Consider the following 72,089-nt stretch of genomic DNA (forward strand, 5'->3'; position numbering starts at 1 on the left):
TTGATTTACACTATTTTCTTAGACTCTTGTACCCTTATATTTCATATTGATAATGTTGGAGGAGGAGAGAGAAGGGAAAGGATCAAGGTATAAGAAATTTCATACACAAATTAAATAACATTAATGTTATTATTTTATATTATTATATAATATGAATATATTTTAAACTAACGACACATTAAAAATAATATGAATATTTTCTCTCATCTGACGTAAATATATTTTTAATTGACAACACATTAAAAATAATGTGAACATTCTCTCTCTCATTTGATGTGAACGTTTACAACACATTTTCGAAAAATTCTCTCTCATCTAACGTAGTGATATGAACCTTCTTATTTTTAATTGATAACATATTAAAAATAATGTGAACATTCTTTCTCATCTGATGTGAACATTCACAACACATTTTCGAAAAGTTTTCTCATCTAATGTAGTGATGTGAATGTTTACAACATGTTATATTTTTAATTGATAACACATTTTTATTCACAACATGCAGTGATGTGAACGTTCACATTCGTATATTTTAGTATGAATATTCATATCATATATTTGACAACACAATGAGAAAAATTCATTTCAAATTAATGTAAATATAATAATGTGAATATTCATTTCTATTACATGATGTAAATATCCACATCATGTAATTGACAACACAATGACAAAATTTTATTTTAAATGAATATGAATATAATGACAATCAACATCCTAATGTATGAAAACTATCAAAATATAATGACAATCAACATTAAGGCATCGTTTGGGAACATGCTAATTTAGTAACTTTTTGGTTATTTGGCTAAAATATGAGCTAAAAAAAACTAGTATGTTTGGGATGACTTTTTGACTTTTTACGAAATGATGTGCAAAAAGTAGAGAGAAGAGAATCTTTGACTTTTTTATATGGGTTGTTGATTTTTTGGCATTTTTAGTAACTTTTTGACTTTTTTGATAAACCGATCCTTTCCAAATAGCATTAATAGCGGGCATGAGAGATTGGGGGTGTTTTGATTTTCTTACCTCAAATAAAATTTAATAGAATAATAAAAAAATATAAATTAAATCGAATAAAACTCTTAAAAAGAGAACTTATAAAAAAAAAAAAAAAGAAAAAAAAAAAAAAACAAAGCTCCCTAATTTATACTTCTGAAATTAATTTGCTTAGCATTCCAATACTTTCCAAATATAACTAGTCAAGTCAAAGTCAAATACAACAAAACAAAATACTTACCATATTATCTATTTTATTAAAGTTTCATTATATGATGTGACTGTTTTAACTTCGAAATCTTACATATTATATATAATATTGCGCAAAAAAAAAATAATAATAATAATAATTTATACAATGAACCATTATTGTTATTTTTTAATTGTTGGTGAATGTTTTTATTATAATATTTATCCCCACTTTATTTAATTTTTTAATTTGGGATTGTAAAAGTGGTAGGAAAATATAGATGGTCGAACCAAAAAATAAAATAAAATAAAATAACATAAAAAAATCAATAAAGAGCTGTGGAGGTAGGCAGTGGCAAGTAGAGGTGAGCATGGTCCGCATTAATTTGGATTGAGATAAGATTAGGATTAATTTGTTATTTATTATTTCTGAAAAATTAGAATCAATCCAATCCGTTTAAATCGTGAAACCAATCTGAACGAATCCATTTAAACACGGATTGAATCGGTTTAGGATTACGGATTCGCATAATTAAATAACAAAAAAAAAAATTTAATTTCATAAAAATATAAACATAGCATCATATTAGTTCCATAATATTAACATGTCTTTTCGTAATAGCGACATATTGTTTTAGAATTTAAACAAACATAAGAAAACTGATTCCACCATAAGTATTACCAACAAACAAAAGCAATAAAAGAACATATTAAGAGGGTTTAGGTTTTATATGGAATACGAGAAGATACTATGCGAGAAGGTATATAATATAAATATAGGCCATTTGTATATGGTCCAAATGGTTCCAATCCGAAACCGTGGGGTTCAATCTGGAACTGATCTGTGGATTATGAAATTTTAATTTTTTAATCTAGAACTGAATCACAGATTCAAAAAATCAATTCAAACCTATCGGATTTGATTGGACTGAATTAGATTATGAATTTTACGGATTCCTTATTCAGCCCTAGTGGCAGGATGAGAAAGGAGTTATGGCGATAATATGGAGAACATGTTCAAATATACATGATTAAATTTTGTACTTAATTATAATTTTGCTTAAAGATATAATTGTGATAAAAATTCATAATTTGGTTGGTGTAACAAGGGAGCTTCTATTAAGTTGAACCTCCCTAATAAAATTATATTAGGAGTAATGTTAGAGATTTTAAATATTTTATCAAATATTTTATATGGGTGTGGAACTCACACTATGTGGGTCCGGCGTAGGTTCCATACCCACGTGAGATATATGATAAAACATTTGAGATCCCTAACATTTTTCTTCTATTATTCCATTGAGTAATGTTAGAGATTTTAAAAGTTTTATCAATTTTTTTATCAAATGTTTTATATGAGTATGGGACCCACACCATGTGGGTCCTACACCCATGGACCCACATTGGGTCCCACCTGGTATGGGTTCCACACTCATATAAAAAATTTTGATAAAACTTTTGAGATCTCTTGCATTTTTCTATTCCATTCATTACACTGATTTGGAAAGTTGGGTTGGGATAGGATGAAACTAAAATAGCCACAAAAAGATAAAGTGAGTGTTTAAAAAATTACTATTTTAGTAGGTTATTTTAGTTTTTTACTATTTTAGTAAATTAAAATTTTTTGGTGTGTTTGGTTTATGTTTGTAGAGTAGTTTTTGAGATAAAAAATACGAAAACTTGTTTGGTTTGCCTTTTTTCAGAAATGATTTTGAAAAATTATTTTGAGGAGAGAGTTTTAAAAAAAGTGATTGATTTGATGTGTATGAGAGAGAGAGTGATTTTGGAAAGTAGGTAACCAAACAAAATTTTGAGATTTTTTTTGGAAAAATTTGTTTGGTTTAATTACTCTTGAAAATTTGTTTGTAGAGAATTTTTTCCAAAAAATTTTCTGAAAAACAAACCGAACAAGCCCTTTGTGTCTAGGAGGATAGTTGGATTTTTTATTTTTTTTTGTAATTAAATGTGATATTTGTGAGAGAAAAAGTGAAATGATTGTGGATTTGATATGACATTTTGTCTTACTGACTATTTTAGCTTATTTTGTCATTTTGTGAATTTTAGCTCTAAAAGCTAAAAAAAGACTTTGCCAAAATTTTTAGTCCAGGCTAAAAAATATTATATACAAATCATAATCATTTTATTTTTTCTCACATAAAAGTCAAAAGAGAAAAAAAAAAACTATCCCAGACGACGCTTTTTAGCTCCAAGTTGAAATAGCCAAAAAGTCAACCCACATCCCAAACGAAACCATTATTTCATATGGTTGAAATAGGTTAAAAGTTGATATTTTAATTTTTTTGACTCTTTTAAAAAAAATATACACATAAAAATAGAGAAATAATATGATCTAAAAAAACTAAAAAGCCAACAAACTGATTTTTAATCCACTTACCAAAAGAGACCCAAATATCTAAGGGGTTTTAGTGGCGTTGGACTTCCCAAGAGTGAATTAATTATTGATCTTATTTGCTAAAGTTTACACTTCAAAATTTTAATATAACCATTACATTTTTTTTTCTTTTTTTTTACACTTTCAAAATTTAAAGGGGAATGCACCAATAAATCCCAAATTTGTATCTTGTGACCCATTTGGTCCTATTAATTTTCTTATGAACCGTTAGGTCCTAACCCAATGTTAATGACCAAATTAGTCGCGTTACCTCGCGTGTGGGAAGTTATGGTCAGGGCAAATGTGGGTTTTCACAATGTGTAATTTACGCTTATACCCAAAGCATTAAGGTGATGTGTTTGTGTTATCCGGTGTAAGTGTTTTGAGTGGAAGAATCGTAGATGGAAAGGATTGTAGTTTTCGATGTTAATGGCGTAATGTTGGTGGGGGTGTGAGTCATTTGTCGCAATCGACGGCGAAAAGTTGTGGATTGGTATCCTAAATTACAAACCCATTAGTGTTGTAAACCCTAGAAAATACGAACACCTAATAAGCCATTGTCGTTCTCCCTTGCTGTTCGTGATCACCATCCGAACATTGCTCACTGGTCACTGACTCATACTGTGTTAGTTGAACATGGCGTCGGGTACGTTGTTGATTTGAATGTGATAGGCGTCGATTTCGTATTTGTTGAATTGGTTAATGTGTGTGAGTATGTTGGAGTGTGCAATATGTTATGAACGTTAGGATTTAGGATAATTTGTGCGCCGTTATTGTAAAATTTGAGTTTTATTGTTGGTTGTCGTCGCTGGGAGGGGGGATTATTGACGGAATTAGTTTGTTAATGTTGTTGGATAAGTTGTGGAATTGCATTTATTTGTGGAATTGCATTCATTTTGTTTTGGTGTAGTTCAGGGTGATGTGTGTGGTGTGATGTCGTAATTGCATCGGGAGAGAGGGGGTGGAAGGAATTTGTTGGGCTGGTTTTGTTCATACATATGAAGTTGTTTGTTTTTTCAAATGTAATGTTACTGGTTTTGGTGAATTTAAGGTTCGTTGTGGGTTTTACTGTATGTGTTTGTAATGTAATGGTGTTGTCCTTCGTTCAATGTGTTTGGTATGCTTTTGAGTGTTGTTATGATATGTCCAGATTGTGTAATTAGAGGTTTGTGATGTTTTTTAAATTTTACGTTACGCAATGGTAGTCATTCTATAATGTCGGAGTGTATACTGTGTTGTAACACGTTGGTTTAAGATTCAAGTATGAATGATCTTTTGTGCATAGTTGAAAGTAAAAATGGTAATGTGATGTGAACGTAATGTTGTGGGGTTTCCAGTAATGTAGGGTTTACAGTAATGGAAGGTGTTGGGAACGTATTGTTGTAATGTGATGTGAAATGTAATTTGTCGTCGGTGAATTGAGTGGCAAATATGGTTTTGTAATGTTTGGCGTGGAAAAACTAATGGGGTGTTTTTGGTTTGTGTATGGGAATGATTATATTTATGATGTGTTGCATATGGTGTTGGTGTGTCGTGCGATGGTAGTGAGATGCGATATTCTTTTTTTTCACATGTAATTATTGGACTAGTGGTAGAATGGACTGTAGATGTTGTTTATTTCAAAATAATGTGTTAAGGTTATGCATGCTATTTTGTGTACGTTGGTGTTGGTTAGGATTACAATCTGAAATGTATATGTGACACATAATGCAGGTAGCTGTGTAGGGAGGAATGGGAAATGGAGTGCTAGTGCATCGTGGTCGCAACAAGCCGGTCAAACATCAACCAAAAAGGCCCCGAAGAGGTAATCGAGACTGCCATACAAGAAACAGAGGGTGAGTGTTAGTGTTGGCAAGAAGGCTGTTGTTGACACATCTAAGCCAATGTATCGATCAAACATATCAGGCGTGATTAACACCGCGCTAGAGTTGGAATTTGGGGACGGTCACATTCGGGAAATTTAGAAAACACCATTTCGCGGTAATGGTAGACGCTATCCGAGCTCACGATGTAAATCTGAAGTCGTTCAAAAAATGCGATGCCACGGTGTGCCGAATTATATAGACTTACAACCCAAAAGATGAAAAGTTTCACATTGGTAGAGCAAAGCTACCCTTAAGGAACAACGACATTCGTTTGATTTTTGGCGTACAAAATGGAAAAGACAAGTTGGACTTGTCACAAGGTCAAAAAGGTCCTTCAGATTTCATGCAAAGGAGGTGCCCGAACGTTGGACGCATGTCATCCAAAGTTATTAAGGATCTGCTAATGGAAGCAATCCGTGGCCGCACTGTGCATGACGAAGAAGACGTGGCGAAGTTGCTGTGTCTTTACATCTGTGCGAAATTATTTTTTGCAACAACCGGTAAACATATAGGCTGGTCGTTTGTGCGTGTGATTGACAAACTGGAGACGTTACAGCAGTACGACTGGGCTACAACTATCCGTAACACACTAATCAATTCTCTAAATGAGATGCACGGCAAGCCAGAGAGGGCAACAGGGTATGTAGTGGTGCTGTTGGTACGTACGAAATGAAATCTTCCAAACATCATTCACTGTTCCCAGATGTGAAATTGATAACGTTTTGTCTGATAGAATTAATTGTTTTGTGTGAAATTGTGTTTGCAGTTTCTCATATGTGAACATTCGACCATAGTGACTCTGGAACGGCCTGAGTTGACGCCAAGATTTTGCCGATGGAACCTTGGAACCATCGCAGCGAAACTGAAAGGGATAGACTTGTGGGCTGAAGGTTGTATTGAGGTATGACATGAAAACAGATTGAAGTGCGCTGTTTGCGTTACTATGAATGTATTATAATGTGTATAATGTTTGGTTTTTTTTTTCAAGTGCACTGCAATAAACTTGTTAGGACAATCAGAGAGTGTCATATTGTCCAACATGAGCCGGTATTGATTAATCATACTGAAGGCGGTCAAAATGTGATGGATGTGGATCCAGTGACGGATGGGGGAAATGTGAATCCTAGCTTCAATTGTTGGCAGACTGTTTTCGGCAGAGGGTGGTCATGTGAGGACGGAAGGGGTAGATGTAAATGAGAAACACAACAATGGAACGCCGACTAGTAAGGAAAAGGTGGAGGGGGAAAAAATGGGATATGGAGAAGTCTGGCCAGTATTGTTTCTGGATCTTCTAGAACTGTCAAGTGTCACGACCCAACCCCAGGGACTTATGGTTGGAATCGCAACTTGCTAACTTATTCTTATTCGAAGCAAATTAAGCTGCGCAAGCGAAAATAAAAATAAGTAAACAGAAATTTTACTTCATTTTACTATTTAAGAAAGAGGAAATACATTTCTAGGGCTTTCATTATTTTATTATTCAGTGACCAGCCCCGACTAGAAACAAAAGGGAGCAAAAATATAAAAAAGAAAGAAAGATAAAATAGTGATTCAACAGCAATCCATGTGTAGGTTCCATTTTGTGGGGTTATGGGTTTCCTTTACATCTCGTCACCTGAAAGGGTAACAGCTATAAGCACACACCAGAGTGAGAAATATTATGCCAAGAGTGTAGGGAATACAAAACAACCATGGATAATTAGTTAGGCTAAAATATTTGCATAATTTAATTTAAAATGACAATTTATTTAAAGTGGCAGAATACAAAAATCATGTAAATAAATAATCATGACCACGGTATAAACAGAACAGAGCAGAGGTCACAGAAGCGACAGTCAGAAAAGAGGTCAATGGATCCATGACAAACAGAGGACCACAAAGTGGTCAAACAGAGGCCAATGGTTATTTAAGCCACCCAAGGCGTGGGACTCCCGTGGTGATACTTACAAAATATAATTATTTATAAGGTTATAATCAAATATACTAAAATTTAAACAAACATATCTATGGGTTTCCTTTTAAGTAAATAGGGTTTAGAAAGTAACCCACGTAACTAAAATATTTATAAACATAACTTTTATTTATATAACTTAATAAATATAACTTGTATAAAATAAGCTATGGTAACTCAAAATATTCGTAAAACATATAATGGTAAATCAAGGTATAATATAACTCACCTTAATTATAACCCTTAGCCTTACTTTACTATCACAACTTTCCTACTATAACTTCCTTACCCTCAACTTGCGTACCTCTCTCTCGGTTTTTTTTTCTTTCTTTATTTCTCCCTTTGCTTACAACACTTCCTCCCCTATTTATACACGCTTCAAGTGATGACTCAACTTTATCCTAAGGCCCAAGGTGATGACTCAGTCCCTCTACCCATGCCTAGGTGTCCAGATGGCCCCTCCATTTCTCATTTCGGCAAATTTGTAATTTAAGATAATTGATGGTCCTTGATTTGTTTTTATTTGATAAATTTGAGCAACTAATATACCTCAAATAGAACTGGTACTTAATTTACCTTAATAAATTTCCTCATCATATATTTGATAACTAAAATGACAAATTAATTTACATAACACATATAACTTATTCATTTTATTATTGCCATTATTATTATTCTTATTCCATATATTATTTTTCATTATTGTTATTATTATTTATTTATTTATTTACTATCTTTAACTTTAATTTGACCCAACTAGTATTAAAATTTCATATTTCTGTTAATTTGACCCTAAATAAAAATTCCTAATTAATCCCATATAACCCAATGCTAAATTTGATTCTGTATTTATTATTAATTATTTAATAATATATTATCACATACACCCACAATTATATAACTATAAATATTTATGTGGTATTTAATTAAACGTTCAGGGTGTCACATTTCTCCCCTTCTAAATAGGAGTTTGTCCCCAAACTTGACGTACCTTAATTTTCGAAGAGGTGTGGGTATTTGGCTCTCATTTGTCCTTTGGTTTCCCACGTAGCTTCTTCGATGCAATGATTTCGCCATAAGACCTTTACCAGTGGTATGGTCTTGTTTCGGAGAACTTGATTACGACGATCGAGAATATACACTGGTTGTTCTTCATAAGAGAGATCTTCTCGAACTTCCAAGTTCTCATAGTCGATGACATGCTCTGGATCTCAGAGCTACCGTCGGAGCATTAAAACGTGAAACACGTTGTGGATATTAGATAGCTCAGGAGGTAGTGCAAGGCGATAGGCTACAGGACCAATTCTTTCCAGTATCTCGAATGGCCTGATGTAACGTGGGTTTAGCTTTCCGCGCTTTCCGAATTGGATCACTCCTCTTGTTGGTGAGATTTTGAGAAACACATGATCTCCTACTTGAAATTCCAAGTCTCGTCTCCGAGTATCTGCATAACTTTTCTGGCGGCTCTGAGCAGTGCAAATCCGCTGTTGAATGAGTTAGATTTTCTCACTGGTGACTTGCACGATTTTGGGGCCTTACAATTTCTTGTCCCCGACCTCCGTTCAGCACAGAGGTGATCGACATTTCCTTCCATACAGAGCTTCATACGGCGCCATTCCAATGCTTGCCTGATAGCTGTTGTTATAGGCAAATTCCACCAAAGGTAGGTGTTCATCCCAATTACCTTTGAGGTCCAACACGCATACACGTAACATGTCTTCCAACGTCTAGATTGTTCTTTCGGATTGCCCATCAGTTTGTGGATGATAGGCCGTGCTGAACTTCAGTGTAGTTCCCAAAGCTTCTTGCAATTTATTCCAGAAGTGAGACACGAAATGAGGGTCTTGGTCAGACACGATCAATACTAGGATACCATGCAACCGAATAATCTCCTTGATATATAAAGTGGCAAACTTACTCAGAGGGTACATGATTTTGATTGGTAGAAAATGTGCTGACTTTGTCAATCAGTCTACTATAACCCATATTGCATCATTCTTTGAAAAAGACTGTGGTAGCCCGACCACGAAGTCCATAGTAATGTGTTCCCATTTCTATTCAAGAATAGGGAATGGTTGCAGCAGCCTTGCAGGTCTCTAATGTTCTGCTTTAACATGCTGACAATGCAGACATTTGGAAACATGGCTTACTATATCTCTTTTCATTCCGGTCCACCAGTAGTGTTCCTTCAGATCACGATACATCTTTGTGTTGCCAGGGTGGACTGCAAATCTTGAGTTATGAGCTTCCTCTAGTATCTTCTTTTTGAGTTCCGGAATGTCAAGTATGCAAATTCGATTCTGAAATTTCAGTATCCCATTGCTTATAATGAAATCAGGATCAGGCGTGTCCCCTTGTTCCTCGTACATTTTCTTCAAGAGTTTATCTTTCCATTGGCGTGCTTTGATTTCTTCAATCAATATAGGCTCTACGGTTACATTGGTGAGCAACCCATTGATCTTGCGGAAAATGAGAGTACATGCCAAACTTTTCGTCGTCTTTCGGCTTAGTGCGTCTGCCACCACGTTAGCTTTGTCCGGATGGTGATGAATCTCTATATGGTAGTCTTTTATAAATTCCAACCACCGTCGTTGCCTCATATTCAGTTCCTTCTGAGTGAATAGATATTTTAGACTCTTGTGGTCAATATAAATCTCGCAGGTTGTACCGTAGAGATAATGACGCTAGATTTTGAGAGCAAAGATCACCGCAGCCAATTCCAAATCGTGAGTCGGGTAGTTCTTCTAATGAGTCTTTAATTGTCGTGACGCATAAGCAATGACTTTTCCGTCTTGCATGAGAACGCAACCCAACCCATTGTATGAGGCATCACTATAGATTACGAACCCATCTACTCCGGTAGGGAGTGCTAGTATAGGGGCTGACACAAGTCGACCTTTTAATTCTTGAAAGCAACGCTCCTGTTTATCAGTCCATTCAAAGGGTGTGTTCTTCTGAGTTAGCTGGGTCAAGGGCGATGCTATCTTTGAGAAATCTTGCACGAAGCGTCGATAATAACTAGTTAGACCCAAGAAACTTCGGATTTCTGACACATTAGTGGGTCGTGGCCAGTCCACGATTGCTGCAACTTTTTGGGGGTCAACCGAGATGCCATATTTATTAATGACGTGACCGAGAAGGTGTACACTAGTGATCCAGAATTCGCATTTCTTCAACTTGGCATAAAGTTTATGATCACGTAGCGTTTGTAGAACCATTCGCAAGTGTTGCTCATGGGCCTCTGGTGACTTGGAGTATATGAGGATGTCATCAATGAAGACAATGACGAACTCATCAAGATAGGGTTTGAACACTCTGTTCATGAGGTCCATGAAGGTTGCTGGGGCATTTGTGACGCCAAAAGACATGACGAGAAATTCGTAGTGTCCGTAACGGGTTCTGAAGGCAGTCTTTTCAATGCTTTCCGTTTTAACTTTTAGTTGATGGTAGCCAGAACGTTAGTCGATTTTGGGAAATACTTGTGCGCCTTGAAGTTGATCGAACAAGTCATCGATTCGCGGCAGAGGATATTGATTTTTGATGGTAACCTTATTCAGCTCCCGGTAATCGATACATAATCTCATTGGGCTATCTTTTTTCTTCACGAACAATACTAGAGCTCCCCAGGGTGAGGTACTAGGTCGAATAAAACCTTTGTTCAAGAGTTCCTAGAGTTGAGTCTTCAGCTCTTTCAATTCTGTCATTGATATGCGATAAGGAGCTTTTGATATAGGCTGCGTGCCAGGTTGGGTTTCAATGGTGAATTCGATCTCCCGATCAACTGGAATATCGGGTAGATCTTCGAGAAAGACATCTGGGAATTCTTGAACTACAGGAATTACATTAACGATAGAGGCCTCTTTTCGTGCATCAATCACATAACAAATATAGCTACCATAACCCTTTCTTAAAAGTCGTTGGGACGCCATGGAGGATATAATACAGGAAGGGTTAGAAACTTCAGCCCCATCAAAGATAAGTTCGGGTTGGTTTGGTAACTTGAGAGAGACCTTTTTGGCCTTACAATTGATAGAGGCGTGGTTGGCAGCCAGCCAATCCATACCTCAGATTACATCAAAGTTTCCAATGTGGAGGGGAATCAAGTCTACATATAAGGTTTTGCCTTTTAGGAATACAACATAACATCTGTACACATCAGTACTACAGGCAGACTTACCAGAAGGAAAAGACACAGACAATGTGTATCCTAATGGTTCAGGTGTTGATGTCAACTTGGCAACAAAGTGTGGTGCAACAAAAGAATGAGTTGACCCAGAGTCAATAAAGACATGAGCTAAAAGGCCACAAACAGAAAGTGTACCTGTCACAACATTTTCGGTAACTTCCGATTTTCCAAGTACCAAGGCGAAAGCCCGACCTTGGTGGTTTTGATCCTTCTTTTCTCCTCCAGGTCCCGTGGGTCTCTTGATTGGGCCAGAGGGGCTAGCTGTAGGATTAACCATCTTTGGACAATCCCTTAGCAAGTGGCCAAATTGTTCGCATCTAAAACATGCTCCCGTGTCTCGATGGCATTGTCCCCAATGAGCCCTCCTACAAGTGGGGCAATTTGGAATAGTGCCACATCGGGGGTTGGTAGGACCTTAATGGCTTGAGCTGGTTGTGCTCATATTCACCTTTTTATGAGGTGCAACACCGGGTCTTCTGTTATCCCTTTCCCAGAATCACTTCTTGTAGCTTGGTTCTCCAGAACGCGAGGCTTTAATTCCCTTTTCTGTTATGTACGCCCGGTCCACCACTTCTGCATAGGTTGGCAATTTCAAGACCTCAAGTCTGTCTTTAATTCCAGCATCCAATCCTGCTTCAAATTTTCTTACTTTTTGAGTTTCATTGGGGATGACGTATGTTACAAACCGAGCAAGTTGTGTGAACTTGCTCTTATATTTGGCCACCGTCATGGTTCCTTGCTTAAGATGTATGAATTCAGATGGCTTCTGTTCCCGCAATGAATCTGGAAAGTATTTTTCGTAGAATACTTCTAAGAATCTTACCCAAGTCGTAATTTCTTATTTGGCCAGAGTAAGAAGCCACCATTCTTGTGCATTGTCTTTGAAAGTGAAAGTGACGAAAGTTACCTTTTGTCTCTCGGTGCTAGGTAGGGCACGAAAAATCTTTTCCATGTCTTTAACCCCAAGCGTCTGCTACCATTGGATCTGGGCCGCCGGTAAATATGGTGGGTTTCAGATCTTGGAACTGTTTTATGGTAACTGGCCCTTCTCGCCGTTCTGGCGTCCCATTGTTCATATTAGTTTGCAAGGCTTGCAGAAAGCTAGTAATCGCTCTTTCCATTGATTCAGTGCCACTAACTGATGACTCACTTCCATTACCATTATTAGCCATTCTACAAAGTAATAAACGAGGCATTGTATTCTCAACGCAGCATATATATATATATATATATGTAGCGCAATCTATATTTATATGAAATGCCAACATTACATATTTTTATTTTTTTACAATTCATATTACATTAGTCAGAATATGTTAGTGTCCCATTTCTGCGGTAAACAAAAACAAAAGTCAACAAAAAAGGATTAGAACACATCAGGATCAGCATACAAAAGATTTTCTACTACCCAGATCTAGAGTGGTGGGTTAGATGGGCTGAAAAACCAGGGGAAATAGTGCTGCATAAAAAGCTCAAACTCCCACCCCAACTGGACTACACCAAAACACATCCATGCTACCTGGACCGTGAAACTGGGGATAGACCGTATATGACCCATAAATGCGCGGCCGACAATCCAGCCAGGTGTCTCAACATATGACAGGTCATTATCAAAGTCAACATTTTGAATATTAATGATCTCCAGTGGGTTAGGGACTGTGGTGAAAATATAATCCTCGGGGTACACATTCCCCCTCCTGGCTGCAAACTCTGGAAGTAGAGGGCCTATAATATAATGCGAGCGGTCGTGACCCGGGGCGACGCCAAGGACGCGAGATGGTCCAAGAAAACGTCTGCGTGTATGGACAAGGTTGTGCCTCCATAATAAGTGTGGGACGTCGGTAGGGTCAACCTGGATATAAATTGGCCGACCCATCAACCGGCCAAGGCCTGGGTTCAATCCCTTGACTATTTCCTCGGAATCTCCCCAACCCTCAGGTGAGGCGGGGCCGGGGGCAGGATGTTCGGCTAAGATTTCATCTAAATTGATGGCCTAGAGGTCATTCCAAAAGAGCATCATCAAGGTAAATATTTGACATCCCTACAACACCAGAATAAACGTGAGATTTTACACAGGAAAACTATCGTCACAGATAAATATTTATTATTATTATTTTATTTTATTTTATTTTTATTTTACTATATTTTTCTTAGCTATATGGTTTTATTTATAGATTTATTTATAACCTCTTTTTTTTTTTTTTTTTTTTTGAACTGTTGCTTTGATACCCACCTTTGTCACGACCCAACTCAGGGGCTTAGGGTTGGAATCGCAACTTGCTAACTTATTCTTATTCGAAGCAAATTAAGCTGCGCAAGCGAAAATAAAAATAAGTAAACAGAAATTTTACTTCATTTTACTATTTAAGAAAGAGGAAATACATTTCTAGGGCTTTCATTATTTTATTATTCAGTGACCAGCCCCGACTAGAAACAAAAGGGAGCAAAAATATAAAAAAGAAAGAAAGATAAAATAGTGATTCAACATCAGTCCATGTGCAGGTTCCATTTTGCAGGGTTATGGGTTTCCCTTACATCTCGTCACCTGAAAGGGTAACAGCTATAAGCACACACCAGAGTGAGAAATATTATGCCAAGAGTGTAGGGAATACAAAACAACCATGGATAATTAGTTAGGCTAAAATATTTGCATAATTTAATTTAAAATGACAATTTATTTAAAGTGGCAGAATACAAAAATCATGTAAATAAATAATCATGACCACGGTATAAATAGAATAGAGCAGAGGTCACAGAAGCGATAATCAGAACAGAGGTCAATGGATCCATGACAAACAGAGGACCACAAAGTGGTCAAACAGAGGCCAGTGGCTATTTAAGTCACCCAAGGCATGGGACTCCCGTGGTGATACTTACAAAATATAATTATTTATAAAGTTATAGTCAAATATATATTAAAATTTAAACAAACATATCTATGGGTTTCCTTTTAAGTAAATAGGGTTTAGAAAGTAACCCACGTAACTGAAATATTTATAAACATAACTTTTATTTATATAACTTAATAAATATAACTTGTATAAAATAAGCTATGGTAACTCAAAATATTCGTAAAACATATAATGGTAAATCAAGGTATAATATAACTCACCTTAATTATAACCCTTAGCCTTACTTTACTATCACAACTTTCCTACTATAACTTCCTTACCCTCAACTTGCGTACCTCTCTCTCAGTTTTTTTTTTCTTTCTTTATTTCTCCCTTTGCTTACAGCACTTCCTCCCCTATTTATACACGCTTCAAGTGATGACTCAACTTTATCCTAAGGCCCAAGGTGATGACTCACTCCCTCTACCCACGCCTAGGTGTCCAGATGGCCCCTCCATTTCTCATTTCGGCAGATTTGTAATCTAAATAATTAATGATCATTGATTTGTTTTTATTTGATAAATCTGGGCAAGATTTGTAATCTAAGATAATTGATGGTCCTTGATTTGTTTTTATTTGATAAATTTGAGCAACTAATATACCTCAAATAGAACTGGTACTTAATTTACCTTAATAAATTTCCTCGTCATATATTTGATAACTAATGACAAATTAATTTACATAACACATATAACTTATTCATTTTATTATTGCCATTATTATTATTCTTATTCCATATATTATTTTTCGTTATTGTTATTATTATTTATTTATTTATTTACTATCTTTAACTTTAATTTGACCCAACTAGTATTAAAATTTCATATTTCTGTTAATTTGGCCCTAAATAAAAATCCCTAATTAATCCCATATAACCCAATGCTAAATTAGATTCTGTATTTATTATTAATTATTTAATAATATATTATCACATACACCCACAATTATATAACTATAAATATTTATGTGGTATTTAATTAAACGTTCAGGGTGTCACATCAAGCACACCAGATGGTGACGTCGTTCGGCCTGAACCAACGGGAATGGAAGATGAATTGGAAAATGTTAAAATGAAAGTAACTTTGTTGGAGAGGGACATTGAAAGTAAGTGCGCACGAGTATGTGAATTAGAATAGCGTGTGGAATCAATGGAGAAGATACTAGGGGCGCAGGCTACTAATATGCTGATAGGGTTTGACAGTGTTCTCACTATGAAGGATGCTGAGATTGCACGCCTAACGAAGATGGTTGAACAAGCAAACACGCGAATAACCGATTTGGAAGATAGTCTTGATGTTCGTGAGGTGCACAACATTACGCAGTCCGTTACGAACAGTGACTCGAATCATCGGGCAGCTTGTAATAGTCGGTCGGGCGACAGTAATGGAGCAGCCACGAAGACAAGTAGTGATGTTGCGCAACAATCATCTTCTCATGCAGGGCAGACCGAAGGCTTAGCTAGTCCCATGCACCAAGTTGTACAAATATATAACTTGGTGAAGATGTGAGTATTACTTGTGCCGATGGGTATGTTTGTTCGTCTGTTGCAGGCATTGATTGTAAGAGGAATTCACATAACGTCCAGACACTTCCACATGCGTGTGATGGTTTGGGTGTTGATGTTGAAGGCACAGAAGCTATCTGTCATGACAAGTCCAGTGAACCAAGTTCTGGACCGAAGACTATGTCAATGGTCAAACATGTGAAAGAAAAGCCAAGACGAGAGTAAATGCTGTGTGATTACGAGTACCCCAACATATTTGAGAGGGTCAAACTGAGTGACAAAGTGAGGATTTGTAAATCAACGAAGCCAGGGGAGATATACATTGTCGAGGATATTGATGTGGGATGTAAAACATGGAATGGTTTTGGAATGACTCGGAGACACATTGTGTGGGGCATGTTGAAAGATGAAGATCGAAGGTACTGGAGCAAATGTACAGCTTAGAAGGAGATGGGTAAGTTCTTCGTTAATTAAGTTGTCATATATTATCATTGCAACATTCAGTACGTTATTAATATGTTCTGGTTTGTGGCGTGCAGGTTAATAGTATGGGATGGCGGTGAGAATGGGATACAAGTTCACTTCACTGACATCAAATGTAACAACCCTCACTTTACTCTAGTCATGCTTGCATATATTACATGATCTTGTCTTGATATGTTGCATTTGCAAAACCTTGATTTGTCTTGCATAAGTGTTACTTGCATGCTTTGTTCCTTGTTTGGTGTGTGTGTTTAGCCTAGGTTAATCCAAGCCGAGGTCACCTTAGGCTTAGAACCATCTTGGAACCACTTTGGTTGACCTCCACCTTCACCAAGGCATGTTGGCTGAGATGTCATCATCTAGGCCAAGGTGTTCATCACCATAGTCGAGATGTGTATTATCTAGGCCGAGATGTTACCTTTGCGCCTAAGTGATCTTGTTCCTGGATTGGTGCGACCTAGACCGAGGTGTGGCACATCTAGGCCGAGGTATGGCACAGCTAGGCTAAGTGTTGTCCTTCGTAGCCGAGATCATTGTTCTCTTACTTGCCGATGCCTTGTTCTTAGCCGAGATCATTACCTGCCGGAGTGCCTATGCCATCTTGCTTGTTGAACACACTTTGTCATAGTCTTGTCTTTTCACTCAGTCACCTTTTTTAGAAGAACCAACCAACCATTGCCACGTGTCCGATCTGAGTGTTAAATCAACCAGCAGAGAGAGAAATGTATCATTTTGTATCATATCTTGTTCTTGAGGAGAGAGAAGTTCTTAGAGGAGGAATAGAATTCCAAGCTTGATCCTTAGAGTTCAAACCGTTGGGTTCGTGTTTTGAGGTTAGAATCTTAATCTACCCTTGTTGTTCTTATTGATCATCTAGCTGCATTGTATGATCGAACCTGATTTACAAGCCATGCATCGATTTAAAGTTGGGTTTAGAAAGAGAAAGTGGTATTTATGTGTTCTTGAAGAAAAAGCATTGTTTGATCCGAAAGTTTGCATTAAGATTCATGTTTTTGTGTTTGTTTTCATAAAATCTTCGAGTATGGGTGCCCAGGTCCATGTTTTTGAATTCGTAGCATGAAATCTCAGATTTTGTAATAACAAGTTATGCTCCTTGCATGCCCATTATGTTTTCCAAGATGAGGAACAGTGTTTTGTTTTGGTTCGACTTAGTTTTGAAGGAATGCCGAGATCATTTGTATTCATGTAAAGCTTGTTTGATAGTGCATTCAATGGGATTTGTTATGTGCTTGTAGGCCTTGGATCCTTGCTTGTAACCCCAACGTTTGAAGAACTATGTGAGTGGTATTTTTAATAAAGCTATGTTATAGCGATTTTGATAAAGCTTTGCTTTGTCTTGTTTTGGAAAAGTATTTGTTAAGCATGAATGACTATCCCTATTTTGTGTGTCAAGTATTAGCCTTGGTTTTGATAAAACCTTGAAAGTCCGTACGTGCTAGGGGACCATAAGCATTTGTAGCACAACCTTGAAAGTCCGTATGTGCTAGGGGACCATAAGCATTTGTAGCACAACCTTTGAAAGTCCATACGTGCTAGGGGACTATAAGCATTTGTAGCACAACCTTGAAAGTCCGTACGTGCTAGGGGACTATAAGCATTTGTAGCACAATCTTTGTTAATGTCATCCCTTGAAACTTGAAAGCCTTGAAAGACTTTGATTGATGAAGCTTGAAAGATTTGTTAGATGAATTGGATTCATCTCATGTTCTGTTATAAGCTATGAATATGTATTGTTTTGTTAAAGATCTCGGATATCAGGCATGCAAACCCTTTATTACTTGTACCATTCACTGAATATCCAAGCTCACCCTCTCTATATATATGTAGGTGATGAGCAGGACGACAGCGACGCCTAGATGTGCTTTGCAACTTGTTTTGGATTCGCATTTTGTAGCATCTTGAAGATCATGCTTCTTAGCTTGCATTTCATTGTATTTTGTATATGATGGCTCGAGAAGCCTTTTGGTCAAGATGTATTTTTGTACTTCATTTTATTGTACCCAAGTTATAAGATCTTGTTAAGATGTATGTCATTCCATTTGACTTATGCACAGCTCTTACGGACTAATTAGAATTGTATATATTGCTTCCGTACTTGTGAGCCCTATATATTTATACTCTGATTGTGTGTGAATTTTGGGAGTTGGCCTTCGGTAATCTCGGATTACTGGCCATCACGGCACCATTCTATTAGGGGCGGAATGGGGTCGTGACAAATTGGTATCAGAGCCCAAGTTTCCTATAGTACGTTACTCACACACTTCGAGTCCTAAAGCGCATAGGATTTCCCTTAGAATTGATGCTAGGATTGCATCATAATGCTTGCTACTTGGCAATGTGTGCATCATCTCGGCGTGAGTATTTGTTATTTGCATGCATGTTATTTGATCGTTCTGTTTTAAAGTCACATATTGCATACTCTTAGCATCATGAGAAGGGGTAGACCACCAGTTGGCCGAGATCATCCCGAAGACAGATTGGACAGATTAGAGAGATTGGTCGAAGGTTTGGTCCGTGAGTTGAGACAACCTAGGCCACAAGACACTAGTACTACTTCTACCCAGGCCGAGCAGACAAACGGCCGACATGCAGTTCCACCTCTACCTCCACCTCCTCCAGCGCCGCAAGTGCCTCCACAGCAAGCTTTATATGGGGACGGCACCATAGCCCTGATGCGAGAGTTTAAGAAAATGAAACAGCTGAGATTCTCTGGGGGTATAGAGCCGATGAAAGCCGAAGCGTGGGTCTTGGAAATGGAGAAACTGTTTGAGATTTTTCCCAGCACCGACGCCCAGAAGGTGTCATTGGCCGCGTTCACATTAGACGACGATGCACGAAGGTGGTGGATGATGACCCGAGAAAGCAACCCAGGTCTGACTTGGGCCAGATTTTTAGAGTTGTTTTACAACAAACACTTTCCCCTTAGCGTTCGAGACCGCAAGACTACAGAGTTCCAGACTCTAACTCAAGGCAGCAGGACAGTGGCAAAATATGACCGTGTTTTTACCGAGTTGGCGAGATATGCGCCTCACATGGTCGATGATGAATATAGAAAAGCCAGGAAGTTTAAAAGTGGGCTTCATGGGCCGATACAAGATCGAGTTAACATGCTCAACATGCTGACTTACGCCGGAGTATTGGACAAGGCCATCCTTGCAGAAGCTAACTTGAACCGATATCAGAATTCAGGAGAGAGCCAGAGGAAGAGATGGAACTATGATAATCGCCGAGTTCCGTTTAACACCAAGAAGAAAGCGAATGTGGGCAGCTCCGGCAACTTGAACCAGGAAGGTAATGCTAAGCCGACGTATGCAAGTTGTGGGAAACCGCATTCCGGAGTTTGCCATTGGGCATCAGGAGCCTGTTTTGAATGTGGCGAAATGGGTCATCGCGTGAAAGACTGTCCGAAGGCAATGACTGATGATGGTAAGGAGAATGGGAGTGTCTCAGGCTCTACACCAAGAAATAACATCAGGAGGGCCCAGGCGAGACAGGGCAGAGTTTTTGCATTTGTACCAGGAGACACTCAGAATGTTGAGGCAGTCATGTCAGGTATACTCCCAATCTGCTCTCAAGATGCATACATATTGATTGATTCAGGTTCTACACATTCATTTGTATCTGCCAAGTTTGTGGAGAAGTTAAATAGAGAACAAGAACCCCTTGATTATGTGTTATATGTGTCTACTCCATCTGGGAGAACTATTATTGTTGCATCCATTTATAGGGCGTGTGTCGTTGTGATTGAGGGTGTAGAATTATTAGTTGATTTAATACCGTTAAGCATGACTCACTTTGATGTCATATTGGGAATGGACTGGTTAGTAACGAATCATGCATCTATTAATTGTGTTTCGAAGAATGTCACACTGAAACCCCCAAACCAAGCCGAGGTTATTTTCTAGGGTAAAGGAGTAGTACCCCCACCTTACTTAATCTCATCCATGAAAGCTTATAAGTTGATCCAGAAGGGGTGTCAAGGTTATCTGTGTAGTATACTAAGTGATTTGAATGGAAATGTTGAGTTAGCCGACATCCCCGTGGTTAGAGAATTCCCCGATGTCTTTCCAAATGAATTGCCTGGCCAGTTAGTGGATAGGGAAATAGAATTTACGGTTGATGTTATGTCGGGAACCCAACCTATCTCCAAAACACCCTATAGAATGGCCCCAGCCAAACTCAAGGAACTGAAACTACAATTACACGAATTGTTGGACAAGGGATTTATTAGGCCGAGCATTTCACCTTGGGAAGCACCAGTTCTATTTGTCAAGAAAAAGGATGGTACACTTCATCTTTGTATCGACTACCAAGAACTAAATAAGGTGACCATTAAGAATAAATATCCATTGCCGAGGATTGATGATTTACTTGATCAACTACAAGGGGCACGGGTCTTTTCTAAGATTGATCTGAGGTCGGGCTACCATCAGCTGAAAGTTAAGGCCGAGGATGTCGAGAAGACTGCTTTTCAGACAAGGTATGGCCACTACGAATTTTTGGTAATGCCTTTCGGAGTGACCAACGCTCCTGCAGCATTCATGGATTTGATGAATAGAGTTTTTAAGCCATACCTAGACGAGTTCGTGGTTGTTTTCATCGACGACATACTGATCTATTCCAAGCGTGGTGAAGAGCATGAGAAGCATTTGAGACTAGCCTTACAAATCCTAAGAGACAAGAAATTATATGCCAAGCTTAGCAAGTGTGAATTTTGGCTTTCCAGTATTTCATTTTTGGGCCATGTGATTAATGAAGAAGGAATCTCTATTGATCCAAGTAAGATTGAAGTCGTCGTGAATTGGCCGACGCCGACTAATGTGTCCGAGGTTCGTAGTTTTCTGGGTTTGGCCGGCTATTACAGGAAGTTTGTGAAGGATTTCTCAAGGATTGCAGCACCACTGACACAACTAACTCAGAAAGGAGTGGCGTATGAATGGACCGAGGGTAGGGAATCAGCTTTTCGGGAGTTAAAGACGAGGTTGGTTACAGCACCGATACTTATACTACCGTCAGGCAAAGAAGAATTTCAGATTTATAGTGATGCTTCACATAGGGGATTGGGTTACGTGTTAATGCAAGGAGGTAAGGTTATAGCGTATGCATCCCGTCAGTTAAAACCTCACGAAAAGAATTATCCTACCCATGATTTTGTAACAACCCCCATACTGCTTATCCGAAAATAAATAAATAAATAAATAAATAAATAATAAAAAAAATTACTGAATTACCTACTGATTATTGCTAAACTGGACTGCTTATGACAGATAATTGAACTAACTGAAGTACTGAATGGACTGATTGAAAACTGGAACTGAATTGACTGAGCATATCTGTTGTATTGCATTTTTATCTGTTCGATTGTTTGATTATCTGTTGGTATTTTTATGTTTAAACTGCAAAATGAAGGCCTTATCGGCGGCCGAATCGAAAATAGATTGATGTTTTGGGATCATTGGAAATTATGTGATTTAATGGTATATTTATCAGAAATGTGATTAGGTATGACTGAATTAGATTAAATATTGTTATATTGCAAACTTTGACTTATTTACCAAACTTGCCACTAAGTGGGCCACTACCTCACACATGTTGAGCCTTGTACACACTTAAATCAAAAACATTTTCTCAGCCTTCCTCCTTGCCATAGCCGACCAAGAGAGAAGAGAGGGAGAGAGTGAGAGAAATTGGATTCATCTTGAAGAATTGCTTGGTGATTGAAGTGTAGATTGCTATTTGAGCTCCCAAACCTTGAATACAAGACCTAGGTAAGGATTTCATCTTCTCATTCTTGTGTTTGAGCTAATTCGTGCATGGTTCATGCTTCATTGTAGAACTAAGTCATGTTTTGGTTCATTGTTGTTGAATTGAAGCTCAATCCTTGCATGCATGGTTGTATTGTAGATGTTGAGTTGTTTTCATAGCAAAATGTTACATGCATGTCCACAATTATGTTTAAGTCCATGATTTCATCATGTTTTGGAAACAATTGGCTCCTTAGAGCATCAAATTGAAGCTTTGAATTGATTTGAATTCATGCATGGTTGCATATTCTCCATGTTCATGAAAAATGGTTTGAAATTGAGTTTGAATTAAACACCCTTGGGCTTTGATTTCTCAAATTGAGTTTTGAATCATGTTATTCCATGGGTTTACAAGTGTTTTTCCAGAAATTAGCCCAAGAGGATTGAAAATTATGCTTTTGAGCTTGGTTTTTGGCTAGGAGGTGCAATCTGGGTTTTCCAGATTCTGCACTCCCGCTCGAGCGGGTTAAGTGACGCTCGAGCGTGGAATCCGAGCATCCAGTATTTTCTCTGCACTATTTTACAATCCGCTCGAGCGAAGGATTGGGCGCTCGAGCGGAGTCATGTGTCTCAAGCTCGAGCGGGCGTCGAGCGTCCGTCGAGCGGAGATTTCACCCATCCAGTACTTTTACAGTACGCTCGAGCGGGATATCTGACGCTCGAGCGTGTACCTTATTGCATGTCCGCTCGAGCGGGTAAAACCGCGCTCGAGCGGGTAAAACCGCGCTCGAGCGGGACTCTGTTTTTCTGAAACTTCTGAAACTGCTTTTAAACGTGCATCTTTGCATCCTCATCCCATTCTAGGCATTCTTAGGCCTAGTTTAAGGCGTCTTGTTGAGGATATAGATGTAGAGCACACCGAGGCAAATTAGGGATTAAGTTATTATCTTTCCCAGCTGCGTAGCTTAGTGTGTTCATCTGTTAACTGTGTAGGGTTGGCGACTGGGGAGACACGCTCTAGCACACTGCAGCCCAGAACTCTGTGAGTAACGATTGTGTAAAGATATGTTCACGAATGATTATCTTCTGAACAACTGAACTGTACTGTTTTCTGAACTGATTACTGTTAATTGAATGAATGTATGTCCTATATTCTGAACTGTATTGTGGCATCCTTAGCACCTACTGTTTACTGTTACTGTGACAGAAATCTCTGTCGGTTCCCTTGTTGGAACTACTACTGTTACTGACTGATGGCCATCATTACTGTTCGGTCTTTTAAGACCTACTGTTTACTATACTGTTATGCTAATGGGTGTACCACATATGATTGTACTGACTGAACGACTGAAATACTGATTTAATGAACTGTTTTCATTACTGTAAGGACATTCATTCTTAACCTCTTTACGCATTATGTTATTCACTGGGCTTTAGCTCACTGTTTATATATATATATATATGTAGGTGCTCAGCCACCAGATCGAAGCTAGGAGCGTGGGTTAGACTCCAGTTTTGTCAAGCCAGCCTTTGCGCGTCACTGCGAGGTTCCGAGTTGCCATGCTATGGCTTTGGGGTGTTTTGTTTTTCCCCTGTCTGTCTCCATACTGATTGGATTACTATATAGACTGTCAGCTACTAACTGTACTGTTATCAAGGGATTAGGTCCCTGTACTGTGTGACTGTAAATTTTGTATAGACTGTACTGTTTGTATGTATGAATGCATGAAAAATCTTTTTGGCATACAGACTGTCACAGCTCAATGGACATTATTTATTTACTGTATTGGCTTCCGCCGGGCCCTAAACTCTGTTTTACTGTACTACTGTTAAGTAGGCCTTCGGTAATCTCGGATTACTGGCCGGTTACGGTGCTAAACCCATAGGGCCGGGTTTGGGTCGTGACAGATTTAGAGCTAGCAGCCGTGGTGTTTGCTTTGAAGATTTGGCGTCATTACTTGTATGGGGCTTCTTGCCAAGTTTTCACAGATTATCAGAGTTTAAAGTACTTATTCACTCAGAAGGAGTTAAATTTGAGATAGAGAAGATGGCTTGAGTTATTGAATGACTACGACATGCAAATTCAATATCACCCAGGTAAAGCAAACTCAGTAGCTGATACATTGAGCAGAAGATCAGTTGGAAGTTTGGCATGTTTAACCATGATTTCAGTGGAACCGACCGTTATAGAGGAAGTGAAGGCCAGACAAATGGAAGACGGATTCTTCAAAAAAGTTGCCGATGAGATTATCACTAAGCCGAGGTCAGGGTACACTATTAAAAATCAGGTACTTAAGTTTGAAGGAAGATTGTGCGTGGCTGACATTCCAGAGTTGAAAAGAAAGATTCTGCAGGAATCTCATGGTTCCAGATTTGCTGTTCATCCAGGAAACACTAAGATGTATCAAGATGTGAAACAAACTTTTTGGTGGCCGAATATGAAAAGAGAAATAGCCGAGTTCGTATCCCAGTGTTTGTGTTGTCAACAAGTGAAAGCAGAACACTAGAGGCCAGCAGGACTACTTCAACCTTTGCCGATTCCTGAGTGGAAATGGGAACACATCTCCATTGACTTTGTAGTTGGTTTGCCGAGGACACAAAAAGGCATGGATTCAATTTGGGTTATCGTTGACAGATTAACTAAGTCATCACACTTCTTGCCTGTTCAGACTACATTCAATACTGATCGACTTGCTGTACTATATATAAATAAGATTGTGAGACTTCATGGAGTGCCGATGTCCATTGTGTCAGACCGAGATCCGAAGTTTGTTTCTAGATTTTGGCAGAGTTTACAAAGAGCTTTGGGAACCGAGTTGAAGTTTAGCACAGCTTTCTATCCCCAGACCGATGGACAAACAGAAAGAACGATTCAGACACTCGAAAATATGCTCAGACTATGTGTGTTAGATTTCAAGAGAAGTTGGGAAGTACATCTACCGTTAGTAGAATTCGCTTACAATAACAGTTATCAAGCTAGCATTGGCATGGCGCCGTACAAAGCTTTGTATGGAAGGAAGTGCAGATCGCCGATATGTTGGACTGAAGTAGGAGATAAAGCTTTGATTGGTCCCGAGCTAGTTCAAGTTACAACTGAGAAGATTAAGCTCATTCGACAAAGGATCAAAACTGCTCAAAGTTGACAGAAGAGCTATGCCGACCAGAGAAGAAGAGAGTTGGAATTTGAAGTTGGGGATCATGTATTCCTGAAGGTTTCGCCAATGAAAGGAATTTCCAGATTTGGGAAGAAAGGTAAGTTAGCACCTCGTTACATCGGGCCATTTGAAATACTTGAGAAAGTTAACCCAGCTGCCTATAGACTGGCTTTACCACCAGAACTAAGTCAAGTTCACAATGTGTTCCATATTTCGATGTTGAGGAAGTATATTCGGGATCCACTGCATGTAATTGAGTATTCCGAGATTGTGGTTAATGAAGATTTAGGCTACGAGGAGAAGCCGATGAGAATTATTGACAGAGAAGTGAGACAGTTGAGAAGCAAGTCGATACCGATGGTAAAGGTTGAATGGAAGGAGCATTATGGCAAGGAGGCTACATGGAAAAAGGAAGAAGAAGTGAAAATCCGTCATCCGGAGTTATTTACAGAGCAAGGTAACTTAAGTTTGGGGACCGAACTTCTTTAAGGAGGTTAGGATGTAACAACCCTCACTTTACTCTAGTCATGCTTGCATATATTACATGATCTTGTCTTGATATGTTGCATTTGCAAAACCTTGATTGTCTTGCATAAGTGTTACTTGCATGCTTTGTTCCTTGTTTGGTGTGCGTGTTTAGCCTAGGTTAATCCAAGCCGAGGTCACCTTAGGCTTAGAACCATCTTGGAACCACTTTGGTTGACCTCCACCTTCACCAAGGCATGTTGGCCGAGATGTCATCATCTAGGCCGAGGTGTTCATCACCAAGGCCGAGATGTGTATTATCTAGGCCGAGATGTTACCTTTGCGCCTAAGTAATCTTGTTCCTGGATTGGTACGACCTAGACCGAGGTGTGGCACAGCTAGGCCAAGTGTTGTCCTTCCTAGCCGAGATCATTGTTCCCTTACTTGCCGATGCCTTGTTCTTAGCCGAGATCATTTCCTGCCGAAGTGCCTATGCCATCTTACTTGTTGAACACACTTTGTCATAGTCTTGTCTTTTCACTCAGCCACTTTTTTTAGAAGAACCAACCAACCATTGCCACGTGTCCGAGCTGAGTGTTAAATCAACCGGCAGAGAGAGGAATGCATCATTTTGTATCATATCTTGTTATTGAGGAGAGAGAAGTTTTTAGAGGAGGAATAGAATTCCAATCTTGATCCTTAGAGTTCAAACCGTTGGGTTCGTGTTTTGAGACTAGAATCTTAATCTACCCTTGTTGTTCTTATTGATCATCTAGCTACATTGCATGATCGAACCTGATTTACAAGCCATGCATCGATTTAGAGTTGGGTTTAGAAAGAAAAAGTGGTATTCATGTGTTCTTGAAGAAAAAGCATTGTTTGATCCGAAAGTTTGCATTAAGATTCATGTTTTTGTATTTATTTTCATAAAATCTTCGAGTATGGGTGCCCAGGTCCATGTTTTTGAATTCGTAGCATGAAATCTCAGATTTTGTAATAACAAGTTATGCTCTTTGCATTCATGTTCTTCATGTTCTTCAAAGAAAGGGAAACCCAAATTTTCCCGACTTCGTTTCCTTGAATGTGGCCATCGGGACCACACCTCGGCAAGGAGGTGTGGGACCTCGGCCAGGACCTAGTTGGTGCCCATTATGTTTTCCCGAGATGAGGAACAATGTTTTGTTTTGGTTCGACTTAGTTTTGAAGGAATGCCGAGATCATTTACATTCATGTAAAGCTTGTTTGATAGTGCATTCAATGGGATTTGTTATGTGCTTGTAGGCCTTGGATCCTTGCTTCTAACCCCGACGTTTGAAGAACTATGTGAGTGGTATTTTTAATAAAGCTATGTTATAGCGATTTTGATAAAGCTTTGCTTTGCCTTGTTTTGGAAAAGTATTTGTTAAGCATGAATGACTATCCCTATTTTGTGTGTCAAGTATTAGCCTTGGTTTTGATAAAACCTTGAAAGTCTGTACGTGCTAGAGGACCATAAGCATTTGTAGCACAACCTTTGAAACTCCGTACGTGCTAGGGGACCATAAGCATTTGTAGCACGACCTTGAAAGTCCGTACGTGCTAGGGGACTATAAGCATTTGTAGCACAACCTTGAAAGTCCGTACGTGCTAGGGGACTATAAGCATTTGTAGCACAACCTTTGTTAATGTCATCCCCTGAAACTTGAAAGCCTTGAAAGACTTTGATTGATGAAGCTTGAAAGATTTGTTAGATGAATTGGATTCATCCCATGTTCTGTTATAAGCTATGAACATGTATTGCTTTGTTAAAGATCTCGGATATCAGGCATGCAAACCCTTTATTACTTGTACCATTCACTGAGTATCCAAGCTCACCCTCTCTATATATATATAGGTGATAAGCAGGACGGCGGTGACGCCTAGATGTGCTTTGCAACTTGTTTTGGATTCGCATTTTGTAGCATCTTGAAGATCATGCTTCTTAGCTTGCATTTCATTGTATTTTGTATATGATGGCTCGAGAAGCCTTTTGGTCAAGATGTATTTTTGTACTTCATTTTATTGTATCCAAGTTGTAAGATCTTGTTAAGATGTATGTCATTCCATTTGACTTATGCACAGCTCTTACGAACTAATTAGAATTGTATATATTGCTTCTGCACTTGTGAGCCCCATATATTTATACTCTGATTGTGTGTGAATTTTGGGAGTTGGCCTTCGGTAATCTCGGATTACTGGCCATCACGACACCATTCAACTAAGGGCGAAATGGGGTCGTGACATCAAAGATTTGGTACAGGAGAACTCGATTTATGGCAATGTATGCACATCTCTCTTCTTCTTAAATGAATTCCTTACTGATTTGGTACCATTGGAAACAGGGTTGGCTTGATAGGTTGGATTTTTTTTTTAAATATATTGTCACCATGTCAGCGAATACACTGTGTGGCACGGTTGTGTTATTTTTTTTGTAAATGGAGACTACCAAATTGTAATGTTCACTACGTGGTGTAGGTAATAGATGCGTACAGAGCTATGTTGACAGACATGTATAGGACGGTGTCAGGTAGAAGAGAATATAAAGGAACGGCGTATGTGTATAGTAGCATGTGCGCGGTAAGTAACCCCACTACCTCCCGTTGTGCTGTGAACACATAACCCGTACATGTATTCCTGCTAACAATTTCAAATTGTGGCGGTACGTGGACATTGAATGTATGTGTAGGACATGATGCGTAACACAAACGCTTTGTCACGAACAAAGTACTTAAACGTACACAAAGGCAGTGCGAGGTTCCAGATACACTGTATACCCAATATACTATGCCAACCACTGGACTGTCATGGTACACGATTCAGACAGCGGGGGTTGGAAACATTACAACTCGTTAAGACCAAGACGTGGTGTGCTCGATGAGCATTACAATGAGGCTTTGAAAGTGGTAGGTGGTATATTTATTCGTTAAGAAATTGTAGTGTTAACATGGTACTATATCAGTTTTGAGTTTGAGTATGCATGAGTGATGAATGGTTAAGTTGATATGTTCGTGTTGGCAGGCACGTAATTGTATTAACATTAAATTTGTGAACAGAAACAGTGGGTGGCTGAACATCATAATAATTTTATGAAGCTAAGAATTGGAAATCATGATGTTGAGGTAGAGGATTTTAATGGCAAACGTACATCCGTTGTGGATTGTCCGCAATAAGCCCCAAAGTCGTAAGTATTGTTTTTATTATCTTGTTTGCTCGAACCCAATCAATGTGTTGTGGAAATGAATTAACATATTACGTGACTGCAGGTCGGACTGTGGAATCTTCGTGTCCTTCATTATTAAACAACACATCCGTGGGGCAGACATCAACAACACAATGGACGGCCTCACTCCTACTACTATGCGCGCTGCTATGGTGGAAATGTTTTTAAGTTCCCCAGAAAAAGGACTACGTGCAATGGCAGCACAAAATATGATCAGCACCCCCTTTTTCAGTAAGAACCACACCCCCTAGAGTAGTAGTTATGTTTTAGCTAGGCAGTCGGGAAAAAATGTTTACCTGTGTGTGAATAGTGCATGTTTTTTGGCATATTTTTTTGTTCTAGCAAAATCTGGTACATTATTAGTATTGTGAATGGTGGATTAACAGGTTTTCCGGTGGTAGTATGGCCGGTTTTTTTTTTGGTTTTGATAGCAGAATGAAACCAGTTTGCACGTAATTTAAACAATAGCTCTTTTTGAATAAAATAGATTGGCAAAGTTGAACTACACATATATCTGGTCGATCTACATTGTTAATCATACGTGTGTTACATTGTTATGCTACATTGATAGGCCACATTGTCCACGCTACATGTCTGTTACATTGTCAACCTACAAGAAGGCTAGATAGACCTGCAAAATACCTCCGTATTATTTATTGGGGTCCTGTAAATTTTGCTAAACTTTGCCTATCATATGTTGACTTGTGTAGTTGTTCATTATGATTTGAATGTATGTATAATATAGGATAGTTGGAGTAGTGGTGTCATGGTGCATGTTCTTTAAGTTGTGACCACATTACACTGATTAGTAATGTAAAGAAACAAAAATCTGTTACCACACACAAACTACTGGTTGAGGACCAAAAAATGCAAAACATGCTTGTGGGATTGAAACACCACCATCAACATTGTATTTTAGAAAAAACATCAAAACTGAAGACATTAAAAATAGTTAGGGCCTAACATGAATTATGAAACCAGTTTGGAAGAAAATATGATAGTACTATCATGTATTTAAAAACTGACTATGGTAAAAAAAAAAAAAAAACCACATGGTATCCCATCTATATTGGCTCTTTGTAAGTCTTCCTATTGTGGTTGCCAAATTTCCCACAATGCCCATACTGAATACGTTGAACTACCTCGCCCTTAGATGGAATCCTCTTCCGTTTGGGCCTACCCGGTGGACGCATGACTGTTGGCGGTGTTATCATATATTCAGCTGCGTTGACATTTGGCTTCTCCATGGTAGGGATAGGATATATTGTTCCACTGTATGAAGAATGAAATGTGTCGATGTGAAATGCTTGGTCTATGGAATTGTAAATATTCCTCCCGCTATTACGGAATGTAACAACGGCATGAGAACATGGGAACCCATTTATCTGCCACTGAAAACAGGAACACGTATGCCTACCCACATCGACCAACACCGACGGGTTGGAGTGAACCTCGTACACCTCGTCATTAGCCTGACTAACACACCATAGCCTGCTATCGTTAAATGCCGTTGCCAACTTTTTCTCCATTTTAGGGCATAATATACCAGCCCATGTGTTGCACTTAACTCTGCGTTCTGCCATCTGCTCCATGATTTGACCCCTTACCATATCAACTAGACGAGTAATGGGAAGACGGCGCACATCACTAACCCAATTATTGAAAGATTTAGCAACGTTTGAGCACATCTCACGATACTGTTGCCCCTTGAAAAATAACACACTTGAAGGGGTACGGAAAATATGTACAATAATGTTAACAAAAATGAATAATTTGTACAACAAATGAAAGTGATAGTAATGTACAGATTGCGAATTACTTGAAATATGCGTTAGACCAATGTTTGGGGTCCAAGTCCTTCATAAAACCTTCAATCACAGCCGGGCTACACTTCTTGAGTACTTCCATCTTCTCATTGAAACAATTAACAGTGGGCGCGTACGCACATTCACGCAACTTGCGCATCAACCCAAACTTCTGCGATGCATTAACATATTTCATGCGATCACGTAAATTCATTTGGAGATGCACCAAACAATATGCATGATGTGCCGATGGAAATACGTTTGGCAAACACTGCAACAGTCCAATGTGACGGTCAGATATGAACGTTAATGTTCGGCCACCGCTGACAACTTGTTTCAAATTCCTTAGAAACCATTCCCAATTGGCTGCATTCTCGGAATCAACAGCAGCAAATGCCATAGGAAATAATCCTACATACAAATCATGAAACAGGTGAAAAATCAACCCCAACAATTTGGATGCCAATGAGAAATTACGTACGAATAAAAGGTACAGCAATGTGTTATATCATACGTCAAGAAAAAGTTGTGCAATGTCGAATGTGGTATATGAAATTTTTTTTTAAAAAAATAATTGATCATGACAAGATGTTTTACAAGTCCACCATGCTATCAATCCCATGACAACATGTTCGAACAAAACATTGAGTGGGCAAATGAAATTATAGTAAATACCATTTGAAACACGTAAACCATACGGAAAATTATATTTGAAGCAACATTACCTTGATTGTCGTCTTTCGCGGTAGCGGCAAGCAAATTACCTTTGAATCTCCCCTTCAAAAACGTTCCATCCAAAAACAACAAAGGCCGACAATGATTGAACCCATCTATGCATGCACGGAACGATATAAAATACTGAACAAACTTCCTCATTTGCTGCTCAAATTCAAGGTTAATGTAACTGTTTGGATTTTTTTCCATTACGGAAACACTATACCACCTAAGTTGGTCAAACGACATAGCGTGATCCCCATACACTTCACCCCTCGCTTTCTCAACACCCAACCATGCCACACGGTAACTAATCTCCAATCCATATTCGTTTCTCAGATCGAACACCACATCCGTAGGACGGGTCAATGGCTGATCGCGCACCCGATCCGCAACAATAGTAGACACCAAATCAGAACCCGTACGCAGGTTCCTATAAGTTCGCACAGCAGCACCACACGAGTGCACACTATCGAACCTCTTAATGCATAACACCCCCGTTGATGGTAACATCCTCGTGTGAACTGACCACATACACCCTGTCTGCCCTGCAAACTTGCACACTGCAGTAATTCGAACCGAATCATTTTTAACATACTTGAATTGGAATCCACGTTCCACAGCGTACTTGCATAGAACTTCTCGGAATTCATTTGCTCCCCCATCAAAACATTGTCCCACATGGGTAATCCTATATGCCTATTGAGCCGACAGAAATGTCTTTGACCTGTTAGGACAGTATGTCGGTAACAAATCTGATTAATCCTCAACACCAGAAATCCGAATATCGTCCTGATAATTCCCACCATCATCCGTGCAATCCAGCAAACCACAACTACCACCCACCCCACCACTTGGAGCCTGAACGATGACCTCAATGTGCTTAAGCCCGAACGATTTACCTAGACACAACATGTTGTTAATGTCATCATCACTAACCACCTTAAACCTCTTATACCCCGGAATATCGAACAACAAACAGACCACCCCCGGCACCAATCCATCAAATTTCCCACAAATGTCATCAACAATCTGTGCAAACGTGACACCACGATGCAACCGAAACAGAACACTGGTCTGTCTATGGGTACACATTAGCAGAATTCCATCCTCCATACCTGAGACAGCAACATTTCAGACCCAGATAACATCGCAAAAAAAAGAAAAAAAAGGAACATAACACTGGTCTGTCCGTGGGTACATACGACCAGCATCCCATCCTCTATACATAAGACGACACCATTTTCGACCCAGTTAAGATCGGGGAAAGACAAAAAAACAATCTGAGGAATGGGGAACCAAAACGTTACAAACAAAGAAATGTAAAAAAATGAAACAACACCTTCCATTACAGAACACATCCCATCCTCTATACGTAAGACGACACCATTTTCTGACCCAGTTAACATTAGGGAAAAAAAAATAAAAACAATTTGAGGAATAGGGAACCAAAACGTTACAAACAAAGAAATGTAAAAAACGCAACAACACTTTCCATTAGAGAACACCCATTAGAGAACACCCACCTGTAAAAAAAAGAAATGCAGAAACAAACAAAGAAATGTAAAAAAAAACAATGAAACCATTACAGAACACCCACTTGTTGGGCCAGCAGAATTAACAACAGAACGAACCCACCAAAAAAATGTTGTTGCGATAACAAAATTCACACCATCAAAACCCCTCAGCAAAACGTCATCAGAACTGGAACAATGTTTTCCGACGGAGAAAACGGCACACAACACCACCAAACACAGCCCACAATATTCCTCCAAACACAATAAGATGAATGTTAATCAATCAGAATCCCACCCCACACGTTGACATTGCCTTATCCACCCAAAAACTGAATTAACCATTTAGGTAACAAATCACATCAAGGGTATTCATGTAAACAGAAAATAGATAAAATCATCATTAAAAAACCTACCAAAAAAATAGTTTCAGGACTAAATGGTTTAACTTTCTACCATATAGGATTTACTGGTAATTTTTCCAAATTTTAAAGCAAAATTACAAGTTGGTCAATTGGTCATGTAGATAAAGGATTTTTTCCAATGTAGTAGCCTAAAATTATTTTTAGCTATATCATAGAAAACTTATGGTAGCGTTGGATTTAGTTTTAGAATTATGATTTAAAAATGAAATTATATTTTAAGTTTGTGAGTTGTTGAATCATAATTTGAGAAGAGAAAATTTATTTGGTTATGAGTTTTGAAAAGAATTTTGAATTGAGTTTTAAATTTTTGAAATAAGAAAAGTTGTTTGGTTATGAGTTTTAAAAAGAGTTTTTAAGACTTAATTCAAAAAATTATAACTTATAACGAAACACATAACTCAAAACTCTATTGAAAATTCTATTCAAAACTCATAACTAAACTCTTTAAAATTCAATTCAAAAAATAATTTTTTTATTTAAAAAATTCTAAAAATTCTAAAAATATTTTTTTATTTAAAATGTTAAAAAACATATATTATTTTTTGTTAAAAAAAATATCAACCAGTGCTTTAAAATTACTTTTGATTGTATATTTGATTGGAATTTTTTTTTAATTGTGTTGTTTAAAAATATTTTTTATTTTTTTTAAAATTACTGTGACAAATTAATTTTTATTTAATTTTTTTTGTTAATTTTAAATAAATGGCCAAATAATTTGTCATTTTGGTCTAAAAAAATAATTTATATATTTTAAGCATATCAAAAACATATATATATATATATATATATTTCAAATAACATGTGGCAATTGCAGGCACTAAAAAAAAAAATCATTGTTTTGGTCATCCGTGTGGATGTTCGGACACCCGGATGACCGGGTAGATCCAAAAATTCAAAAACTGTCCGGAAGGATGTCTAGGCAGACGACTAGATAGACCCAATTTCAAAATTCAAAAACTTACTCTACTAAACATGTTCTGAATAGAATTTTCAAACGTAGGTGTGAAATCAATTTTTAAAAAGTATATCCAAACACAGCACTGAAATAGGAGGGTGGAATTATGATTCCACTCCTAAACCAAACAAAGCCTATGTTTGTCATGTGAGGGGGAAAAAAAAGGTTTGGCTTATTTTCATTTGGACCAAGGTTTCATTTTTGTCAAGTTAGCTTGAGTTGGCTATTCTCCACTAATTTGAAAAATTCATATTATAAGTTTGTTGTATGTAAATAATTAAAGAAAAATCATATTGATTCAATAATTATAGATATGTGATTTCATCGTACTCATGTTTTTTTTTAAAAAAATGATCACTTTCAAAATCACAGTTGAGCAATTGGGTTGAGTAAGAGACATGTGTTTGGTAGTTAGAGATGGTAAAGAAAAAACGACTAATAATAAAGGACACTACTAGAAAAGGGCCTTTTTGCGACTAATTTTTTGACTGTCACAAAAAATAATATTTACAATAACAGCCTTGAAATTTTTTTCTTTTATTTATTTTGCTCTTTTCTTATACTTATGCCCTAACCCTTTTCACACTCTCTACAATTCACAAACAAAGAAATATCTGATTTCGCTCACTCGGTCGTTTGAAGAAGAGACCATGTGTAATAACCCCGACCTCCGATTAATGCTAATCCATGATTAGTTATGCCTAACAGTAATTTAGAAGGAATTCGGAATTAATTTGCATATGTATTGCATTATCTTTGCGTTTCTATATGTTTGTTATAGAATGACCTGTTCATGTTTTGTCTTTGAACTGCGAATTGAAAGCCTTATCGGCCCCCGATTTCAAAATTGATTAGTGCTATGTGATAATTAGAATTTATGTGACTTTATGGTAAATTTAATTTAAATTTGATTTGGTATGATTAAATAAAGTTAAATTACATTAAATGAGTTTATTACATTTTTGCCCCTTAGTGGGCCACTTTGTTCAATCTTGATTAGAAGCTTTTGTTTCATATCTCAGCATTTCTTTCTTAGACCAAACCGAGTGAGTGAGAGAGGGAGAGTAGGAGAATCGATTTCATCAAGTTTTGGCTAGGAAATTTGAAGAATTGAAGAAAGGATTGCATAATTAGGCCCCTACACCTTAACATTCAAGACCTAAGGTAGAGATCCATCCCCTTGAACTTGAATTTGAATTGTTCCTTTCTTGGTTCATGGTTAATTAGTGTCTAAAGCTAAGAATTGGTGAATTAAAGCTTAATGCATACATGCATGTGTAATTCATGGCATTTGGGGTTGTCTCCCTAAAGAATCCTTGCATGCATGTCATAATCCAAGTTTTGGTTTAGAAATTCTTCATGTTCCATGTCATATTATCATAGTTGATCTTGTTTTTGAGTTGAACATTGCATTTGATCATGTTTTAGAGGACTTGAGTTCAAGGATTTACATGCAAGTCATGTGCATGAAATTAATTTCAAGTTTCTAGTTGAGTTTTGTACAATTGGTTTACTCTTGGGCCATGATTTCTTGAATTGAAGCTTTAAACATGTTGTTTTATGGGTTACTAAGTGTTTTCCAAAGATTTGGCCCAGAAAAATGAGTTTTAGATCGTTGAAGGTCGAGTTTCATGCTTGGAGGTCAATATGGATTTTCCAGAATTTTGACCCTCGCTCGGGCGAGGACTTTCACACTCGAGCGTGAAACCTGAGTACATGCACTTCCGCTTGAGCGGCGAGAGTCATGCTCGAGCGTGAAATGCGTATACCCAGAAGTTTGTGTGTCTTGCAGTCCGCTCGAGCGGGGGAAGTCACGCTCGAGCGAGGGTCTGTGTCACACGCTCGAGCGGGGGTCGAGCGCCCGTCGAGCGTGAATTGCATGCATCCAGCACTTTTTCATAAGTTTGCAGTCCGTTCGAGTGGGGAAGTCCACGCTCGAGCGGGGCTTCTTTTTCTGCATGTCCGCTCGAGCGGGGAAAGCCAAGCTCGAGCTTGGACCTTATCTTCAGCAAAATTTGAGAAATGTTTTCCAAGGCATCTTTGCATTCTCATTCCATCCTAGGCATTCCTAGGCCATGTTTAAGACTCTATAATGAGGATTTAAGGTTAGAAACACACTAAGAATCAACAACGTAAGTTTTGTGCAATTAGAATGTGTGTTTCAAGTGTGTGTCCGTTATGTGTTATGTGTTATGTAGGTCACGTGCCGCGTGTCGTGTGACCAATCTGCTCCGTCTGTCTGTTTCAAGGCCAACTGTGAGTAATAATTTAGTAAAGTTATGTTCAAACTGTATCTACTTTTTGTGGGATAAAACAAGATCTGTTTTCCGAAATAATATGTTCTGTACAATGAATGATTGTTCAATTTCTAATATGTATTCGTGACATCCTTAGCATCATGTGATATCTGTTAGCTGTTATCCGGTATCGGAGGTTCCTTTACAGAACTTATTTCTGTCTGCACTCTGTTACCCGTACCGGAGGCCCTGTCATGGGGGCTCAGCTTCTGTTCTGTTCTGTTACCCGGATCCAGAGGTTCCTTTACGGAACTGGTTATTCATAACCTCACGTGTATACGTTCTGTTTTGTTCTGTTCTGATTATGCTAATGGATGTATCACGTAAACTTAAACATGACTTATGATTTTTGTCTGTATATGATCTGGACAAACTATGATTTTGATATGAACTGAATTATGATTTTTGAATCTGTGCGAACTCATTCATTGAAACCCTTTACTCTCTTATTATTCACTGGGCTTTCGCTCACAGTTTATATTATGTATGTAGGTGAGCCAGCGTGTGACCAGGGCCAGAGTTGACGGTCTTCTGTTCTGTTTTGTCAGCCAACTGTTGTGCCTCCCGAGGAGGTTCCGGTCGAAGTCTAATGTTATGGCTGTTTTTTGTATTCATGCTAGTCTCTGTATGTGTTTTGTAAGGACAGGTCTTGGGATGTAATACTTTGTAAATATTGGTGTCCTTGACTGGCATGCTTATGAATATATGTAAGTTTTGAAATGTTCTGTCCCATGTACGTTATCACAGCTCATTGGACCTTGTGTATTTTGTATTATTGCTTCCACAGCCCCTTATTATTTGCTAATCTATTCAGAGGCCTTTGGTAATCCACGGATTACTGGCCGGTTACGGTGCCAAACCTATAGGGGCGGGTTTGGGTCGTGACACTATGGTCGTGATGAAGAATCTGATTTTGCTCAATCGTGAAATCTAATTTCGCTCACTCAAATGTCTGAAGAAATTGGTTGTGATCGATTCTCAACAACTATGAGATTGCTTGTGATCGATTTCGCTCTATAGATCACCAACGGTATAAACTCTCTCTCTCTCTCTCTCTCTCTCTCTCTCTCTCTCTCTTTCTCTCGTCTCAATGAGTCTCTTTGAATCATTCATTCAATCTAACTCTTTTTTTCGTCGCTGTAATTCGATCATTCATTCTCACTGTAATTCATTCAATCATTTATTCTCACTGTAATTTGATCACTTTTTCGTCAATCTAACTCTCTTTCTCTCTAGTCACAACCATAAATCACCTTTCGACGAAGCTTTGGTTTGAATCAATCCTTCATCATTTATTACAAGTACAAGCTGAGCCATTCAATTCTTAATTGTTGTCGCTTGACCTTCCAATTCTCACCTCTCTCTCTCTCTCTCTCTCTCACTCTCTCTCTCTCTCTTCATATATATATATATAGCATTGCTTTGAACTTGCTTGATTTCTGTTCTGAATTCGAATTATTATTATTACTTTCTGTCATGTTAGATTGTGGTGTGTTTTGAGTAAAATATCAAAGATTAAAAATATCAAAGATGTGAACTAAGTAATGTTATGAACTAAATAATGATGTGTATGAGACAATTTATGATGTGTAAATAAAATTTTCCACAAAGTAGTGCATTTTAGTGCACAGATAGTGAAAAACTTTAAGAGATGTGATGCTGATTTCTGAATCCTGAATCAGAGTTTACATTGGCTCACATATGAGCCCCCAAGGCTACTATATATATATATATATAATGGCAGTGATGGGACTGCTATTGGGAAATTTTAGCACAGATGGTTTGTGTCACGACCTAAACCCGCCCCTAAAAGTTTAAGTCATGATCGACCTGTACTTAAGCCTCATAAACAAAATTTCACAATATTAAAATCATATCAGGGCTTAAAGCGGAAGCAAAATAAAAATAATAATATTCATTGAGCTTGTGCATACATGATGACTAAAATAATTAAAACATTTAACTACACTTTCCATATTTACATATACAATAACAAAGCTTATACAGATCTCACACACTATATGAAAGACTCAATGAAATACAGAATTCTACAATACAAAGTTAAAGCCTCGACACAGAGGCATAACCTAGGTGGCTTGACAGAGAGGTGGACTTTGGTACAACTCTAATGCTGATCCTTCGATGACTCACCTGCATATATATATATAAAGGAGAAGGGTGAGCTAAAGCCTAGTGAGTGATAATAAAGTAAAGAGGTTAATGAATAATGTCCTTAATATTAGGAAAACATATTTTAGAATTCTAAAACATATCTTAAATCATTTTAAAACAAACATTTATCGTATCAAAATCCATGCTTTGCAAATGGAATACATACTTGAAACCATTACAAAACATATTATGTGGTGCTTGGTACACCCATTTATACAAAGGGTTAGAATCACATTTTAAAATAGGACATCTATTCATTCATATAAAATAACACCTCGTAAATATGAGTCATATAGCGATGTAAAAATATTCGTATTCATATCATATTTTCTGAACGACCTTAGGTCTAAATATATCATGTCGTAACTGTATCTTATCATGGAGTAGATAGAACATCGACATGTTTCCACCTCTCCTTGGGCCCAATTCATGTATGTATGGACTCAAGAGGTGACTCGTATGGATTTTAGAGGTGACTCCCATTGTAGTACTTAGTTTCGTACAACACTTTGTTCCATACCAACAATCAATAGGTCTTAAAGACCGAACAATTTGTATTATCTCGTAGCATAAACGGAATGGCTTTGGGCCCACCATATCATATTACAAACAATTCACATTTCATATCCATATTCCATATCACAGTTTTTGTACCTTATTCATTTTCACAAAACATAATTCCAAACAACACAACATTTATGTATCGAAATAAACATAAATGAACATATCTTTACAATATTATTACTCACATTGATGGGTTTCTTGTAGCAGTTGGGCAATGTCCTTGACTTGACTTACAAACACAATTACATAGCACAACATATCGAACATAGCATTAGTCTCTTGATCAAAGTTACTTTTTTTTTTAATCTTTTCTTAATCAAATAAACCAATCCTTTACTTTGCTTCTTAACCAATTATTTATATTGGTTATAAACTCATTAGTCTTCAATGGGTCATTGTGATAACCCTATCCCGTGTTATGTTAATCAATCTTAATTATGATTGTGATTATGTGCCTAATATGATTTTAAGTGCCATTTATATGACTATATGTGTTTCTAAATTTCTATCTGTTCACCGTAGGAAAATCTATTTGATTCTTTGTTATAAAAATTTAATTGAAGGCCGTGGAAACATCAGAAAGTAGAATTGACTGTGTTTTTACGATTAGCATGATTTTAGTAGTTAGGTACTTATATTTATTTTTGTTATTACTACATGTGTGCAAATACATAATCTCGAAGTTAGGGACTAATATTTATTTTTGTTATTACTACTATGTGGCAGTAGGGAACGATTCAATGTCAAATGAGTAATGTTAGAGTGACGCATTTGGATGAAACATTACGTTTATTCATGTTGAGTTTTAGTGCCTCATCTTAGTTCATGTGATTTTCAAAATGGCAGGTCAGCCACAGAGGCACCTACTTCAAAGTGGTTAGAGTGTCTTTGTAAACTCTAAAAGGCTTGTTGCCAGGGATGCTTTTATATTTTTAAGGTGTGCAAATCATTTTTACTGTTATAACCCCGACCCATAATTAGCGCTAATTCATGTTTATGAATGCCTAACAAGTAATTAAGAGGAAGTCTTAAGTTAATTACATGTTCATTGCATTATTTAATGTTTATATCTGTTTGACGTAGAATGATCTGTTCATATTTTAGTTTTGGTTTGCGAATTGAAGGCCTTATCAACATTCGATACAGAAATTGATTTGATTTATGAGTTATTTGGAATTTTTAGAACCTTATGGTAAGTTTCATTAAAATTCAGTTCAGAGCGATTAAATTAGATTAATTAAATGCCATTTGATTAACTTTGATTATTTACTACCAATAAGCCATATTTGACCACACTAGTTCAACTATACACCTTCATTCCTACTCATTGATGCTCAAAAATGTGAGGAAAAGAGAGAGTAGGAAGATTTGGTCATAGGCTTGAAAATTTAACTCAAACCAAGGAATTACTAGAAAAGAAAAAGGAACTTTGGAGATTTGATCATCTAGCTCAATAATTTAGCACCTAAGACCCAATTGAGCATCTAAGGTAAGAAGCCAAGTCTCTAGTCTTGAAATTGAGTTAATTCGTACATGAATTCAAGTGAATTGAGCTATGAGATGTAAGAACCAAGCTTAAGGAGTAGATAGGAAGATCAATTCATACATGTATGCACATTTTAATGCATTTAGAGCATGTTTACTGGGAAATTCCTTCATGCATGTTTGAAATTCATCGTAATTTAGGGAAATCATCAAGTTTCAAGTTATTTTATAGCATTTGATCATGATTTGAAAAGATTAAGTTTAAAGGAAATACATGCATGTCATGTTCATGAATCATTCATAAGTTCTAAGTCGATTTTTGCACAATTAGGAGGCTATTGGGCCATGATTTCTTGAAATAAACTTTAATTCATGTTATTTTAAGAGTTTCCATGTATTTCCTCAAGTTTAGGCCCAGAAAAATCAAGTTTGAAGGCTTTAGGTTTGAGTTTGAGCTTGAAGATCAAATCTGGAAATTCCAGAATTTGTATCCACGCTCGAGCGTAAGAGTTCATGTTTGAGCGAGCGCTTTGAGTGTGTGCACTTCTGCTCGAGCAACCTGAGACCCGCTCGAGCGTGAAATGCATGTACCAAAAAGTTTATATGTTTTATAGCACGCTCGAGCGACAGAGGTCACGATCGAGCGAGGGTCTAAGTCTCACACTCGAGCGTATATCAAGCGTCCGTTGAGCATGAAAAACAATCAACCAGTACTTTTGTCAAAGTTTACAGTCCGCTCGAGCGAAGGAAGTCACGCTTGAGCGAACCTTCACATTTTGCATGTCCGCTCGAGCGAGGAAAGCCACGCTCGAGCATGGACCCTGTTTTCAACAAGTTTTGAAAAAATAAATGTTTTTAAGTGCATTTCTGCATCCTCATTCCATCCTAGGCATTCCTAGGCCATGATTAAGACACCGTAATGGGATTAAAGGCTAGAAACGCACTAAGAACAAACAAAATGAGTTATGTACAATTCGAGCGTGTGTTTCAACGTATACATCTGTCATGTTATGTAGGTGACGCACCTCAAGGTAAGTGAATTACCTACTCTACTCGTCTATTTGGAGCCACCGGTTATCTGTGAGTAATAACTCTATAAAGTTATGTTTGACTTTAACTATTTTCTGATGATACGAAATGATCAGTTTTCTGAAATACTACATTTTGTATGAATTAATGAATGTCCAAATTTTTCTTTGAAACGTAATTGTGGTATCCTTGGCAGAGGCCCTCGCCCAGGGGACATAATACTGTGGCTTATGGTCATGAGGCCCTAGCCCAAGGGATAATACCGTGGCCCAGGCCCTCGCCGGGGGAAAACAATACCGTAGCACAGGCCTTCGCCCAGGGGAAACAATACCATGGCCGTTATATGAGATATGATACCTGGTACCGGAGGTTTCTTTGTGGAACTTGATATGCTTGACCAAAGAGACATGTTTATGCTAATGGATGTACCACACATGATTTGAATATGAATAAAACTATGATTCTGTTTCCGCTACCTGATTATGATTCTGATTTACCATGAGATTTGAAATCAGTGTTGGGTGTCATTCATTAAAATTCTTTACTCTGTTATTATTCACTGGGCATTAGTTCACAATTTATATTATGTATGCAGGTGAGCAGGCACGTGACCAGGCCTAGAGTTGACGGCCTATGTTTCGGTTTTTGTCAGCCAACCTTTGTGCCTCCCGAGGAGGTTCTGATTAAAGTCAAGTTTTGTGGCTGTTTTTGTAACAGTATTAGACTTTGTTTATTTTGTTAAGCTTTTGGCAAGATTTCTGATATTATACTTCTAGGAGTGATATGTAAATGTTATATCTTCCAACATCACTCGTATGTTTATAAAATTTTTAAATTATACGTCTCATGTACGTCTTCACAGCTCAATAGACTATGTATATTTTGTATGTTTACTTCCACAGCCTCTAACTATATGTTAATCTGTCAAGAGGCCTTTGGTAATCCAAGAATTACTGGCCGGTTATAATGCTAAACCCATAGGGGCGGGTTTGGGTCGTGACATTTACATTTTTCACATTCCAAGTTAGCTACTCGTTATTGACTTATGGAATGATTTTAACATGGGACTTTTAGAGGTGAGAATGGGGAACTTCGCATAGGAGTAAGACGAGCCATGAGACAGCAGGCTAGTATTCCATCATTTGTCATATCCAACCACAGCATGCATATTGGTGTCCTTGCAATGGCGTGGCATGCATACATAACAAGAACATTTTTCACAGTTTATTACAAGCCGAGGTTTGTGTCTTATACTATATATTCACTTCAAGGATGGAATTGCACTAAAGAAAACTTGTTGGATAGTTCATAATTTAAGGTTTGGCTGAGTGAAAGTTATGATAGTTCATTAAGATCTTTTCCATCATCTCATTCACTCATCCATCTCTTTTTCTCTTTCTTGGATTGACTTGTAATTATGTAACTGTGAGGATTGTGAGAAGTGTTTCGGTTGGGTTGACTATTGTTTAGTATTAAGCATATGTGTAGTTTAGAATTAACTTTTAATTAATAATTACTTGAATTGAATAGCTTTCTATAGTGTTGAAATGTGATTTGCCACACTAGGTTCAAGCCTTCATTATGTGGCAGACTACTACATTAATTTGTTTCTCTAAATCACCTATGTATTGTCAAAACAGGGAATGAGATAGCAAATATGAAATTACTTTCGTTTCTTGTATTTTCTGTTAACTAATTCTTTATTACAGGACAAGCCCTGTTGAGTATATTGTTTCGTTTGATCAATACATGGAATCTGTTAAGAGTAATTATTCTGTAGGGATGAGGTTCAAAATGAGATTTGAAGGTGAAGAAGCTACAGAATAAAGGTATCGTTACTGCATGTAAACACTGATGTTCCTAAATACTTTTTAGTGTTCTACAGAAATGTAAACATTGATATTTATGATTCTGTTTTCCTCACAATGTTTCTAAAATATGCACTAATGTAAGGGATCACTATCTAAAACCATTTGTAATACTAAACCAGAAGTTAGAGTGAGCAGAAGAACCAATGTAGTTGAATCTCTATTTTTCTAGAAATAGAGATTTGGATGTTGGCATGGTTCTATATTGAGAAATGCTATATGTCAACTGAAAAGGAGCTTTAATTGGGTGTCTTCATTCATTTCCCGTATGTTCGTTTTATTAATAGTTCAAAACTATCAATTCATACAGCAGGACCAAGCTAACTCTGAGGTGTTGATATATTCAGTTGGGTGATGATTCCTTTATGTACTAAAGCTGTTACTAGAAAAGAGCTTGATCTAATTTTGTGACACCTGTGCATTGAGATATTTACCTTTCATAGGCATTTAATCTCATCCTCTTGGCATTTGCAGTTGTACATTATCATTAAATATGACTCACAGAGCTACAAATACGTTTTTTGCTGACTTATGTTTAGTGAGATGTAGAGAACTATCAAGATTGAAATCTGTGTGCAACACTATCAAAGCACAGGCATCTAATGTCGGTGTTGGATCTGCGGGCTATGGAGGGAGGGAGGAAAATGACAACCAAAATATCTTTGCCAATGATGCACAAAGTGACAGTTCATCTGAAATGTAAGTTGTATCATGTCAAATGAACTTGTGATGTGTTATTATTGTGAATGTTAGTATTTTTTTGAGTTTGGATTGTGAATGAGATTGTGCGATGTGTGGAACTCAGACTTGTATTGGTGGTAAGCAAGTTATATGAATTATGTATCATACAAATTATGGGAAGCTACAATGTATCATCTGCTTGCATGACAAGGAAGTAGGGTACTATAATTATCTTGTTTTATAGTTAAAAGTGACTCTTCCAATATGTCTTTATTCTCCTCTCATAGAAACTAAGAAATGTTATAGAAACATGGCAATACTAAACATATAAAAAAAATATACTTGGGCCCTTTTATGCCTGTAAATTACTTGAATATAAATCATCCATAAAGAGCAACATATAATATTTGTCCTACCAAGAACCTAAAATAGTAGTTCATTTAAAGTTTTTGTTCTGAGTTACTTTGGATGAGGTTAAAGTGCTAGTTGATGGCAGAGTATGGAACTTCCTTTTTTTGGTTTTTTCCGCACTTGATTTTCAGGGATCGTTAACAGTTAGGATCATGATTTTCACTTGTATTTTTCTTGTTGAATAATTATGTGATGTAAATTATTGCACTATAAATAGCCAATTGACTGTAGTGAGCATCCTTGATTGAGTGCAAACTGATCTATACATCTTTTATGATTTGGCAGTGGGAAGCCTCCTGATTGAATTCCATACCTTCTCCCTCTGGCCTCTGTGCTATTTGGATGTGCTTTTGTATATTCATTGATTGCCTTTGTGAAAGAAGGACCTTCAGCAATTTTAGCAACAATTATGAAGTCAGGCTTCACTACTGCATTCTCATTGATATTTGTTTCTGAAATTGGTGACAAGGCAACTATAACAGAAAGAAGAGTAAATGTTTATTGTGTTTTTTTTATTTTTATTTTTATTTTTATTTTTTTTAAATATAAGTCATTCTCAAAGTAAAGTTCCCTTTAGAGCTGTGTCCCTACCTCTTTATGGAAATGCAAACCGGACGAAGTCTATTGCGAGGTAACTCATTCTGCCAATTTTATTGTCTTCTTTTTGGTGCTTAATTTTTCATTAATTCTCATTCCCTGCCCCCTTTTCTCTCTCTCTCACACACACACACACACGTGCGCCCATACACATTATTCAAATCTAACATACAATGAAACAAAAAGATGTTTGCATTATGTTGTCAGGGGCACTCTCAAATAAATCTAATGGGATTACTCTCTCACAGCACCTCTTTGTTTTTGATGCACAATCTTGGCTTGCTAATCCTTTGCTTTATGAAAAAGCATAATTGCACAAAAGATTTTCAAAGAATCAAACACATAGGTGAGACAAGAGGTGAACCTCACATGTGGAGCTTACTTCTTGTCTATTTATTAGTGCAAATTACGAATTGGCATCTATATTTTTTGTAATTTACTCCAAGCTAAAGAGTTTAGAGAATGAACCCTTTTTTTTCTCTTGACAATTTCTTTTGAAATAGTTTTATTTTTATTATTTCAAGTTAAACTGCATTAAATTTTCAAGTCACGTGTATATGTTTTTGGTGGTTTTGTTGAGGGAGTAGTTGATATAATTGAGCGGGTGATGTTTGGGAGCCAAACTGAGATTATGTTGCTCTTTCTTTTCTTTTCTTCTTGTTTTTTTTTTTTTTTTTTTTTTTTTTTTTTTTTTTTTTTGAGGACTTGAATCTTTTATTACAATATATTTTAAGGATGGTTGATGGATATTTGTTTTGCATGTATAAAAGTTTATTTTTTGTTTGCACACTTATATGTGAATAGGTTAGTATTTCCATTATGAGTTTAAATTAATTTGTTAATTTTGTTATTTTTTATTAAAAAAAATTGTTAGGTGCTTGCAATTGATTTTTTTTGTTGTTGCAAACGTATATATGATTTCATTATAAAAATAATGATTTGCGACAGCAAAAAAGTAGTCGCTAAAAAATATATATATATATATACATTTTGCGACAACAAAATAGCTGTTGCAAAAAGTAGGTTAGGCAGTCACAAATAGTTTACGACTATTATTTTGTGGTAGCAAAAAGTATTTGCCACCCCCACATTTACGACCCTCATTTGCCGTCGCATGGGTCGTCGCAAAAAGTCTTTTGCGACTGTTTTTTTATTATTTACGACGGCTTGTGGCGGTCACAAAAAGTATTTTTTTTAGTAGTGGGAATAGCCAGTTAAAAGAGGGAATAAGGAAAAAGATGAGAAGGGAAGGAATAACCAATTAAAAGAGGGAATAAGGAAAAAGATGAGAAGGGTTGGAGAGAGACAAATGGACAAAATGGTAAAATAATATGTAATATTGTAATGAGTATTGCAATTAGTACTCTGATTAATATTTTAAACCCCTTATTTCTTTTATTTTTTATTGTAATAATAATTTCAAATAAAATTATTAAAAATGACATGAATTATTTTGAGACATTTCATCTCACAACTAAATTCACTTACCCACTAAGTCATAACATATGGTTTATGAGAGTACCTACCTTCATCACCACCCATACACTTGAAAACCCTCTAGCAGCTAGTCTTTCGGTAGCTTCTGGTGGCAACTATTCTACAATACACCTTTATCTGACAATGGTGATGAATGAAAGTTTTTCCGACAACCCCAATATCATGAAATGAATGGAAAGGAGATTCACAGCTTCGATGATATTCACTACTCGGAGGAAGTTTACCTTGTAATGATAAGTTTTTTCAAAATATATAGTGAAAACAGTTCGACTAATTTTCGTTACTAAACTCAATAACATATGTCAAAAAAAATGGAAACATAGGGTTGAATTAAAAGGACTAGTTCGACTCTAATCGAACATTATATTCATATGTTTAGTACTTTGGATCTTAACCTTTTTATTCATATGTTTGGTACTTTGGATGTAATGCATACTTATATTTTGATTAGGGTAGCAAATGAACTAAGTTGTTCATGAACAGATCGAGCTCGGCTCGTTTGAGTTCGACTAGTTTACTAAATGAACGAGCTCGAGCTAGAGCTCGATTTTTAAGCTCGTTTATTAATTGAGTTGAGCTCAAGCAGCTCTAAGCTCGGCTCGATAAGGCTCATGAACATAAAAATTAATTAATTAATATTTACTTTTAATAATATATTATATAAAATTTCAATAAATCTATTTTATTTTTTATTTATATTGGGTGTTTGTATAAATTTACATATTTGATTAATGAAATTTATTGTTAATGTAAGCATTATTATATATTTTACTCATAATTTTGTATTTTTTTGTCTTAATATGTAAATTAATTAGATTTAATTTTTTTCAACTCGAGCTCGAACTTGCTCGTTTATGAAATCGAGCTAGATCGAGTTGAGCTCGAGTTCAACAAATATTTGACGAGCTGAGCTCGAGCTTGATTTTTTAAGCTTGACTAGAGCTCGAGCTTGACTAATTCTAAATAAACGAGCTTGAACATTCAAAAGTTTGGCTCGACTTGGCTCAATTCGTTTACAACTCTAGTTTTGATTATACGATTATATTTTAGTTTTATTTGTTAATCAAACTCGTTGATACATGTATATTTTTGTTTGTTAAATTTTGATGGGTCAAACTTGTTTACATACATGGGATTTTACGTTTTTATAATGTTTGGTAATACATGCCCGAACATGTACAAATTGTTCGGTAATACAAGTTTGAATATGGGTAATTTGTTCGGCAATACAGGTCCGAACATAGCGGTAGAGAGATTGACAACGAAGAGAGGTCAACTGTAAGGAAGATTGAAGACATAGAAAGGTCAATTGTGAGAGATCGCTTATTACAGAGATTGATGGTAGAGCTATAGCGATCTCAGTTGTCCCTTTACTGTTCTGTTGTATTCCGGACTCGGTTCCGTGGAGTTAGTAGTTGTATCTATCTTGTTGTCATCCTTTAATTCCATTTGTTTGAGTTCTAGGATGTGTTGGGCATGTTTCGAACAGGTGGGTTGAACCTTGGTCTGAAATCTTGTTGCCAGGTTTTTGGTCATTCCGCTCGAGCGGGCCTTGTTGCGCTCGAGCGAAGATTGCACACTCCCAGTTTTCGTGTCCCTGCAAAACTTCTGCAGGTGTGATTTTTATGCTCGAGCAGGTTTCTTTACGCTCGAGCGGTAGCGCTCAAGTGGGTGCTTTGGCGCTCGAGCGGGTAGCACTTTTTGATGTAAGTTCTGGAAGGGGAAAATCTACACTCGAGCGGACTGGTTTTCGCACTCAAGCGGATGTACTTTATTCTTGTGTCTTGGCGCTCGAGCGGGCCTTCTTGAGCTCGAGCATACCTAGTTTTTTTGTTCTTGACGCTCGAGCATTGTGTTCTCCGCTCGAGCGGAAATGTCGTATATCAGTCGGCAGCTGGGCATTTTAAAATCACTTTTTACATTCTCTCTCTCTCTCTTACTTTCCAAAAAGGTATTTTGAGAGCTCCTCTCTCTAGAAACTCCTTCTCTCTAGGGTTTGATCTAGTTAGAGTGTCTCACTATCCTTCGGCCTTTGTGAAAAGTGTGTGGATCGTCGAGGGTTCCATTTTGATCCGTGGATCTTGGAGTTTGGAGCATTTTGGTTTTCTTCAACTTTCCCATTTGAGTTCTAACTTCGAGGTAGGGATATCCTACTCCTTCTCATGAGTTTTGTCTTTGAATTTTAGCATTTTGATGAGTTGGGGGTTGTTGGATAATTTTGAGAAAGTTTAGGCCTTTGTGTAATTTTACAAAAGTTGGGGTTTTGTTTATATAAACTTATATGCATGTTTGGAATAGAGAAATGAGATCAATATTGGTTTATTGGTAAAAATGGAACCTTAGGGTTGTGATGTTAATTATGGAAATGCTCTAATTACATTGATAAATTAATTAGGATAATTAATTTGAAGGAAAGAAGAATTAAATTAAGAATGTTGGAATTGGATGTGTATGGGATTAAAGGGTGTAGTTTGATTCGCTCATCACTCACCTAGTTGAAATGTTGATTATATATCCATTTGGTGCATTTATTTTCAGTATAAAAATAACTGCTTTGGGTTATCGGTGGAGGACAGTCTTGATTATTGTAGACACTGCATGATGATTAGGCAAACTAAAACTAATCGATTGAGTATGCTATTAAATATAGCAACTGGAATAATACATTAATTCTATGTATTGATTGATTGTATATGATCTATGTTTATATACATGTGTTGTGTGGGAGGAGATAGGGGATGTACTCCACGGTTTAGGAAAAGATATGGGATGGACCTCTAAACCGGATTTTGTGTGACATTGATACAACACTACAATGTGTATCAAGTGTTGATTATGGAAGTGTTTGAATTGATTTGATATAGCACTAAAATGTATATCGTTATCAATTGTAAAGTATAGAAGTGATTCTATGTTATGTTGAACAGCACCGAAATGTGTATCTTTCGCAAAGTATGGGAATGGTTTATGTGTTATTGATACAGCATTAGAATGTGTATCCCTCATATATTTTGAGAGTGTTTTAAAGATGAGTCTAAATCTCATCAAGTTATTTGGCTAGGTGTTGAGCCTTGTTTTCAAACTCAAAGTTGGAAAAGACATGGGAAATGAAATGTAACATGGGCTTAATGTCATGAAATCGAAATGTGATATATGTGGATGTATCTGTGTTGGCCATCTATCAACTGCTAATCTTTTAGTCATTGTTCATGGCTGGTTTAGTGTATTTCTATTGGGCTGTGGCTCACCCTTTATGGGACATCATTTTCAGGTACAAGTAGCATGCCACCTCCAAGGACATAGCTTGGGAGGCTAGAGGAAGACAGACCGCTTTGTTATTTGCTTTCTTTTGATGTATTACATATAAATTCAAGCCAAGGGCTTAATATGTATTGAGTTAGTACTCTTTTTTTTGTAACCAAGTGTTAACTTGGAATGCTGTAAGCTCGTAGGGCATTTGCTTTTGTTGTTAACATGCAATACCTTTGTAAGAACTATTCAGATTAATGGACAGATGGTTGGTTTCTTTGTATCAATGCATGTCTAAAGAGATGGGTTTTATGTATTATTTTGAGGGCGTTACAAGAACTTTGCCAACAGTGAAAAGAAAGTTTGAGTTCAACAACGAGAGTTCAACAGTTGACGGCGAGAGAAAGTTAGATTTAAACAATGAAAGTTTAATAATGAAGGATTTTGGGATATGAAGGGTTTTTAAGAGGTGTGTATTTTTGTCACGACCTAAACCCGCCCCTATGGGTTTAGCACCGTAACCGGCCAGCAATCCGTAATTACCGAAGGCCTGCTTGACAGTAATGACAGTAATACAAAGTAAAGGGGCTGGCGGAAGCCACAACAGTAAATAAAATGTGTCCAATGAGCTGTAACAGTCTGAATGCAAAAAGACTTTTATGAACAAGTCACGTCCGTAACCAAAACACATTTACATATCGGATATACATACATACAAGTTAGGGATTCAATCCCTATGCCATAACTGTACAGTAGAAGTCTATAACATCTATTACAAAACAGAAATAGAAGGGTGAATCCGAACACCCCAAAACAGCCGTAGCTTGAACGGACTTGGAACCTCGAGGTGAGGCACAAAGGTTGGCTTGACAAAACAAGAGCTAACCCGATGCTCCTAGCTCCAGTCTGGTGCCTGGACACCTACATATATATATATAAACAGTGAGTTAAAGTCCAGTGAATAACAGCAGTGTAAAGAGGTTAAGAATGAATGTCCTTTCAGTAATTAAACAGTCATATCAGTCACTTAGAAACCATAGCAGTTATATGTGGTGCATCCCATAGCAAAATAGTACAGTAGTTCTTAATAGACCGTACAGTCAGTTGATGGCCATCATAACAGTAACAGTAGTGGTTCCAAGCATGGAAACCGAAAGAGATCTCTGTGCCAGTAGCAGTAACAGTACAGGAACAGTAAATTGCTATGGATGCCACGAATACAATTTACAAATAGGACGAACATTCATTCATTAAACAATAACGTTTCAGTAAGCAGAAGAGTTGATCATTCAGAAAATAATCATAATTGAACATATCTTTACAACATTATTACTCACAGAGCATTGGGCTATAAGCAGCTAGTGGGCGTCCTCGGGTGCCAACCCTACACAGTTACAGAACAAACACACACTAAGTTACACACTCGGGAATCAACAACTTAGTCCTTATCTTGACTCGGTGTGGTTCTACATCAATATCCTCATTAAGATGCCTTAAACATGGCCTAGGAATGCCTAGGATGGAAAGAGGATGCAAAGATGCACTTTAAAACACTTTTCAAAATTTGCTGAAATAGGGGTCTACGCTCGAGCGTGGCTTTCTACGCTCGAGCGGACATGCAGACAAAGGAGCTCCGCTCGAGCGTGACTTCCTACGCTTGAGCGGACTGCAAACTTCATGAAAAGTACTGGATGCATGCAATTCACGCTCAACGGACGCTCGACCCCCGCTTGAGCGTGAGACTCAGATCCTCGCTTGAGCGTGAACTTTCTCGCTTGAGTGAACTGTAAAACACATGAACTTCTGGGCATATGCATTTCACGCTCGAGCGTGACTTTCCACGCTCGAGCAGAAGTACATGTACTCAGAGTGCACGCTCGAGCGTGAACGCTCGAGCGTGTGTCCAAAATCTAAAATTTTTAGATTGAACCTCAAGCATGAAATTCAACTTTTAAAGCTTCAAATTCGATCCCCTTGGGCTAATTTTCTAGAAAACTCTTGGAAACTCATAGTATAACATGTTTTTGAAGATCATTTGTAAGATCAAGCCCAAAGGTAAGCCAATTGAACACAAAAATTAAGTGTAAGCACGAAGAACATTGCAAGATCATACATGCATGAGTTCTCATGAACTCTAGTGTTTCAAAACAAGATCAAGTGCAATGTTGAGCTCAAAATCATGATGAATTCATGGACCATAACAAAAATATGAACTTGCATGTGGAAATTCTCATGAAACAACTCCAAAATTCAAGAATATGCACATGCATGCAAGAATTAACTCTCAATTCAACATTTTAAACCAATTCTTGACTTAGATCACTAATTTCCATGAATCATGCAAGAAACAACTTAAATACATAAACCAAAGGATGAATTCTCTACCTTAGGTCTTGAATTCTAGGTATGGAAGCTCAATTTTGCAATCTACTTCAATTCCTCTAAGTCTCCAAGCTAATCCTTGTTGAAATCAAGTTTCTCCTACTCTCCCTCTCTCTCTCTCTCTCTCTCTCTCTCTCTCTCTCGGTTTTGGACTAGAAGATGGACAAAATGATGCACCAACTGATATGAATTAAGCTCAAAGTGTTGTATGAAAGTGGCCCACTAATGGCAATTTGGTAATAACTCAAACTAATGTAATTTAACATTATTCAATCCAATTTAATCGTTCCAAATAAATTTTCATTAAACCTACCATAAAATCACATAAATTCTAATTAGCATAAAATACCAATCAATTTCTGGTTCGGTCGCCGATAAGACCTTCAATTCGCAAATTCGAAATTAAAACATGAACAGATCATTCTATAGTCAAACAGATGGAAATGCAATTACAAACAATATACTCATGTAATCAATTTAGGATTTCATCCTAATCAGTTACTTATCATTCTCAGTTATAGTTTAGCATTAATTAGAGGTGAGGGTTGTCACAATTTTGATTGGTGTATGTTTTTAGAATAATATTTTTGGTATTATTTGGGGAGTTCTTACAAATTTTTAGGATTTTGAATTTTGTAGTTAGGGGTCAAAAAAATGAATGGTTAAAAGTATTAATTGGAGTGCTAATAGCAACACTTTATCGTAATTATTTATAGAAAAATGTGAATTGCACACCACAATAAATCTCAATACACACTATTTTTTTTTTTTCGAATATAAACTTTATAACAAAAGGTAAATGTTCACAACTGATGAACAAAAATAAATTGTTTAAATATATGTTTCGCTATTTTTTATGTTTAAACAATTACTTTTTATTCATAAATTTATATCCAAACAATATAAATGATGTATTAAGAATTTTTTGTGGTATGTAAATAGAAACGCCCTTATTTTTAAAGTTGTCATTGTTGGTGTAATTATTGATTAGGAAAAATAAATAAAAAAATCTTAGAATTTGATTATTATAACATAATAAACTCAGAATTTTTAAGATTATCAATTTAAACACCAATTTTTTAATTATTGCAATCTAAATTATTTGCTTATTTTTATTAAGTAAAACTGATAAAAAAATATTTAAGACATTAAATTCAATATAGGTATACATAAAATGTCTAAAATATTAATTTTTATTGAGTTTAATGACTAAAATATTATTTTCTGTTAATTTTTATTTGTTAAAAATAGACAAATAATTTAGATTGAAAATTAAAAAAAAACTAGGAATTAAAATTGACAATAATAAATTTAAGATTTATTTTGTTACAATAGTCAAACTCTAAAATATTTTTTTATTATAAATATTCCTATTTATTATTATTATTATTATTTTTAAATTAATTTCCCAAGCATTTACTTTTCAAAAAAAAAAAACAAAATAAAATAAATAAATAAATAACAACATGCAAAAGTGCATATTTCTATCCTTTTTAAATCATGAAAAATGCTTCATAGTCCGAGCAAGTGAGACTCGAATAGCCAGAAAAATACAAACACATTCTCTCTTATCTCTGTCTCTCTCTCAAACTTTACCCAAGAAAGCTTTGATGATTGTTCTTGTAGGAGAGGGTTCAAGAAAGGAGTTGGAAAATTCGAAGATCTTCGAAGATCCTTGAAGAACAACTTCGAATTCTCTAGAATATGATGAGAGGCTTAGATTCTTCAATGGTCTCAACTCAAGAACACAAAAGAAAGGAGATGATGGAGATAAGAGATTGGGTGAAGAAGAAGGCAAAATGGCTAGAGAATAGAATAATGGCAAGGCTCTCCCATGGATCTCCCACTTTCACTCTCAAGGTTGATAATGGAGAAGGGAAATTAGTTCTTTCCCAAGAGTTAAAAATCTCCAAAATCCATCCCTTGTAAAGCTATGGGTGGGTGCTATTCATAGGCACCTCATGATGTAGGATGGAGCCCATGTGCAAGGCACATGGGGGATATTCTCTCTAACCACCTTGTCCGAGGAGGTGACCTCTCCGAGGAGGTGACTTCTTCGAGGATGAGAAAACCCCGAAGAGGAGATCAATCCCTCGGCGAACCCTTCTTCTTAGCCACACCTAACCAATGATCCCCAATCATCCCAAAGGGTCAGGGGTAGTCCCAGAGTTCGTCCTGCCGCAAAATATTGCCGAGTCTCATGGACCCCCCGGGGTCGTGCCACCTCGACCCAGGTATAGGCTAGTTTAACCGAAGAGTGAATTTGTCTCCACTCACCGTCCTCGGGATCGGGTCCTTTGTTCGAACTCCATTACGCCCATGGTTCTGGTGCGTAGATCCCGGAAAGCTCCGAGCCCGCAAGTGTTCTGGGACTCATTAACGGAGCGACTTCTAGATTGCGTCTGAATCCGTTCGAAGCCAAGTATTTCGGACCTCTAGGTTCGTGGATCCGAACCCTTTCGAGTCCGAGTGCCTCGGATCTCTAGGCTTGCCTAATACCCTTTCGAGTCCGGGCCTGAGTAAGTCTCTAGGTTCGTGGATCCGAACCCTTTCGAGGCTTAGAGCGATTCAATCCGTTTGATGGCGATAAATCTGGGCCCACCGATTCTTGGACTTGCGATAAATTCGGGCCCACTAATCTTGGGCTATTGGGCCTAAATAATTTAGTGGGCTCAAATTAGCCCCTCTTACATTTTCCCCTTGCGTGTATGAGAAATTTTAAATTTCTCAGACATGCATACTGTCATTTCTTCGATCCTGCTTCGCATCACGTTTCCAAAAAAAAAAAAAAAACATGTTGTCACGACAGAGCCTATGGATAAAGTTGATGACGCACTTCAATTTACAGAAAAAATTGACAAGCAAAAATTTTATTTTTTTTGTACTCTTTTTTTTTCTTTTTTTTTTTTTTTTTTTTTTTAGGCTCACACGTTTTTTGGGCTCACACGTTTTTTGGCAAACATAACGAACCAATTACACAAATACACATATTAAGAAATGGAATATTCAAAGGATAAGGCTTCCTTTTTTCTATTTAAAGAAAGGGCCAAAACCCTAAGCCTCACCAAATTTTTGCACAGCCGCCACACCTACTCTCTCTCTGGATCGAAAGGCCATCTTCCTTCTTCTTTCTTTTTTATTTTTATTTTTTGAAACTCATTTCGGCTGACACTCTCTCAACCAAGACCAACCCAGGCTTTTTGTTCTTCAACAAATCTGAGGCTAACGCCATTTGCATGCTGGTCGGCGCAGCTCCAAGCAACACCATCGAAGACCCACGCCACTGCCACGGTTGGCCAGTACTGGAACCAGCTCGCCACGGTAGCTGCTTGCTCATGCTGCTAACGTCCTACAACCTCGCCACTACCTTCAGCCGTGATTTGATCAACGCTGACCACCGTTAACAGCCACAGCTTCGGCTAACCTTGGCGTCACGTCAGCTTCGGCTACCACCGGTTCACGTCAACGTCTGCTGCAACTCAGGGTTGGTAAATGGTTCCATTTGTGCCACGTTCCTGTTTGGCGTCAACAAATGTTGTCCCACAGAATTACTGGACTTGGGTTCTCCCACAGCCTTTCGCTTACTCGGTAACAGTATCTTTTGTGAACCTATGTTGTTCAACATAGCATCCATATCTCCAAGAATACTTCAGTTTTTTTTTTTACTTTGCTACTTGAAAATCTGTAGACAAGTATATATATTGATTATATATATATATATATTTTTAGCTTCGAATCTGCTGGTGCTTGCTTTAGATTGAATCTGCTGGTGGTTCAGTTTTTTTTTTTTTTACTTCGCTACTTGACAAACTTTGGGCAAATATATATATATATATATACTGATTATCATATATATATATATTTTTTTGGTTAGAGCTCGGATTACCCACATTAGCCTTGGCTTGTGCACAATCAATCGCTGCTTCCGGCTTCAGCTTATCCGACGTCGACCACGCACGTTCGCCCTCTCAACGCAACGTGTGTGGTCTTGCCCAACCTAGCTCCACATCGCTGCTTCCGGCTTCAGTTTATCCGACGTCGACCACGCACGTTCGCCCTCTCAACGCAACGTGTGTGGTCCTGCCAAGCCTAGCCCAGTCTTGTTGATTACGGTCTGTAAAGCCTCTCTGATTTCAGCTTAAATTTCCAGTATCGGCTTCGGACTTCACCTTTCTAACTGCCCAAATTTGTAAGTATGAAATTCGGCCCCCTCTTCCGAATGTAAATATATTTAAATATATATAAATATATTTTTTTTTGTGGCAATGTAGAGGGCTCAAGCAATCTGATAAAAAATAAAAAAAAAATAAAAAAAAAAAAACTGAATCTGAATATGGACTCAATTTTTTTGTGGCAATCCCAATGATATTTTTTTTTAGCTCAAACACCGTGATTTTGGCCATATGGAAACATGCACTAGCACTTGAAACCTTATTGAGGTGCTTGGCTTGAACATAATTTGTTGAACTTTATCACCGAGGAAAGGCCGAATATAACTTGTTGACTAGTATTTGAGCTCCATTTTTGACATGGAGAGAGAAAACCCTAGACTTATGAATATGGACTTTGGAAAGGACATTCTTGTAATTTGCATAATGATCCATTGAATCTTGCTACTGATAAGCAATGTAATATACTTCGGATCTCGGGCCTGAAATTTACTATTGAACTTCACTCTGTCCAAATTTTGAGCCCCGTATAAATTGGACCTCTAATATGGAACATAGTGACTTTGAGAAATTGACCCAATTGAACTTAATCACAAAACGACCTATGATATTGCACCTTTTATCGATGATGAAAACTGAAAATCTGTATGTTGTTGATACACATATTGGTACTGTAATTTGTTGAGCTTGAGGAATACCCGAGAAAAAGAATTGTTGATGACTTCCGGGGTTGAACCTGTTGATAAACCCATCATGTAAATTTAATTATAAAAAATGACTGATTGTTGCGACCCTTAGAATAGTAGACATCGTGCCTGGACTCTTGGTGTAAAAAAAAAAATTCCTCGTAGAATTTGTTGAATTCATGGACTCTCAGAGAAACGAATAGTTGATGCCGAAATTTCATTCGAATGTGTTGCTTTAATTCCAATATTCTGAATTTTAATACGGTCAACTCATTGCTATTTATACCTGTTATTTCAGCCATATGTCTTCTCGAAAGAAACCCGTAGTCCCGGGGTCATCAGAACCGGCTCTCATGAAAGAAAGGGATGTACCTCCGACATCTGAGTGGAGGAAATCTCCTTATTTTGGTCGGAAGGACCCCTTCTGGCGGGCGGCTACCTCCACCACTTCTTTTCTATCTCCGAAGGGGGCTCCATTATGTCTCACTAAGGACACTGACTCTGGACATGAGGCCCTCATTTCTCCTTCCTCGGTGCTACGATTTCGGATTGAGCGGGGGGACTTTCCATACTGTTATCCTCAGTTCAAGGCCTTCTCAAACCCTCCTTTTGGTTAGCAGGAGTGGGTCGATGATGTCCTCTCGGACAAAAGCTTCTGTCAGCGGCTTCAAGAGGCCCGGCTATTGATCCCGGTGAAAATATCTAGATCTCTATCCATCCGTCGCAACAATGCTAGCCTGGAAGCCATGGCTCTTCGGTGGAGCACTGAGACACACACCTTTATACTTGGCCAGCACGAGATAGGGCCCACCCTCGAGGATGTGTTCATGTTGCTGCGTCTGGAAGTGACCGGCCCTGATGCCTTCGACCCTGAGCAAACACCCCCTGAAGATGATTCTTTGATCCAATCTCTGAAACTAAATCTTCAAACTTGTGGTCGGTGGAGTTCCGTTTTCGATGGTTCAGCGAGGAGGACTAGTCGAGTAAGGACGGACCGTGCCTCTTATACTGCATGGATCGGCCACTTCTTCAAGGATCTTCAGCCCTTGGCCAGAGATGCTGACCCTGACTCTCGGGAGTATGAGGTCGGTCCGATGTATGGCTCCAGGCTCTATTTCTTGGGATTTCTGGCTTGCTTCCTTTCATTCTTCATTCTTCCGAGCACACCTCCGGATTCCCTCAATCCTTTCGTCTTCCCCTTGGCAGTCAGGCTCTTCAGAGGAGATCGGATCCCTTTGGCTCCCCTATTTCTTGGGAATCTCTATTATCGGCTGGATCTGCTACATCGAGATATGGTTCGCTCCGTGGGTCGATATGAGCCTGTCTCCTTCATTCACAGCCAGTTCCTGCTTTGTTTCTTCTTCGAGAGGTTCCCAAAATTTGCCCCTGCTCCGACTGTATTCGAGGCGGAGGTTCTTCGGGAGATAGTGGATAAAGATGGCATCCCCGTGCTTGATACTGATGGGTCTCGGACATTTGGGAAAGCGAAGTCTTGCCAGCCGTTGATTACACGTTGGTCACGTACCATTTCCACCTTATCCTTGAATACTCTAGTGGATGATCCCCGACGCTTTGTGGCACGGCCGTATGTACGCCCGCCTGTGGGTGTGGCCACACCGCTTATCTATCATGGTTCCTCCCGCTCGGTGTCCTTTCCTTTGCCGAAGAACATCCCTGCACCCTTTGTTGATATGCTGATTATGATCCGTCCGAGTTCATTACCGGTATGGCATGAGGAAGGCGTTGATAGTGCCGTTTATAGGCCTGACCGCGTAGCATGTCAATTCGGGTTTGATCAATGTGCCCCGGGGCCAGCACCTCCTTTATTATCATTTTCAGCGAGCTACGGGCGCTTCAGTCGCGGGCTTGTACACACTGTGCTTCCCATATCCGGCTCTTTGACGATGCCAGGCTTGAGTCGAGTAGGGGGTTTCACCTCCTCTTTCAGGCGGTATTGGAAGAAGAATATCGATGCGTTTATTGCATTTGTCCAGAGCAGACCGACCGTATGTTTGCCTCCGCCGATTTATAAGAAGGATTCTTCTCTTCAGCTACCCGAGAGTCGAAAATCTGACTACATGTACGAGAGTTTCTTCACCTCATCTGCTCCAACTGACCCTTCTGCTCGGGCATCTGCTTCTAGCTTAGCAATTACTTCTCCGGAGCCAGTCCCTTTGAATAAGGCCTCTGGTCCTCGGACGACCCGCCTTAAGAAGATGGCTCACAAGAGGACTTCTGATGCCAGTCCTTCCGCTCCTCGCCTTTCCAAAAGGCTTCATGAGGTACCCAAAATTTTTTATTTGAAGCTACTTTCCTTTTTGCGACTATACCTTCTAAAATGAAAACTTTTATTTGTCCATGTTGTGTAGGATCCTGCGGTTGTTGACGTTCTCAGTATCGTGGCTCCTGGCCATGCTGCCTCCCCCAGACCGGACTCAGACTTGGACGACACCCTCCCTTTGCCTGCAAGACTTGTGAAGATGCGCACCTCTCGTATAGCAGTTATAGATGATGACGATGATGAGGTTGAGTCCTCCGACCATTTTTGTGACCTTATTCCACGCATGCGTCGTCACTGCCCTACCGTAGCTGAGGAGGAGCGCTATCTTGGTGACGAGGTTATTGGGGCTCACCGTTCTGATGTTGAGATTACTGGAGGGACTGATGCCACAGAAATTGATGCCGTAGGCCATGCTTCTAGAAGTAATGTAGAGATGAGGTGCGCCTCTGGGAATGGTGTGGAGGTGGATGTGCTAGAAATCTCTGAGACTCGCTCTGGCACTTATGGTGATTCTCATCCTCTGGCCCTCCTTCCTTCTTCAGGGATGACTGCTACTGTTCAGGCTTCGTCAGACATTGAGATTGATCAGGTGCTCTCTATACGGCCAAGTGACCTTGCTAATGCTAGAAGTCCTTCAGTTGCTCCAGCTTTGCATATTGATTCTCCCTCTGGTAATCTTTCTTTCTGAAGTTTGTCATTTACTTCTATCTGTGAGAAATCTTTACTCAAATGGCTTTCCTGTTCCCTACCTCTAATAAGGCTTCCTTATCTTTTCTTCAGTGTTAGCTGCTATCGGGGTCCTGCCTTCACCTGCCTCAGACTCTGCTCCAGTGTTAGCTGCTACCGGGGTCCCGTCTTCACCTACTCCGGACTCTACTCCGACTCTCTTTGTAACTCCTCACGGTTCTCCTTCTCAAGGGGGAACACCTGCCTTTGAGACGACTGCCAGAGGTTCTTCATCGCCAGTGCCTTCGAATATTTTGGATTTGAATCTCAGTGATTTTCACATTGATAGTGATGCTTTTGGTCTTTCCCCTTATCGTTCGGCATTCTCAGGCTCGGGACCTCTGCCGGGAGTTACCCCTCCGGGTGGTTCATCTAACCCGATAGACATTGGGGAGATTCCTGAGACTAGCAGCTTTCCGGCCCCAATTCCTCCTTCAGCTTCTGGCAAAGTATCATTTCTCCATTATTGGGTAGCTCCTGAGTTTGCTTCAGTTCTACAGCTTGTGCATTCAAGTTACCCGGAGACCTTTGCTTCATTTGCTTGCCAGTGTCCACTCATTCAGACTGCTCTTCTCGAGTCTTTTGCCACTATCTTATATAGCTTGGACAAGCAACGGTTGTGTGACCTTAATGGGAAAGTAGTCGAGACGGCGTATCAGGGGATCTCTGACATGGAGCGTCACCAAGTGGACTTATCATGACTTCGGAAGCGCCTGGATATAGCTTCGAACGCCAGTCATCGGCTGGAACTTATGTCTGTGCTTGCCTCTTATCGCACCTCTATAGATGAGATAAAGGCAACTCTTCGTGAACTTGAGTCGGGTTATGCTCGGGCCTTAGAGACTTTAGAGGCACACTCTACTGTTTGTCCTCCAGATGTAGATGTGACGGGCAACTTCTTCGAGGGTGTCTTTAGGAAAGATTGAGTTTTTTTTTTATCATTACTTTCTTGCCCTTTTCGATAAAAATGTTTTATCTAGGACAATGCAATGAAATGACAAAATTTTTGTTGTTTGGATATTTTCGCATTGTTTTCTCATTCTACTTGATAAAATATTTATTTCGAATGATACAATGGAAAGAACAATCATATGCACATGTTTATAAAAGCTGAAATATTCTCATTAGTTCTTCAACTTTCTTGACAAAAGTATAATAGATTCACTGTAAGTGATGGGATAAAACATACACCATAGAGAAAACCAGCTTCTTCATAACGTAAGGGAAATACAACTTTTAGACAAAGTAAGAAAGTGAAAATGAATTTCAACATAGATGAGTCCAACTATGGGTAGTAATGCTTGATAAACTTTGCATTGAGCGGGCCAGTTCGGAAGCCGTCTTCAACCCTTACAAGTTTGTAGTACCTGCTTGAGCTCGCCCGAACCACCTTGTAGGGCCCTTCCCATTTTGGAGAAAACTTGGGCAAAGGCTGTCCTCGCATGATTGGGTCTACAATCTTCCATACTAGATCACCTTCTTCAAACTTCCTTGGTATCACAGTCTGGTTATAGGCTCGGGCGATGGACTCATGATACCTTTCCATGACTTTTGCAGCTCTGTCATGCTTTTCCTCTAATGCTTCCAATCTGGTGGTTCGAGGCTCCAATACCATCCCCGAGGCGAGAGCCATTCAAGCAGATGGCGTTTCCAACTCTATAGGTAACACTGCCTCGGACCCATACACAAGGGAGTAAGGAGCTGCTTGAGTTGGCTTTCTCTTCGAAGTGCGATACGCCCATAGGGCTACTATCAACTGTTCGGACCAAGTCCCCCCAAACTCATCCATCATCTTGCTCAGAATCCTTATCAGTGTCTTGTTTGTGGCTTCCGCTTGCCCGTTCCCTTTTGGATAGTAGGGTGTGGATTTGTGATGCTTCACTTGGTAAGTCTCTAGGAGGCTCTTCACATATTTGTTTATGAAGGGAGTGCCGTTATCCGAGAGGATGGTGTTTGGTACTCCAAATCGGCAAATGATATTCTCCTTGATGAAGTTCGCGACTGCAGGCCCCGTAGCGTTCTTCAGAGGAATTGCTTCGACCCATTTTGTGCTCAATTCTGTGGCTGCGAGAATCCACTTGTAACCCTTAGAAGATGTGGAGATGGGCCCTATCAGATCAAAAGCCCAGGTATGGAACGGCCATGGCGTTCGGATACTATGCAGGTCTACAGCTGGAGCATGGATCAAATTTCCGTGTTTCTGACAAGTCTGGCACCTCTTCACGTGATGGGATGCATCTGACTCCATGGTCGGCCAGTAATACCCAAGGTGTATAAGTTGCTCGAACAGCCGAGCCCCTCCTTGATGTTCAATCTCGTGGGCTCTTCCGAGGACTAGATCTGACTCCTCCTTGGAGAGACGCCTCAGGGGAGTGCCCTCAATACTTCTTCTATACAGCTTGTCCTGATCAAGAAAGTACCGCCTCGCTCTCCTCTTGAGGTGTGCAATGTCCCTCGGGCTCTCAGGTAGTGTTCCCTCTTTGAGATAGTCAATGTAGACTTGCCTCCAGTCAGGGGTATCAATTTCAAAGCAACTCTCATCCTCCCGGATGTATGACTGACACTTGGGGCATTCCTTCTGTAATTGATTTGAGTCCTTCTCCATCTCGGGCCAATAATAACCTTGTCTTTAGATTCTTCTATACAGACTGATATCCCCATCCCCGCAAGACTTTTCATGGATCTGTTGTAGTCGGAAGCTTGCTTCTTGTTGGCCAACACACCGGGCTAGGAATCCGATACCTCCTCGGAAGTAAAGTTCACCTTGAATAATTGTGAATTGGGCAAGCTTGGCCATAGTTAGTTTTCCAACTTTGCTTCTGAGTTGTTCGAGGACTTCTCCTCTCCAGTCCTCCGGAAGGCCTTTGTCTTCGGGTATTATTGAAGGTTCTGTTCTCTTCTTGATAACAATTGTTGCCTCTTCCACTGGAATGTCAACTCTTGCCCCTAATGTTGCGAGGGCATCTGAAAACTTGTTGTCGGAGCGAGGCACATGCTCTATTTCGACCTTCTGAAATTTGTCAAGAAGCCTTTGGACTGTTGTTCGATATGTGGCCAAGGCAGGCTCCTTTAAGACGAACTGTCCTGAAACTTGCTTCACTATCAGCTTTGAGTCCCCCCGGATCCGAATCTTCTTGATACTGTGCTTCTCAGCTGCTATCAAGCCTAAAATAAAAGCCTCATACTCGGCTTCGTTATTTGAACAATGGAAATCCAGTTTATAAGACAAATATAACTTTTTCCCACTTTTGCTTGTAAGGACTATCCCGGTTCCTCCCTTCCCTCCGGCTGCTGCTCCGTCAAAGCTCAATGTCCAGAAGCTTTCCTCGGAAACCATAGCTGCGTGCACCTCTCCTCTTAATTCTTCATTCACTGGTTCATAGTCACCACTTGGAAATTGGGCAAGGAGATCAGCTAAGGCTTGGCTTTTGATCACCTTGGGGGCTACACATGTGATCTCGAATTCACCCAGTGCTAACAACCATCTTGCCACCTTCCCGGTTAGAGCAGGCTTGCTGAGGAGGTATCGGATTGGATCACTTCTAGTAACAATTTGAATCTGATGTGCTAGGAAGTAATGTCTGAGCTTTTGGGCAGTGAATACCAAAGCTAAACAATGTCTCTCTACTGGAGTATATCGGACTTCTGCTCCTCGAATCTTCCGACTGATGTAATACACCGGGCATTCTACTCCATCTACATCTTGGACCAATAATGCCCCTATGGACTTGGGGGTTGAAGTTAGGTACAACATTAGAGGCACCCCGGGCTGCGGGGCTATCATGGTCTGAGGCGAGGTCAAGGCCGCCTTGATTCTCTCAAAGGCCTTTTGGTGCTCTTGGTTCCACTCGAACTTGGCATCTCCTTTTAACAAAGAGCCGAAAGGCGCAGAGATCTCTGCCAGTGCTGGGATAAACCTCCGAATATAAGACACCTTCCCGAGGAACTTCTTTAACTCCTTCTGAGAATGCGGGGGAGGCATTGCTCTGATAGATTTGACCTTGTCTTCATCTGCCTCGATACCATGCCTATGTACAAGAAACCCGAGGAACTTCCCGGCCGTCACCCCGAAAGCACATTTGAGAGGATTCATCCTCATTTTGAATTTCTGGCACCTCTTGAATACCTTCTCAAGGTCTCGGAGATAGTCTTCTTCTTTCTTGGATTTCACCACTAGATCATCAACATAATCTTCCATCTCATGATGGATCATGTCATGAAAGATTGCAGTCATAGCCCTTTGGTAAGTTGCACCGGCATTCTTGAGTCCGAAAGGCATGACTGTATAGAAGAAGTTTCCGAGAGGTGTTCTAAAAGCGGTCTTTTCTGCGTCCTCTTCAGCCATCTTAATCTGATTGTATCCACTGAATCCATCCATGAATGAGAACATCTGGTGTCCCGAGGTAGTATCCACGAGGGTGTCGATGTGAGGAAGAGGGAATTCATCCTTCGGGCAAGATTTGTTCAAATCTCGAAAGTCTACACATACTCTGATTTGGCCATTCTTCTTCTTTACTGGCACGATGTTTGCTAACCACGTGGGGTACTGTATTGGCCGGATGAAACCAGCCTGTTGAAGTTTTTCAATCTCCTCCTTAATCTTCTCTTCGAGATCTGGATGATATTTTCGAGCAGCTTGCTTAATTGGCTTGGAGTTTGGGAACACATCAAGATAGTGGGAGACTAGGTCAGGATCTAGTCCGGGCATTTCCTTATATGACCAAGCAAACACATCTGAGTATCGGCTTATCAACTTTAACAACTGTTCCCGCTTTTCTGGGCTAAGGCTCGAACTTACGAATACCGGCCTCGGTGCATCTTGTCCATCACTCAGATCTATTTCGATAAGTTGTTCGGGCTGAGGCTTCGGCCCATCTTGCATACATTCTGGAGCCACTTCAGGCTTTATTACTATATCATTGTCAGGAGGCTCTTCTTTTGACTCGGAGTCGGTGACTGAAGAAACCGACTCCCCGCACCTTCATAAATAATACACCATCTTGCCTCCTTCTCGAACTTTCATCACCTTCCGAGGAATAGGCGGACTTTCTGGTCTAGACATCGCCCGCTTACTTGATTCTGTCATCGGCTCCTTGTCATCTTTGATATCCTCCCAACGAGGAATTTTGACCCCTCGAGGCTTAGAGGTGGTGGGAACTTCTTCGACAGCCAGTTCGGTGAAGTAGATGGCATCAGAATAATGAGCTTCATGGATCTCGAACGGCCTTTCTGTAGCCTGAATTGTCACCGTCTTCTTTCCCCATTTAGCCTTAACACACTGATGATAACTTGATGGTACAGCCCCATATCTATGCATCCAGGTCTTCCCTAGAATGATGTGATAATTTGCCTCAGAATCGATAATATGGAACTTGGTGGCCGAGCGAATCTCTCCAACGGCTAAATCAACTGTTACGCATCCGATAGTAACTCTCATTTCTCCACCGAAGCCAGTGATGACTATCGGCTGCTTCACAATGCGTTCTTCAGAGATTCCGGCTTTTTCTAGAGTAGCGCGAGTCATAATGTTGATAGAGGCTCCACTATCTAGAAAGACCCTTTTGAACTCAACCCCGTTAATAAAAACAGTCACATAAAGCGGGCGATTGTGAGAAAAAGGATACTTTCGATCAGCCTCGGAGAAAGTAATGGCACTAGATTGCTCTTTTGCCTTCCTCGGGATAGACCCCTCAGTCGACATACATTCCTCATGGTGTGCCTCGGCTATATTAATGATAGACTTGGTGATTTATGTTCTTGCCTCCTTGGAAAGTCCAAGCTGGTCAAAGAACTGCTTGAACTTTACACAGTCTTGCAGGGTTTTGGCATAGTGATCCAGATCTTTCTCCACTCTTGGAGGCTCGTAGTTAACCATCTCCTCGGTCTCCTCAAAATAAGATGCCACATAAACATGGTGTCCTCCTCTTCCATAGTATTCTTCTCCTCCTTCTGGATCAAAGGGATCTTCGCCATGAGTCATAAATGTTCTGCCCTCTGGATCGAGAGCACTTCCATAGTAAACTTGCTCACCCTCTGGCTCGAGGATGTCGTCCAGATAACAGTCATCGTCATCGAGATTAGCGATAGCCTCGATCATTGGGCCGTCATAAGCTATCATAGCAACATTCTTGCCCTTGTCTCGGTGTTGAGGATATGGTTGTTCTCGGATGTCTTGAGTCCCTCGCTTTTTGAACTTCAATTCGTCTGCCTCGACTTTATCTCTGAAGATTTTCCTGAGAGTCCAACACTTCTCTGTCGGATGTTTCAATGTACGATGGTAGACACAAAATTCAGGGCTCTCACGGTCCTTTTTTGATGGCATTTCTTCAACATAAGGCAATTTTAGCTTTCCGTCAGCCACCCATTCCTTAACTAGAGCTTTCACTTCCTCGATTCCACATGGATAAGAAACATTCCCCTTTTCACCATTATATTGCTTTCTTTTCTGGCCTCTATGACCTCCTCCTTGTGAATTTCGGGTATCCGGGGCAGAGGCAGCAGCAACGATAGGTCCACGAGATGACTTGAAACTAGTCTTGTAACTGGCTTTAAATCCGGACTCCTGAGCCTGAGGAATGCTAATGTTCCGAGCTGCTTCTATTAATGCCGAGAAGGTGGGTAGCTTGTGGTTAACTAGAAACATTTTGTACCTGCTCAATGCCCCTTCTAGACAAATTTGAACCAGATAACTCTCCTCAACTGCTTCATGACAATCCACGGCCTTGTCCTGAAACCTTTTGACGTAGTCAAGGATGTCTTCACTTTCTTGTTGCTTCTCTTTACACAATGTAAGTGTGGTCACCTTCTCCGCCACTTGAAAGAACTTGGAGTGGAATTTGTTAACCATTTCCTCCCAACTTCGGACAGAGTTTGGGGCCAAATTAACATACCAACTATATGCTCGGTCGGTGAGGGACTTAGAGAATTCTCTCAGTCGGAGGACGTGGTTTGAACCATGAATACCTAGAGTCTCGATGAATCGCACAACATGTTCTCGGGCATTTCCTTGTTTGCCTTCGAACTTGATGAACTTCGGCACTGTATACCCCTCAGGGTATGGATAGCTCAGCATCTCAATGGGGTAAGGCGGCTTGACGTCTGGATCAGGCAAAGAGGGTAAGGTCCTCTTGCCCCGTTCGAGATCGAACATGGCCTGCACATCGGCGAGAGTGAGAAACTGTTGAGGGAGAGAGTTTGATGGTGGTATTCCCGGGACTTGGCTTATGTACCCGAAGACTGAGCTAGGGGCGTCTTGGCCATTCTGGTGCTGCGAATTCACCATTGGTGAGGACATTTGACGATACTGGCCATCAGTGCCTATAGATAAGCCAGTTGGTGATGGGATATTGAATTGAGGCCCATAGAGTCCACCGCACGGCGCCGCTATACCGGGTTGTGCTTGCAGATTCGTTGTCGGCACCAAAGGAGGCCCGCTTGGTGCTTGGGTAACATTTATTGATGGCGTAACAAGATTAGGTACGGGCAGAGCTCCTTTTTGCGCCATCATGCTCCTTATGTTTTCCTGGACACCAACAGTCGTCGGAGCGCCATTCATTACACCAGAAACTCCCCTAGTCACCATTGGATCTTGGCTCGGCACGCCATGGAGCCCGGGCATGGGCAAACTGCTGCCGCCTACTGTGGTTTGAGCATGTGTTACTGTGGCCGTGTTTCCATGAGCCATAGGCTGATTGGGGCCTACTTCTCCTTGGATTTGATTTTGCGCTCCAGCGGGAATAACTCCACCACCCGTTTGATTTCCGTTTGGCGCCGGTGCAAAATTAGAACTCATCACTAACATGGTGTGAGTGAGATTCTGAAGAGTGGTAAGAATCTCTTGCTGAGTATTTTGAAGTCCTTGAATGGCTTCAAGCAAAAGTGGTTGATCTGGAGCCATGGTTCTGTCATCACCACCATTAGAGGATCCTTGTTGGTGAACTTCATCTTCTCCCGCCATCCTTGTTGGAGTTGTGTGGATTCTAGATCTCGTTGAGACCATTAACCAATCCGCCTCCCCAGCAGAGTCGCCAAAATGTAGGAGAGGGTTCAAGAAAGGAGTTGGAAAATTCGAAGATCTTCGAAGATCCTTGAAGAACAACTTCGAATTCTCTAGAATATGATGAGAGGCTTAGATTCTTCAATGGTCTCAACTCAAGAACACAAAAGAAAGGAGATGATGGAGATAAGAGATTGGGTGAAGAAGAAGGCAAAATGGCTAGAGAATAGAATAATGGCAAGGCTCTCCCATGGATCTCCCACTTTCACTCTCAAGGTTGATAATAGAGAAGGGAAATTAGTTCTTTCCCAAGAGTTAAAAATCTCCAAAATCCATCCCTTGTAAAGCTATGGGTGGGTGCTATTTATAGGCACCTCATGATGTAGGATGGAGCCCATGTGCAAGGCACATGGGGGATATTCTCTCTAACCACCTTGTCCGAGGAGGTGACCTCTCCGAGGAGGTGACTTCTCCGAGGATGAGAAAACCCCGAAGAGGAGATCAATCCCTCGACGAACCCTTCTTCTTAGCCACACCTAACCAATGATCCCCAATCATCCCAAAGGGTCAGGATTAGTCCCAGAGGACGTCCTGCCGCAAAATATTGCCGAGTCTCATGGACCCCCCGGGGTCGTGCCACCTCGACCCGGGTATAGGCTAGTTTAACCGAAGAGTGAATTTGTCTCCACTCACCGTCCTCGGGATCGGGTCCTTTGTTCGAACTCCATTACGCCCATGGTTCTGGTGCGTAGATCCCGGAAAGCTCCGAGCCCGCAAGTGTTCTAGGACTCATTAACGGAGCGACTTCTAGATTGCGTCTGAATCCGTTCGAAGCCAAGTATTTCGGACCTCTAGGTTCGTGGATCCGAACCCTTTCGAGTCCGAGTGCCTCGGATCTCTAGGCTTGCCTAATACCCTTTCGAGTCCGGGCCTGAGTAAGTCTCTAGGTTCGTGGATCCGAACCCTTTCGAGGCTTAGAGCAATTCAATCCGTTTGATGGCGATAAATCTGGACCCACCGATTCTTGGACTTGCGATAAATTCGGGCCCACTAATCTTGGGCTATTGGGCCTAAATAATTTAGTGGGCTCAAATTAGCCCCTCTTACAGTTCTCCTCTCTTCAAAACCCACTTTCAAGAAAGCTTTTCTTTAGTGTTGGTTCTTTTCTCTCTTATCTCTAACTCTCTCTCAAACTTGACCCAAAAAAGCTTTGATGATTGTTCTCTCTCCTCTCTTCAAAACCCACTCTCAAGAAAAAGCTTTTCTTCAATGTTGGTTCCCTGCAAAGAAGAAGTTGTGATGATTGCTCACTCACCAACACTGAACATGACCCAGGTTTATACCGAGGATGTGAATCATCTCTCACCCAATTTCCATCAAAAGAATTACAATTCATCAAAGACTCCCCAAATTCTCACTCCCATGTTTTGCAGACAAACCCATATCAGTCCCATTACTCTGTTTCTTACCCTTCTCTGTGACTTTCACATCTTTATTCCCTGTATAATTTTTTCTAATAGGGGAAGATGTTAGCACTGAATTTACAGTCCGATTTTGGCTTCAATTTTATCATGTAAATCTTTACTCTGAGTCTGATTTTGATTTTGGGTAGTGGATGATTGAACTGTGGTGTTTTGGGATTTAGAAGTGTTGTTAGGTGGTGGAAGAGGAGCAAAATTGGGGACTTGTTGGGATGAGTTTGGAAAAAAGTAAGAGAAAATTGAAGAGATGTGAGGTCTATAAGATTCATCCGTTCCTTTTTTTCATCCTTGTCGTTCTCGACTTTCATTCGAAGAATAGAGGCAGCGATTCAACTCTCCTTTGAAGACGACAGTGCTGGTCTGCGATCTTACTCTGGCCTCTGTTACCAGTTTCAAAGGATAGCAGAAGATAGCTCGAGTTGAAGCTCGATTCAACTCTTTCCTTCTCTCGCCTCTGTTACCAGTTTCAGAAGATAGCAGAAGAGAGAGGGAAAAAAGAGGGAGAAAAAAAAATGTCAAAACGACGTCGTTTTGACACCTCTAAGCCAAATATATTTCAAGCTACTTAACGGGATCCTTAAATCATATTTTATCTCTTTATTTTTTGAAAAATGCTTCCTACCCCCAGCTGGGGGTGACATCCAGTGAGGTGTCAGCTGGGGGTTGGAAGGAAAAAAACAGTTTTTTTTTTTTTTTTTTTTTTTTTTTTGATTTTCGACCAGTGGGAGCGCGCCACGTCACTGGGGGCGCCACCCCCACTGGGTGTATGGAGCATGGTTGTTATTTTTTCATACATTTACTCAAAAAAAAAATCAAAAAAATATAATTATTTAAATTATCCCCAACACAAACTCGAGCTATATATATCCTTCAACAATGCTAGGTAGTTTAAAATTTTGTGACTCAAATGACTCAAATGACTCAAAACAATGTCGTTTTGATTGTAAATGAGTGTAAAACGACGTCGTTTTGACAGATTTGAATAATTTAAGCCACAAAAATTTGAGATACCAAACATTTTCCAATATCCTTTTACAAATTTCCACGCCTTGGTGAGAGAAGAAGATATTCCTACAATTACTTTGTTACAGTTCTTCCAATAAACAGTCCAAAGTAAATTCCGAAACCCTAACTCCGTCTATGTTCTTTAATATCTGTACATTCCAATGATTCATATCAATAAATTTTCTCATATAGCTCTAGTTTCACACACACACACATATTTGTATATATGTGTTATATACGCACTTCTGTATCGTGAAAAGCTGCGTGAATACGTGCATCAGAAGCAACACAAACAATGTATATACATATATGTGTGTGTATATATATAATGTTGACTTGATTGTTGTTATTCCATTGACTTCTTGTTATTTTAATGATATTGGATTGACTCTGAAAAAATGTGTATTTTGCAAAATTGAGATAGGAAAACTACGGAGATGGGGAGGAGGATATCGCTAGAGGAGGGTTTGGGTATATTAGAAGAGGGCATTGTGAAGGCAAAGATGATTCTTGATGGGTACCCCACTAATGCACTCTTCACTGCTGCCGAATATATGAAGTACTATGAGTATCCTTTCTTGAATTGATTAATTGGACTTTGTTGGTTTTGATGATTTTTCTTTTGATTTAAATTGCTCTAAAATGGGTTCCCAATTCATAATTAAGTTTGGTTTTTATTGGTTTTGATGATTTCTGTTTTAATTTACATTGTTGTAAAATGTGTTCCCAATTCATAATTAAGTTGGGTTTTCTTGGTTTTGATGATTAAGCAACTTAGATTGAATGTCCAGAGTCAGATGGAATATATTATTAGATTATACTTAGGCTAAGTTTGGCATCTTAAAAAAAAGTCAAAAAGTCACTATCTTATTTAAGTCACATCATTTTATTAAGTCACATCACCTCTTTACCACATCACTCCAAACCCAACTCATATTTCATAAAAAGTCAAAAAGTGCATTTATTTAGAACATCCCAAATAACCCCTTAATTTGAATTAATATGATATCCTGATTC

General features: G+C 38.9%; 4 protein-coding genes across 4 annotated transcripts in view; 1 reads left to right on the top strand and 3 right to left on the bottom strand.

Annotated features, from left to right (window-relative positions):
- Positions 1 to 11,064: 11,064 nt before the first annotated feature.
- On the bottom strand, positions 11,065 to 11,859 carry LOC145791786 (uncharacterized). Its single transcript, XM_082872223.1, has 2 exons — positions 11,574 to 11,859; positions 11,065 to 11,459 (listed from the first exon to the last, which is right to left on the bottom strand). The coding sequence occupies exons 1-2, from the start codon at positions 11,857 to 11,859 to the stop codon at positions 11,065 to 11,067; spliced, it is 681 nt and encodes a 226-aa protein (XP_082728349.1).
- Positions 11,860 to 30,147: 18,288 nt separating this feature from the next.
- Positions 30,148 to 30,771, bottom strand: LOC114318407 (uncharacterized). The gene has a single exon (XM_028265305.2). It carries the CDS (start codon positions 30,769 to 30,771, stop codon positions 30,148 to 30,150), a length of 624 nt encoding a protein of 207 aa, XP_028121106.2.
- A 127-nt stretch (positions 30,772 to 30,898) lies between these two features.
- On the bottom strand, positions 30,899 to 32,115 carry LOC114318408 (uncharacterized). Its single transcript, XM_082872224.1, has 2 exons — positions 31,614 to 32,115; positions 30,899 to 31,299 (listed from the first exon to the last, which is right to left on the bottom strand). Exons 1-2 carry the CDS (start codon positions 32,113 to 32,115, stop codon positions 30,899 to 30,901), a joined length of 903 nt encoding a protein of 300 aa, XP_082728350.1.
- Positions 32,116 to 71,091: 38,976 nt separating this feature from the next.
- LOC114307625 (cullin-1) overlaps positions 71,092 to 72,089 on the top strand; it is a 9,545-nt gene continuing 8,547 nt past the window's right edge. Inside the window, exons 1-2 of the mRNA XM_082870155.1 lie at positions 71,092 to 71,180; positions 71,497 to 71,640. Of these exons, the coding sequence (XP_082726281.1) occupies positions 71,510 to 71,640 (131 nt within the window). The 5' untranslated portion in view covers positions 71,092 to 71,180; positions 71,497 to 71,509. The remainder of the gene's footprint in view (positions 71,181 to 71,496; positions 71,641 to 72,089) is intronic.

Source organism: Camellia sinensis, chromosome 5 (assembly GCF_055761805.1).
Source record: "Camellia sinensis isolate YWXY chromosome 5, ASM5576180v1, whole genome shotgun sequence".
Taxonomy (NCBI): domain Eukaryota; kingdom Viridiplantae; phylum Streptophyta; class Magnoliopsida; order Ericales; family Theaceae; genus Camellia; species Camellia sinensis.

What these genes read in the sequence shown, in the direction of transcription:
- LOC114318407 (XM_028265305.2), bottom strand. Translation starts at nt 30,771, where the DNA reads ATGTGCTCAAACGTTGCTAAATCTTTCAATAATTGGGTTAGTGATGTG.
- LOC114318408 (XM_082872224.1), bottom strand. Translation starts at nt 32,115, where the DNA reads ATGTTACCATCAACGGGGGTGTTATGCATTAAGAGGTTCGATAGTGTG. An exon ending in CGCGAAAGACGACAATCAAG is followed by an intron (nt 31,300 to 31,613) that starts GTAATGTTGCTT and finishes ATTTGTATGTAG; the next exon opens with GATTATTTCCTATGGCATTT.
- LOC145791786 (XM_082872223.1), bottom strand. Translation starts at nt 11,859, where the DNA reads ATGGTTAATCCTACAGCTAGCCCCTCTGGCCCAATCAAGAGACCCACG. An exon ending in GTCTGTGTCTTTTCCTTCTG is followed by an intron (nt 11,460 to 11,573) that starts GTAAGTCTGCCT and finishes ATGTAATCTGAG; the next exon opens with GTATGGATTGGCTGGCTGCC.